The sequence below is a fragment of the Sparus aurata genome, chromosome 23 (assembly GCF_900880675.1).
Source record: "Sparus aurata chromosome 23, fSpaAur1.1, whole genome shotgun sequence".
NCBI classification, from domain to species: domain Eukaryota; kingdom Metazoa; phylum Chordata; class Actinopteri; order Spariformes; family Sparidae; genus Sparus; species Sparus aurata.
In genome coordinates this window covers 10,650,687-10,722,775 of record NC_044209.1, presented here as the reverse complement: position 1 = coordinate 10,722,775, position 72,089 = coordinate 10,650,687, and the positions used below count along the sequence as shown (strand labels likewise).

Genomic DNA, 72,089 nt, shown 5'->3' with positions numbered 1-72,089 from the left:
TCAGACGAGGGGATATGGACTGAAATCGAACACACGAAAACACAACAGGCAATTTGATTCGAGTGCTTTTTTCTGTTTTGAAGACTGGATGGGTTCAGCAATAAAGATTTGAAACAATAACTTGAAAAATAACAGGAAGATTCTTAAACTGCCAGTTAGATTAGATTTCCAAGCCCTCTGCAATCGAATGAATATGTATTAATATTGCTGATTTCTCAATTTAGTTATCTGGGAATGTTTTATGAGGCCAAAGGTCGTTTTGTATTGATTGTGAGGGTGAAAAATACCGGTAATACATACCAATGGTAATAGACACAATATGTAAATATTAATTCAGCAACCCCCTTTGATCGAGAGGCGCTGATCTAACTGTGTCAGTTTGAGGTTGTACAAAGCAGACCAGTATATTCAAACACAAAAGAATAGTTACTTTAGTAATAAAATAGTAACATTTTAGGAACAAACTTACTTCATCATTAAATCCCATAAGATTTATTTCTTAACTTAACTTTAAGTGTCTAAAAAGCATTAACTAACAAAATTTATTTTCTCACCTTTTAGATTGCAATATCTTGTTACATCATTCCCGCCTCACAGATATAATCACCTTTACAAATTCTATTCAATGAGGGCAAAAAGGCTGATGACAATTTGATTGCAAAAAAGTTAAACTACTTGGTTACAACGCCTGTTAAAGGGTCATGAGACTTAAGAACCAGACCCTGATCATTAAATCCGATAACCACACTAAACTGGCACTTTGTTTCACTTCACTTATTCAGTCTGACATTGATGTCATAGAACAGTACCTGGCGTATGACACGTAAATCATCCATGCAGTCTGCTTCATTTCTGGCATGGAAGCTGTAGTTGCAGTTTTGAGGAGACCGAAAAAAGTTTCTCACGTCAATGAATTTCAAGAGTCAACTTTGGAAGCGTATCTAACCAGATTTCATCCACACTTGTCTCCATTTTTGTGGGTACTTTTCCGCCCCGCAGCACTCTGATTGGCTCAGTTGCAGCTGTCACACGATATAAAGGCAGATCTGTTTGACTTGCTGAAAAAAAACCTGAGCTTTGAGCGAAAACTCAGACATTTGAGACTCTGACGGTGAAGAAAATAAGGTAGACACATAATCTAATGTCAAACAGAGTCATGCCTGTGAGACAAAGGGTATGACTCTAGTGTTTTCATGCAAACTTAAACTCTTTTTTTTTTCCTTTTGCATGAGAATTTTGCAGCATTATCTGTAGCCTACCAAAATTATGATGTGTAATGAGTATAGCCTCCTCTCCCACTGTCTCTCTCAGCATGGATGTGTAAAGTATGAAGTAGTGTGAGTATCCTCATGTTCAATTAAGAATATGGCCTTTATTAAAGCCTAATGCAGTAGCAATGGATTAACTGCAGCAGTGATAATCAAATTTATAGTACCAGTGTCTCATATTTCTAGCCATTTGGCTATGAAATCCTGTGATGGAGCCTGAGGCCCATTTTCTGTACCAACACAGAAGACATCCCTGTATGTTAAAGGGGCAATATGTAAGAATTTTTTATTTAATGCATTCAAAAATTAACTAAATTATCAACAGAATGTGAATAAAAAGCAGTTATTTTCCATTATGGTATCTATGTACTCTGGTGCAGCGATATCTAATGAAGCTAGTAAGCTAACCAGCTAGCCCCGACTCATCCTGGTCTAAACCTAATGTGCTAGCGGTTTGAACGCTACCACTCCACTGGTCCTCGATCTCCCAGTCTGAACCACTAGATGCACAGCTAACTGAGCTAACGGGCGGAGGCAGCTACAGTTAGCAGCAGCTAGTGGTTACTCAGGTGATATAATACCCTATATGTTCTGAGTATGAATTTGACAGGTGGCCAATTCTTACATATTGCACCTTTAACATACCTGCACGAAAAACACATTAGTTATGCACACAACCCCTGCACACTCTACTAATACTTGGCAAAAAAACACAAACACACATTTCCCTGAAGGACTAGTGCTTTTTAATAAATTCGATTTCTCAAAATAATTACATCCACCCGTGTTAAATTGCCTCCAGAAGCAAAATCGAGGTGGTGCGACAATAATAGAACAGAAAGGAATTTAAATGAAAAGCAGCTGAGTGATGTATGATAGCTGATATGTGGCACGATGTGTTGGCAAAATATGTTCAAGCAAGTTCAAATGCGTGTGTCTTTGCGAGTAAGAGCGACATCGCATGTGCGCAGGTAACAGGTGAAATGAGACATGTAATTTGGGTTTTCAGATGTCCGGAGTCGTTTATCCACTCACTGCAAATGCTGTTTTGTCAATGGTCAGCCTGTCGCTCCAAATCACCCGCTCTAATACACACAGGCACGTGTAAAAACACGCACACACACACATACACACACTCCCACTCACCTGTCTCTACAGTGTACACGGCATGATTAAGTCATGAACACGAGAATGAATACAAACACAATGTTTGCCCCATTAAGAAAACATGAGTCTGATCTGAAATACTGCCATTTACGGAGCAGCCGTTACACAAACATGTATAGACGCACAAACACACACACACACACAGACACACACAGCTCCGATTTTGAAGCTGACATTGAAAGTAGTGTAGTGGCTATTTTGAGTTGAATTAAGGCACATCCAAGTCGAAGCACTTGGATGTGAAAAGAGAGGAGGAGATAATGACAGAGGGAGGAAGAGGAATATGTTGGACAGTGTGTGTGTGTGTGTGTGTGTGTGTGTGTGTGTGTGTGTGTGTGTGTGTGTGTGTGTTGTGGCTGGGGATCGCATCAGAGAACCCTGAAAGAGAAAGAGAGAGATAACAGCAACTTTAAAACAACAACCATAAAGTATTGATGTGCTGCTAATTCAGTTACCATCAGCCCCTCTGGCCATCAGTCCCATCTGAAACTGAGTTTAACTGCACACTAAATAGACAATGTGCCCTCAGACGTACAAAGACGCACGCACACACACACATATATACACAAACACCATTAGAACTGGTTGAGAGTTTTTTCAACTTCAAATCAAGAAGGGAATAAGATTACGTGAACATCAACTGGGCTAAACTTCTGCCAAAAAGAAAATGGTCGTATAGGTCGTCTGTGCAAGCACCTTAATACGCTTGTTGTTAGGCTGTGACATCTAGAGACTGTAGTTAATATGATGGGCACAAAGGAGGAAGTCAGGCGACATACGGCACATCTCAGTTCCCTTATTTGACCTTTCCGCGCTATCTGATCATCACCTAAACCAGAAGTCGTTCCGGTCCACCATCTTGCATGGTTTCCTTGGTTCGAGCGACTAAGACGCAAGGAAAACACGCACATGAGGGAAACAAGGATGGAAATAAAGGGAACTGGGATATGCCTATAGTGTAAAGAGCGACAAAGCCTGCATTATGGAGGAGGAGTGGATCGTGGATCACACACACCAAGACTGTCAGCAAAGCGACTGTTGTTTGTGTGCCATGTGAAATCGCAAGTCAACATGGACTTGTTTTAACTCAAGCTAGCCGAACATAAACTGCTTCATTTATGACGCGGTTGTAACATAACTTAAGTTGTACGTACTCATTTTAACCCAAAACACTTTCTTTTCACCATGTCGTTTTAGTGCCTTAACTTAACCAAACTGCAACCGTTTCACAACATGATCCAAGTGGCGATGAAGGTCTGGTACTCCTGACACAGGTACTCTCCAACAATCACTTGTTGTTTTGGGAGTCATTGGCAACTGACCTATTCAGTCATTAAAGGGGCTCTGTGGAACTTCTGCCGGTCGTTTATAGGCAAACGAGGGAGATGGGAAAAGTCAAATTTTTTTAATGTCATGTCACATTCTGCTCACATATAAGCTAATAAAAAATGACTGATAAATGTAAATTGCCTCCATTTGTTACATAGAGCCCCTTTAAGGTATGAGGATGTGTTATGGTGGGCTGGTGGAGGACTGAGGAAAATACATTGGAACACTTCATTCTTATAACCGCTATAGAGCGTCTTATAACTTATAATAAATGGTTTATAATGTAGCTGTAAGCATTTCTCAATGAACTCCTCCTGTGGGCCCAAGTTTACATATTCTTAATGTCTAAGAAGCTTAAATTTAAACGTGGCTCATTAATGCTACCTTTATGTTACCCCGATGCAAACAGCTACGACTGCACTGTTGCTCTGAGACATCGATCAAATCACTATTTTATGATTGCATCTGACGAAAGAAAACCTAAATACAGCGAAGCAGCAACACCTGTTGTATTGTTTAATTGGCTGTAATGACATTTCAAATGATCAGTCAGAGAGGAAGTTAGAGGCAACAGGCCTTCTTCCCCCGACTGCCTTGCTGAAGAGGAAACACATTTGGGAGTCATTTTCCAATCCCACTCCTCTCACTTTGTAAACCACCTGCAGTTGCAATTTGCAAATATAACAAATGTGTGTAGCTGAACTCCGATGTAAATACCCAGACAGTTAAACAAGCCATGAAGGGTTTCTCAAGGACCGTGGATCAGGAAATGTTAATTGCATAAATAGCATAAGTTGACTAGAAGTGACTCACTGCGCAGATGTTCAACCTCTGGAAGGGATGCATGACTGTCAGCCGCCAAATACACAGAGGCTGATGAGTAAAGCAGCTGCAGCTTAACATTTGGCCAAACTGGTGCTGTGGCTGCAGGGCTGACAGCGTCGATTCATTGACATGTTAGTCTGTCCAGAGTGATATATCTCAATAGTTCCCCTTCATTATTGTTGCTGTGTCCATCAAACCGTCCGTTCTCGACAAATATTGCAGTTTACAATAAGGGAAGCAGATTAACTCGTGAAATCAAACGCATGCTTCAAACAAAGGGTTCAAACAGAAGTCTAAAGCAGGCATCTCATTACTAACTGGCAACCGTCAGTTTTGGTGTCTGAAATGACATCTATCGCTGGCTGATTTTACTTCAGGAGTTGTTTAAAAACAGACTACAGCTGTTATAATTGGTTCCCAAATAGTGGGGAAATAATAAAGTGGGAATGCTAATCTTGATCAGTGTTGGTTTTCTTTTTAATGTAACATTGTTGATTTTTGTGGCGCTACTCATTGACTGAAGTCAGCATGCTAACCAGCTAGCCTAGTACTTTAGGGTGTAATTTCTTGAAAGCAAAAAACACCCAAACTCCCCCGGTGCTCTGAGCTCCCAGTCCAGGCAAAGTCAACTAATACCACTGCCAGCTGCGCGATTAACTGCTTAACAGCTACCATTAGCAGCTGTTGGCTAGCGGTGACTCTGATGATACGCTGCCCCCCATTCTTTTGCTGTATGAATTTGACCTTTAACAACTGGTTGCTCATTTCATTCCTTACACTTTTTACTCTTGTGTGTTTTGCTCTAAAAGCTCCATGAACAATGCTTCAGTATGTTTGAAAGTACAAAGTTGTGTTACAGTTGCTCATTTGGCCACTCCACGGGACAATCACAACTTCTAGGAACAACCTCAGTGTCTAAACGCCCCCAGGCAATCTCAATGATTTTAGTTATTCCCAAACTTTTATTAAGCTTCTCAAAGTGTTGATACGTCCTGACCTTTACAACATATGGGTAAATCAAGATGAGAGTATGCATAAATAATATGCATAAATACATTTCAAACAGGTGAGTCATGCGTGAAGGATTTGACCCTGTCTTTTCTAAAAGGATGCTTAGCTCTATGAATTGATTCCCTGTTTCTACGGTTTGTGTTGTCGTGTCAATTTTCGGTCCGACAAAGTAGAGATGCTAAAATCTCTCTTAGCACTGTCACACTTTTAATGCTGAGAGCATTGTATGCAAGAAGCTGTTTCCTGTCTTTATACCATAGCTTGGTCGAGGTTGCTTCTCTGAGTTCACATCTTGCACACATTTGCTCTCCAGACATCCAGATGGGCAACAATGGCAATCAGACCGAGGCCCGTTCAATAATTGGGTAAATAATACATCATTCAGCATGATCAAACAAAATCTCCCTTGCAGTTGCCATCTGTCTGAGGACCCTTTGTGATATTGTTTTATATGATGAAGGAGATTGTTCTCATATTTGATTGAAAAAAAATGTTGGGACTTGAATTTCCATTAAGCAGCATTCTGACAAAAACACAAACACCTACAGAATGCTACAGAAACGCTGCTTACACTGAAACAACCCAGTAATTCATGGGAGAAAGGAAATAGGGCATTGTGAGGGTATGCGTTTCTTCATAATAAAGGTACAATTATTCATAGGCTAGGCCTTAAAATGTCCTCTACTCAAACACACATACACAAAATAAACCGACAATCCTGCAGCATCAGCTGGCCCGGGACGTGTTATATCCTGTTAAACATCCCCATCTAGTGTTGGACCAGTAGAGTGCAGTGGCATTGATATTAATTTAGGTAAGGACCTGGGTTAAAAGGCTGCAATCATTAAATAAATGAGTGGATTTGTTTGATAATAAAAACCAGAATGGTCTATCCTTTTGCAGCTCCATCCAAGCTCTTGTAAAAAGAATTTCAAATTAAACTCACTGCAAGCAAGTAACTACTTGAAAATGCAATATAGACTTAAAGGAATTGGAGAAATGTGCTTATTTGCTTCCGTGCTGCTGAGAGTTTGATGGGAAGAATGATATCACTCTCATATCTGTTATTCAGATGTATACATGTATAGCTAGGGCATGCAGATGGTTAGCGTAGCATAGTACAAACACTGGGAACACGGTAAGCATCTAGTCTGGCTCAGTCCAAAGGCTAACAAAATTCACACCTATAAACCTCACTTATTGACTTATTGAATGAAATGTTGTCGGTTTAATCCATATAAAAGAAAGGGAGCACACACCAAGGGCTGTAATGAGCTGCCGATTCACTGGAAATACATAGATTAGAAGGATATGATATAATATACATGCTGAACTGTATCTTGGCAGGAGCATTAACTTCCTGGAGTTACCTGACAATCTCACGTTGAAGACAAAACTTAAGTTTATGGGCGTATTTTGTTACTTTTCACACAGAGCAAGCCCTGTGGTTCCTATCTTCTCATCCAACTCTTGGCAAAGAGTTTGTGTCACCGTGTACACATTGGGTATATTTGGATGTGTGTGTGATGAAGTGCTTAGTGGGTGTAAAAGCGGGGGATTGTATAAGTCTCTCCAAATATGCCAAACCTGCATGTGTGCAGGCGTGCAGCCGATGGCTCACTGCAGAGGGGGCAAGGATCTGTAGTGGGCCCTCAAACAACCTATAGGCTGTATGGAGATCCAAGACAGATACGAGGTTAAACTTACAAAGATGGAGAGGCGGGATGGAGAGAGAGAAATGTGGATTACAGTGAGATGTGCTATTTAAGCATCATGGACAGTGCATTGGATTCATCATTAAACAGCAACCTGTGGATAATTAAGCAGCATAACTGCTGAAAGGCTATTTTATTTCTTAAACATGGACACCGCCATTGATTTAACTAAAACATTCCTCAAACATGAGAAAAAAAAAAAGTTAAAGAATAAGGCGGACTAAACTAGTGCAGTACGCAACCAAGAATAAAAGGCAGATAAGTACACGGTTGACATTTAGTCACATAATCAACCCACACATTGCAACAGACTACACGTGTGCAAGCAATGTGTGGCCCGCTGTTACTAAAATAACCAAGTAGACGGAGCTGTTAACAACACAAAGCAGCAACAAACAGCACTAAAAGGCCAAATAGCCAGCACCCAAAACCCTAGATCACATACACAGACAAAGTCTTTGAGGAATTACCTAACTTTGAGCATTATGTGTCTTCTTTTACGCCCAAAAACTGGGAGGGGAAATACCCAACTCCTCCCATGGTCTCATCCAATCCTTACTCTTCCAATAGCTATACCTCAAATTTGACAGGGGGAATTTCCAGTATTTCCTTGAGGAAACAACATTTCCTTTTAGATATATCCCATTATGTTTGAATACTTTTTTTTATTGCATTTAAAAAAAAAAAAATGATGTGTTGTATATGTGGTTACATGATTCCACTCTTGCTTCTGGTTACATTTCATATCCATGAGGTTTACAATAGAGTAGATTCAATTGATAAGTGCACATTCAATCAGTTTGTGTGGATAAGCATTCATTTTAACCACTTATCATGATTCATTCACTTTTGACTATCAATCAGCAAATTCAACAATCGTACTCAGTAACTACCAATTGTAATTTTACTCTACAGCTTCACCAATCAAGTATGTTTACAGAACATAACGCTCTCTGACTATACAAACTCATCAGGGCCTGTGGTTTTATGCTAAACATCCTAAATGACGGTCATGGCACAAAATTAGCACCAGCCTCCAGCCAAATACTGTAAAAATAAGCAAATAGCTGCCAGAAAACAATGTAATCTACTGAGTGGCTGGTGAAAAGGACTTGAAAATTTAGCAATTATCCATTGTGCACATTTTTAATGATAGATGATTGACAGATGACAAGTGGCTGTTGACAGTGTCAGATAATGACAGCTACTTCATGGATGTAACACGCTGCACGATCTGATATTGCCATGTTGGTGTTGTTCCTGGAACGTCATAATCAATGTTGCTCCAGGTTCAACATTAATACCGTCCAATCACATTCTTGTAATGTCAAGCTTTAGGACTCGGGGGGCAGGGGGAAAGATTGGAAAAATATACACATGGGATAAGCTTTCCTTTTTTCAAACATGTGTTTAAATATGACCAAGTATGTTTGTTTCCCAAACCTTACCAAACAGTGACAGAAAGGAAAAGAATTGTAAGAATAAAGTGAAAATAATAAGCGAAGAGTATAACAACAGGCTCCAAATGGGATAAAAACCACAGTCTCCAGAGTGGTTGTTCATCATTTAACCTACTCAGCCACAACAGCTTAACTGAATAATTATGATGTTCCAGAAACAACACCAACATGGCGATGTCAGATACACTGTATCAGGGTATCCTCCATTAACGGCAGCGCCATGTCAGTATATTACCTTCACACCCTGTTCTCTATACGGCTAGTGAGCTTACATGGTACACCAATCAAAGAGACAACATGTATGTATCTGCACAGACTGACAGAGAGAGAAGTGAGAGAGAGAGAGAGAGAGAGAGAGAGAGAGAGAGAGAGAGAGAGAGAGAGAGAGAGAGAGAATTTGACACTGGTCAATCTGGGCTTTTCTTTTGTACTTTTATTGCGATAAAAAATGTGAGGGGAAACAGCCCAAAGAGGGTCCCTTTGTGACAGGAGAAAAACTTCTGCACCCGCTCACTCAACTACAGGGTGTGTGAGTGTTCATATCTGTGTATGCATATGCACATGTACCTTTATCTCTCAATGTAGAGGTGTGTGTGTGTGTGTGTGTGTGGGTGTGTGTGTGTGTGAGTGAGTGAGTGAGTTAAGCTGACAACTGAAAGGGAAGAGGGTAAAACCAAACAGCAGAGTGGACGATTACTGTGTATGTCACAGAGCTGACAGGAAGCTCTGAAACACCTGCTCTAATGTTGCAATGTTGCAGCCAAATTTTGCAGCCTTTGACTTTTTTCTTAACCTCATAACTGTTTGTTTATTTTTTCCCCTAAAGCTCTTGAAATTGTTCTTTAGTACCATTAGTACTTTTATGTATTTTTATTTAGTTTTATGTATTTCTGATGTGTGTGTAACAGTCCAATAGAATTTAGGGGGATGTATTGGCAGAAATTGTATGGTCGGCTTTTAGAAAAATAGAAAAATAAACACTTTTTTTCACAGTGTTTTGCTTTATTCCCTCCATCAGGGTAACCTAAACCCTCATGTTGTGTTCGTTTCATGTTAAACAATTTTGTGTTCCCGGTCAAAAATGACCGTTCCATTTAAACTCATCATAAAAACTGTATAATACATATATTATCACTACTTGTTGTGTTAGATCTTTTTATCAACTTCAGTTTTGTGAACATTACAAGTTTTGAATTTATATTTGTTATTTATGGCCTGTATGCCTCACTGATCTGAGCGTATACATCTTGAATTTGAGTTCTAAAAAGCATCATTTCTGGATTATTTTGACTATAAAAAACAATCGGATGAAACATAGTATATTGTTTATCACAGACTACTTAGGGTCAAAGTTACCATGGACATTTGTTTTGAAACCATTAATTTTTTTTATACAGTCACATAAAGTAACACTAGTCGTGTTCCCGGTCAAATGGTTAGGTGGGTCTCAGGAGGGGATGAAGACCAGGATAAGTTCCCATTCTTTGACCTGAATGTGACAGCAGCCTCAGCATGGCCATCCTCTTCATCACTGGATTCCTCCCCATCAGTTAATTCTTGGTCTGGATTATATTCTGTGTCGTCTTCATATTCTGACACTTCCTCCTCTGATCCATCCTCACTGTCAGTTTCCTGGCCTCTCTCCTCCTCACCAGTGTGGTGATCACATAAGTAATCAATAGCCTCACTTATGGTATATCGACGTGCCATGGTGCTGCCACACAATGAACTGTGAGCAAGGCCTCAAAAAAGCATTTATATAGGCTACCAAAGCTGCGAGAAAAGTTCAATATTATTGAAACAATGTTCCAACGACTTTCTGGGAACAGGTGTTGTTCCCACGGGAGAGAGACTCTACTGGGCTAAGGTTCCCGTGGTGGTTGCCTGGGAACCAAGGTGTGTGTGTGTGTGTGTGTGTGTGCATGTGTGTGTGTCCATATGACAAATGAGGATGTACCTGAGATCATTTTTTTACACTAATTGTAGTCTCCGCCATTCATTTCTAACGACTGGTCATTTTTGACCGGGAACACCAAGAGTGTACAAAAGTTGAATAAAATACACAAAATTGTATGCAAATAAATACTATTTATTTTGTGTGTTGAAATCCTCTTTGTGGACAAAGTCATGGACTCTTAGGTCAGTCTGATCAAATTAAGTAAATTTTTCAGAGATAAAATTTTTAAATCAGACAAGATTTGACAGGAACACAACATTAAAGATGTAGAGCTACTTGTGGGGTTTCTGTTGGAAAGGTGTCAAATGTTACTTTCAATGGGCCTCAAATTGTCAAATTCTTTCACCTTTAACTACATTATTTTTCTATGGATATCATTATTTTTGTAACTCCTTCCTGTGATTAAAAACGGACTACAAAGCTGTATAGTGTTCTACAGTTGATTATTGATGCTGTGGGAGGCAGAAAGTTGTATTTCATATTTCTGACGTTCAGTCGGGCTGCCATTGTTTTTTGAAAAGAATGATTTTGTCTCTGCTAGAATCTGTACACACACACACACACACACACACACACACACACACACACACACACACACACACATACATACACATACACATACAGATAAACAGGGCCAACAGGGCATTAAGTTTCTCCACCATCTAAGAGGGGACCACTGTTTCTGGTCAACAAAAATAGAATAGAAACGCTTCTTTTAAGGTATTTTACCATAATATTACTCCAAATATGTTCTTTTTAGAAATTGAAAAGAGGGGACTTCTACAGCAACGTCTGCCCATCAAAGAGGGGGCGTCCATATACTGCATTGGAGCTGTCTGTACCCATTCTTTCACCTGAAGATAGTTTGTTTACTAAAGACAGTTTCTTTGTTTCTTTCTTTCTGAAGTTGGTAATTACCTTTGATGTCATCATAATTTAAACATTTCTCTGTAATAGCAATATTAAGAAAACAATCATAGTCACTTTAATCAAGAATAACTTTTACCTGCAAATCAGAAGTATAAGCAACGTTATTAACTTACTGTAGATACATTTAGAGATCAGTTACACCAGGACACTCATTTTAATGGGGATGCATATTCATCTACTGAATAATCCCATGAATATTCTTTAAACCATATTAATTATTAGAAAATATAAAGGTTTAGCTCAAGTGTATGGCTAAGCCATTACCAGTTCTTCTCTGTATTAAACTGATGAGCCAAGCAGAATGAAAGGAAGTAAGTACTTCCAATAAAGGGAAAAAAAATCAAGATGAAATAAAGGGAAAAAATGTTCTACATGAATGTTTCCTTTCATTTTGAATTAACTGCTTAGAATAGATATAAGACTTTTTTAGACCTTGAAAATTGTCCCTATAAACTCCCCTAGCAAGTATTTACAAGCACAGGATACATTTCGCAGTGTGCTTTTGTTCTCAGTCTTTACTTTTATAAATGTAATTTGGTTGTTGAAGCACATCATACAGCAAGTCCACTGATGACTGGTAAATTATGACACATGTTCCCTCATGGAGCGATACTCAAAATCCAACATGGCTGAATAGAAGAAAACCACAACATTAATAACATTCATTAATAAAATAATCTTGCAATTCACTTAAGTTGAGTCTTAATGTTTTAAGACTTAACTTAAGTGAATTTCATAGGATCCAGTTTCAGTCTGTATTGAAGTGGCAAGGTTCTCAGAAGACGGCGTAAAAATTAAGTTTAATTTTTCTTTTTTTTTGAGCAAAACAAAAATGATAAGAAGTGAGCTCATTGTTTCCACAAATACAGACACACACAGAAAAATGCTGCCACACAATTTTTAATGGCCACTTTCACTTTTCAAAATAGAAAAGGCACACACACTCAAACAGAGTTGCTTCTGTCATATAACAGCCTTCTGAGTGTAACACTCAAAAATAAATATGTACATGCACCTTCACAGTTCATTCTTCCATCTGTGCTTCTTGTTCACCATAAAATACACAGACATACTGTACACACTGTTTGCCTGTGCCAAAGATTTCACATAACATACCAATAAGATACCAGGGGTGCAATCAAAAAGATTCAGTCGTAGGTACATTTATATATATATATATATATTATACATTTGGCCTGAATGTGCCACTGTACTATCTGACAGGTTATTTCTGTTAGCTGACCTGTTAGGATGATGAAATTCACATTCAAGCATAAAACTTGCAACCATGTGATGGCACATGAAAAATAAATACGAAAGTAGATAAGGAAGGAGTGAACTGTGGGAAAGAATGCAGACGAGCCTGTACCAGCTGCATCAGGTTTACTCATTTCAAGATTAAGATCACTGGTTTCAAAGTGCAACTGAGCGTGATTATTTAATGCGAGACAGGCTCAATTGTGACTGTGGGTAATATTTACATTGTTGCACAAACTGACATGTGGAAACTGACTGCTTTTAATGTTCCCACATTTCATGATGATTTCATTTCATGTCCTCTAGGCTTTTGCTCATTATGCGGACAAATCCTCATTGTATCTGTATGCAGTATACGATACTTGTGGTGTGACATGTATTGTATCACTGGTTTTTGCATGTAACCAGCGCAGATTAGCTCACCTAGGCTGTACATATGACGTTTTTGAGATTAGTGGTCAATTTATTTTGCTGATTCTAACTGATCCATCACCGACATTGAAACCAGGATGTAGTGGTTCGGTGAAAGTTGTACGGGCGGTGTACAGGTGCTTCAGTGTATCAGGAAAGACCTCAAAAAAGGACAAAATACCTGCTGGCCAGTCCAGATACACTCCAATGGTACTTTTTGTGGTCTGGTCAATGAACGTCATACAAGACCCGTTATGATGAAAGCTCCCATCACGAAACCAACACCAAGACTTTTCATTTTCTCCCAAACAAAATTCACTTGAGCAGTCTCCCACCCTATCGATACTTTTGTATGCCACTCCAACTCCATCAGCAGAAAAATCCTCAGCCTCCCAGTAATGCCGACCAGTCAGACCCTCTTCACACAGTACTTGACGGCAGTCAAATCTTTCAGGATTATCAGGATGAGGTTGATTCTCTCTGACATATGTTGCGTTTTTGTTCTCTTCTGTCAAAATGACATTCACACCTGCTGTGTCGGGGTTCAGTGTGAGCTCACAGGCATCTGCAACCAAGACAGAAGTATCAAATAAGGGTCAGTGTGTTTATATCTTCTATAATGCATGATATTACTGTTAAAGAGCAGGGTGAGTATTGAGTGAAAATTCACTGACATCACAGCTGTAGCATGTTTTTAAAAAATAAAACATTTCTTACACTTTCTCAGTAGCTTCAAGTCGAACCAGAATTCTTCATTTTGGTCCACACTGAAGTAAAAGGACAAAGGTGACACATTGAATAATTTGTCAAATATGAATATCATATTAAACAAATGAATCAAATCTTGCTAATACATTTCTTAATATAATATCTTGGAATTGTGCTAGAAGTGCATTTGTTATACAGCCTGTTTAAGCATACTTGAGTTTCTCCAGACTGCAGCGTGGATCCCTCTGTATTTCCGTCAGCATTTCGACTCCTTGATCCGACAGGTGATTAAAGCTCAGGTCAAGCTCCCTGAGGCTGCAGTGGTCGGACCTCAGAGCTGAGGCCAGGGCGACACATCCATCTCCTGTCACCTTACAGAATGACAGCCTACAAAAATCAAACAACATTGTTTTAGACATGTAGTGCATTCTATTCATCTATGATTTGTTAACATGACACAAGCATGATTTAATTAATCTTTAATCAGGCTCTCCCTCTTTAAAGCCAAAACAAAACACTCTGAGCCTGAGTGGATAATGTTAGCATTATTATACCTTTTATGTCATAAAATAATCCGCTGAAGAGAATCCATCCAACAGTGAAGTCATCCTGATTATGTAAGTTTCTACTACAATGTCATCCGTTTAGAGTAGAACAACAACCAACTGAGCTAATAGGTACCCACAGGTGCAGCTTTTAATTAAGCAATATTAGCCGAGAGGGTGTGTTTTGACGTCATTTGAGCACTTCAGTGCTGCTTGCAGACGCTGGAGAAGTTTGTGACATTTTCATCCCGGATTTTTGAGAGGAAGGAATTAAAAGCCTGTCCCAAATTGCCGCCTGGTCCCAAATAAACGCCTGGTCTGTTAAGTGATTGAAACAAATAAACGCCTGGCTATTATTTATTTTCCCTTCAGTGTGAGAGACACTATTGTGACTGTGGTGAAAACGTTTTGTAAAAAATATAAAAGAAAAAACAATCAGCATCTTTGTTAAAACTTGGGCGATAAAAATAAGCATTTTCTGTTTATCTGTGCAGTATTGATTTAGTTCGGGAAATTCCAAGACTGCGATCAAACATTAACGTCAGCTCAGAGTTCACTCATCTGGGACTAGAAAATCCTTTCTGTTGCTAGGTCGTTACTAAGTGTTGGATTATTTGCTGGAGTGGTAAACTATGTTCCATTACACATGTGAGTCTATTGACGTGACTGATTTTGTTTCAGTTATTAGTCAGACCCCTTGTGTTTCCATGGAAACGCGACGCACACTCGCAAAAACCTTTAAAATTTGAGAGCAAATGTCCATCAACATGGATATATTTTGATTATAAATTTTATTTTTGGTGGTATTAGTTATATAATCGCAATATTACCCTCGAGGGTGTGCTTTAACGTCATTTTGCTTAAGTCGGAACTACTTGTTGTATAATCTGAGATTGATAAGCATGACTCATATTCCAACAATCCTCCAGTAACCCATGGGTTGGTTCCAACTGGTCAGGTTGGATGATCGAAAGATGCCATCAGCAGTGATCATCTCAATGTCCACTGCTTGATCTGAAAACTTGCACTTTCTTCTCTGGACATCAAAGCTGGTGTAATTCCATTGTAAGATAGTATTAGTTTTTTATTTTATCTTCATTTTTTATACATATTTGTACAGCACTAGCACTATTGGAGGGAGCTCAAAACTAAGGACTTCATTGCCAATGACTTTACTGTAGTTGTTGAGCATATCACAATAAAAAACTTGAAAAGCTACTTAATGTACTGACCTTAGCGTTTTCAAACGACACTGTGGGCTCATCAGTGCATTGCATAGCTCCACCACTCCTGAGTCCAGCAGGTCATTGTAGCTCAGGTCCAGCTCAGTCAGGCAGGAAGCTTTGGAGCTGAGTGCCGAGGCCAACATCTTACAACCTTTCTCAGTGAGTCTGTTGTGACTGAGACTACATGACAAATGAAGGAATATAATTAAATTGCTAAACAACATGCAATACCTTATAATAACTTGTTTGAACTTGTGTGCAATGTATTCAGCCTTTTACCTCAGTACTGCCAGATTACAGTTTGTGCTCATCAAGCCAGTACAAAGGATCTCCATTTCTGAGTCTTCAAAATTGGTGTAACTCAGTTCCAGTTCTCGCAGGTAACATTGTTTGGAAATGAGCATTGTCACCAACTCTTTGCAGATTTGTGCAATTCCAGAATTTCGGTTCAGTCTTTTGATAAAAAGATAAAAGAGACATTAAATGAGAAAAATAGAAATAGGTCCAGCCTCCTTCAACTAATTCATGATCCAAAACAAGTTGGCAGCAGCTAGTGGCTGTGTAAAAGTAGTCAGTGTTATGTTACAACGTAACTTGTATCAGTGTCGATATTGCTAACATTTAGCAACAACGATACATATATCAAGAAATACGCAAAGACTGACTGGCTGTTTTTGAAGGAAAGCTATCTGTACAGTGTGAGAATTCTGGTTAGAACAAATATATCCTTTCTGCCTGAAAGTATGACATAGACAAGTCCAAGGTGAAACCTTTTTTTCACCATCAATAGCTGAGATTTACCTGAGCTTCTCCAGGTTGCCTAGCCCATCAGAAAACACAGAGGATACTGCATCTCCCAGTATGTTGCCACTCAGCTCCAGTTCTCTCACATTTGAGAAGATTGACTTGATAGCAGTTACAAAACTCTCAAGTAGTTCTCCACCATATCCATGACCTGAGAGGCTATAAGCACAGGCCAAAACAGGCCAAAATTTGTCACATGGATGTATGTACAAGTTGTGGAGATAACTTAGTCAGGACAACAGTAATGACATCACCAACTAACAAGTTGAGACATCAACTAACACTGCCATCCCTTATGCTGCCAGCATGGTAGTGTACTGACTGAAACTGGTCAACCAGTTGAGTGGGGGTCTGCTCCGAGGTTTCAACCTGTTAAAAGGCAGCTGTTCCTTGCCACTATGGCCAAGTGCTTGCTCAGTGGGGAATGTTTGGCCTCTGTAAATTAAGGAATATGATCTAGACCAGCTTTAAATTTAAAGTGCTATGGGAATGAGACTGACTTGACTTGAAAGCTGATCCTCCACAAATGCATAACTAGGGGGCACAAAAAAGATGAACAAAAAAGAAATAAATTAAGAAAATAAATTACAAAATAATAGAGTTACTCACCTCAGTGCTTGTAGTTTACACTGACAGTTCTTCAGTCCATCAATCAACATCGGTGTACCATTGGGACCAAATACACTATTTATCAGATGCAGTTCAGTTAACAGTGAGTTTGGCATTCGAAGGGCTGCGGAGATTGTTTCACAATACCAGACATCAAGCCAAACCCCTGAGATTCTGCAGATATTCAAAGAAACAATGCATAATCATATAAAGTTTAAGATTAATGTAATTAATATTCAATTATGTTATGTTTCACTTTCATGAGGAGTGCTGTGTGATTGTTTGCTGCATGAAGCCAACATTTCAGCTCCTATGGGACATATTGAGTTTATTTCAATAAAGTCAGTGATAAAGTGATTGCATGCTTAGTTACCAGCTCACCTTGCTTTCTTGCTGTTCCTCACAGCTGGCAGTAGCCTAAAAACACCTTTTGCTGCTGGTCTGTATTTTTTCAAGTGGAATTCATCCAGAGGTGTTTTTGACATCAGAACTGAGTCAGCCAGAGCTGAGCACTGAACAGGGGTGAGCCGTGTGTCTGGATTGTGATCTGGTTTCAGATACTGCTGCACAGTATCATGTATGGAACTGTCTTTCAGCTCCATCAGGCAGTGAACAACGTTCAGACATCTGTCAGGTGAGCAGTCCCCTAAGTCTGTTTCTTTTAGACTTTTCTTAACTGCCTCAGCAACTTCAGAGTGATCATCTTTCTGTTGAATCAGGCCTTGGAGTAGATCTTGTGTTGATTGTAGAGACATGCCAATCAGAAACCTGATGAACATGTCCAGTTCTCCAGCCTTTCTCTCAATTGAATTAACTACTGAAATTTCAATCAGCTCATCCAAAGGTAAATCAACTGGATCTGCATCCAACTCTGACTTGAGCTCTTCCTCAGACCCTGTGAGCAGGAAATCCTTGAGGCTTGGAGAGTCAATTTGTTTACGTGCAAAACTGTGGTAGACAAAGAGAGCTGCAAAGTACTCCTGAACTGTCAAATGCACAAAGCAGTAGAGCTTTCTTGTGTTGAACACATTCTCTTCCTTTAATATCTCTGTGCACAACCCACAGCAAACTCCTGCTTTGTGTACATCAAGGCCATAGCTCTTCAGATCATCGGCAGTAAAAATGATGTCGCCCCGATTCAAATGTTCAAATGCCATTCTGCCTAGTTTCAAAATGAACTCTTCACCTGACTTGAAGATCTCCTTTGTGTCAATCTCATTCTGGTTGTCATACTTGTCCGTTTCTACCTGCATTTGAATCAACAGGAAGTGTGTGTACATCTCAGTAAGAGTTGTGGGTATCTTAATGTTGTCATCTTGAGTTTTGTCCATTTTTTGTCGCAAGTATGCAAAAACTTTCACCGCAATCCAACAGAAGATGGGTATGTGACACATGATGCGTAAGCTCCGGGACCTCATGATGTTGTCAATAATCATTTCGGCAACTGCCTCGTCCTCAACTCTCTTCCTGAAGTACTGTATTTTTTGTGGATCATTAAATCCTTTGACCTCAGTCCACTGCTGTACGTACTGGCGAGGGATGCGCTGAACTGCTCCTGGTCTCGAGGTTATCCAGACCAGAGCGGATTCAAGAAGATATTTTCGGATGAGGTTGGTCACCAGAGTGTCCACTGATGCGTCCTCGGTGGTATCTGTCAGTCTTTCTGTTGTTCTGAAATTCAGTTTCAGTTGGCTTTCATCGAGACCATCAAATATGAACAACACTTTGTGTTTAGCAAATATATTTGCAACTGGTATGTTTTTAAGCTCTGGATGGAATTCTCTCACAAGTGTCTCAAGGCTAAACTGCTTCTTTACGACCAGATTCAGCTCCCTGAATGGTAGCACAAAGATGAAGCCCAAGTGCTGATTTGCTTTCCCATCTGCCCAATCAAGGATGAACTTCTTCACTGAGACAGTTTTTCCAATGCCAGCAATTCCCTTTGTCATCACAGTTCTGATACCATTCACTTCTCCATCTTTCCCAGATGAGATGCTATTTTCTGTTGTCCTTTGAAAGATGTCATTGCAGTTGATTTTAGTACCTTCAGATGTTTGACTTCTCATCTTATCTTCAATCTCCCAGATCTCATGTTCTTGATTGACACGGTTACTCTCTCCCTTTATGATGTGGAGCTCTGTGTAAATTTCGTCTAGTGACCTGACATCCTCATGATCTTTCTCAGTGCCTTCAAACTCATATCTAAACTTTTCCCTTAGAACTGCTTTGTGCTTCTTCTTTACTTCTTTGACGAGATCCTCTGCTGCAATAAAAGAGTTGATGTCAAAACATTACCAGAGAAGCAATTATTTTGTTACGACTAGGGCCAAAGGGAAACCTTGGTGCAACATAAAAATGAGACACCCTTTTCCCATGCCCCAAGCACCACCATCAGCAAATCATTTTTAAAGGTTTTACTTAAAAACACATCCAGACATGCTGGCAGTCTGTCTGAGAGAGGAGAGCCAACAGGAACTAATAAGACTTCTGTGAACAGTTCCCCCTAAAGAAATGTTCAATATCAGAGCTGCAAAAATGCAATAATACAAAGCGTGTCCAGCTATCACAAGTCTTTCCATCCGATCATGCTGAACCACACTGTCTACATAAAAGCAACACTTCATCTTCTGCACGGGACCAAAATCAGTGGGTGCCACTCCCATGAACAAAATGGCTACCACTATTAGGATGGAACACAAAACCAAAACCAAATACACTTTGAACTTTGACTTTGAACCTTGCTAGCATAGCGTTAGCTTTCTGGCTCATCGCTGAGCGGACTAGAATATCTCCCATTGCCAAGTCGTATCTATGGTCCGTCCTATTTACTGGAGGAGTGAACAACGTTTCCGTTGCACAAGAACCTTACAGGAGGGTAATGATTGTTCCAGGTATTAGTCAAACCCTCAGGCGTTACCAGGGAAACTTATTTATGGCTTGTGAAAAACTTTATATTTTGATTGTAAAATGCATGAAAATATAAATTAATGGTCTTAATCTTCTTTTTTTGGCAGGTGACCATGGTATATGCGAATAATGCCCTTCAAGGTGTCCATAAACAGGAGTAAATGGAGTTCGCGGAGGCAACGCATCAGACGGTTCTTAGGCCTTCGCGTCGCCCATTAGTTCCTGTTTATGGACCTCGTCGGGCATTATCCCTTACTTAATTGAGATTGTTACCCAGAAACAAAGTGACCGGACGAACTGGGAAGCCACACCCACCACTCATAGATCCAATTATCTGTGGAGTGACTCTGTTCCAGAACATACTGACTGTAATCAAATACAATAAAGCAGTAAAACCCACGTGACCACATAAAAAATTGACTGCAACAATCACCACACAAAAGGTCTCTCTTGCATGCAGAATTCTAGAGACATTAAAGGTTGGAAGCATTGTGTTATATGTGAACTCTCAGATCCCAGAGCTAATCTATAGTCTCCACTATGTCAGATTGTTTTTGCACACACAGCTTAACTGGACAAGCTCCACTTTAGCGATACAGTATAGAGTTTATTTTCAGATAGCTTAGCCAGATATCATGTTTGTTTTTTACATGCCCAATCAGACACTGCATTAATGTATTGCCCTGCAATATAGCCTTAGCATTACCTGTTACCAGCTCTGTGGTGTTCGCAAAAGGGGGGATATAAAAACATCTAAGACTATGCAATCTGGATCTGTTTGTGGATTAGTGACATCAGTCCAATATCTTGGAAGTCAATTAAGTCTGAACTGGGATCTGAGTGGATCAGCCCCATCTCTAACATTAACAATTAGCATCATACTATCATCATGAAAGAGACAAGGGTTAGTTGTTTTTTTTGTTTGTTTTTTTTAGACCTTACATACTTTGAAAATGTTGTGGTTGTTTATCCTGGAGGATTCTGAAGAAGGCAGATTTGGCTTTTGTGGTAGTGAGGATGCTGTAAATCTCTCTCATCTGCTCATGTCTGATCCTTGCAGCCTTAATTTTGGCATACGTCTCGTCCTCGATTATTTTCTGCTGCAACATCTCATCCGCTATCCCCATCACTGAGCTGACGCTCTGAATGAGCGCAGCCCGGTTTTTGTCCACCCAGGCAGCTTCTTTTGAAAAGAGGAACACAAGATGTCATATATAAGACACAGCTACCAATCACAAGCATGGTGCAGGGTGAATGGCCTCTAAAGCATCCTTTTTCTATCATTGTTATTTCATGGTCACCAATTTCAATGAAGATAGTGTTTGCTCCTAAAATAATTAACTCACCTTTCTCCTCTGTGATGGCTGAATCATGATCATGTGTTTCAGATAGGCCAGGACTGAAAAATGACAAAATAACTGTGCTTTATAGATTGATCAGTTAACAATGCTGAGATCCCCCCCCAAAAAAATGTTTTAATTATTTGTTTATATTTAATCTCACCTAGAGGTGTTAACTTCAGCCAAGGTGGACTCATGTAGCAGCGCGTTGCTCTTCTCACTGTAGCCCAGTGTTTCAGAGGCAGCGTCAGTATTTTCTTCTTCCTGCCTCCTTAAAGTTTTTTCCCCTGTTATTTCCGTTACAGCTCCACCCTCCTCCTGCAGATATGACCTTGTTTGGAGGAGGGCAAACTGTTCTCCATTTTCGACTGTGGTGGAAACTTCTTTCTCTTGGTCAACTTTGTGACACTCACTCCTATCCCTCCTAAAAGCAGAGCACCAGCTCCCCATAATGTTATTTCTTCAGTATTAGCGCTGTGAATCTGTAAACAAACATAATTTCCTCAGAGCAGAACAATTTTCTGACATTATGCACAAAGCAAGTCGTGACTGAAGTAAATGATGTGGGCCCATATCAGGTTTAACTATGAATTCGATCATTTGATTTGTGCTTAAAGTAAAAGCAGCATTTGTTTGGTCTGTATTTGTATTGTACAACTCTACAGCAACTATTGTTGTATTGATTTAACTAGAAAATGTAAGGTATTTGACAGGACTATTCATATTGTGTTTAAAAACCTATTTTCACACACAAACAGGCAAAGATATATTAAAATGTGTTATTTTACCTTTTTGTCTGAGTCCCTGTAGTAAGCTGCAGCAGGAGAGGAAAACATGTTGCATTCCCAATGCCTCTTGGTCTATGAACTTGTGAACAACACGAAGAAAGACCAAAACTGTCAGAGACAGGTCGTGAGCATTTAGGTGGGCGGACCTAACTAAGCGTGTTCTTGTGTGTATGTGTGTGTGTGTGTGTGTGTGTATCTATCTGAGGGAGGGAGAAGGGGAGAAAGAGAAAGTAAAATGCACCCGCACAAAAAAACTCCAAAACTGTTTTGTTGAGTGGTACAAAGGTCTTTTCGTGTTTATTAAAATCAGCAGCCTGCGAGTACATTCAGGCTGTATGATGTGTCTGTCTTTTTTAGGTTATTCCAGGTTGTTGTCTGATATGGACAGAAATCCACACATACATTAAGGCCAGACTTTGCCAGCTGTCCTGTGTTAATCATTAGCCTGTTCACTAAAAAGGGCAGCATTTTGGCAGGCTGTTTTTGTGGTTCAAATGCGTCTGAACTAAAGACAGTCCGGTGAATGTTCTATGTAAATAGACATGACCATCGTTCAGGATGTTTAGCATAAAACCACGCGCCCTGACCAGTTTGTATTGTCAGCGAGCGTTATGTTCTGTTAAACATACTTGATCGGTAAGGCTATGTTCAAATTAGCAATCAATGCAAACATTATCCCCGGGGTCAGGAGCGTGCAAGCTAACTGATCTATTGGCAGAAAGAAAAATGAAAGAAGCGTGATTAGGTTTTCATTAGAAATCGCCTGATAGAGAGAACTGGTTTATTCTCGTTACCCTATAATAAGCCTTTTATACCCATTCCTTTTCCCGTCTGCCATGTTACTCCCCCAGATAAAATCAAACACCTTCTACAAAAAGGGCCTTTAGCATTTTTCACATATTTTGCAGCCAGGCACCATATTTTACATTAGTTACTTGTTATGGCCAGAAGCAGCACCCTGTTTTGTCCAAAACGTGCTTTTCAGAGGCGTTTTTAACGTGATCGCACCTGAAGTGACGACCCTCTGTGTGATCGGCCCCCTAACTCTGTTGCAAGCCTTTTACATGTCACTCCTTCCTGCGATTAAAAACTGATTACAAAGCTTTATAATGTTCTTCAGTGGAATATTGATGCTGTGGGAGGCAGAACATTTTATTTCATATCTCTGATGTTGAGTTCAGTGTTTTTTCATAAAATAGTTGTTTGTCTCTGCTAGAATCTGTACACACACAGACAGAAAATTGCTGCCATACCATTTTTATTGGACATTTTCAATTTTCAAAATAAAAAAGGCACACACACTCAAACAGCATTGCTTCTGTCACATAACTGCCTTCTGAGTGTAATGCTCACAAGTAAATCTGTACATGCACCTTCACAGTTCATTCTTCCATCTGTGCTTCTTGTTTACTATAAAATACACAGACATACTGTACACACTGTCTGCCTGTGCCAAAGATTTCACATAACATTTCAATAAGATACCAGAGGTGCAATCAAAAAGATTCAGTCGTAGGTACATTTATTTTACATTTGGCCTGAATGTTCCACTGTACTATCTGACAGTTTGTTTCTGTTAGCTGACCTGTTAGGATGATGAAATTCACATTCAAGCATAAAACTTGCAACCATGTGATGGCACATGACAAATAAATACGAAAGTAGATAAGGAAGGAGTGAAGTGTGGGAAGGAATGCAGCCCAGCCTGTACCAGCTGCATCAGGTTCACTCATTTCAAGATCAAGATCACTGGTTTCAAAGTGCAACTGAGCGTGATTATTTAATGCGAGACAGGCACAATTGTGACTGTGGGTAATATGTACATTGTTGCACAAACTGACTGCTTTTGACTTTCCCACATTTCATGATGATTTCATCTGTTCTGGGCCATCTAATGTCCTCTAGGCTTTTGCTCATTAGTAAGTAAGTAAGTAAGTACATTTTTATTTATAAAGCACTTTTTTCAAATCAAAGTTTGCAAAGTGCTGTACAGGGTACAGTAAACATAAAACATAAGTAAAACATAATAAAAAACGAGCATAAACGTAAACAACAAGATCAAGTAAAACAAACATACATGAACAAATACGTGCCAAGAAAGATTACAGTTCAGTTGTAGGAAATGCAAGACGATAGAGATGGGTTTCAAGAAGTTTTTTGAAGACATTTAGTGATTCAGCTGATCTGACAGAATAGGGTAGACTGTTCCAGAGGGATGGGGCCCTGACGGCAAAGGTGCAGTCACCCTTAGATTTGAGGAGGGACCGGGGTATAGATAGGAGGCCTAGGTCGGAGGATCTGAGTGGTCTAGAGGTGGAGTAAGAGTGTAGGAGTTCAGCAATGTAGGTGGACAAATCCTCATTGTATCTGTATGCAGTATACAATATTTGATGTGTGACATGTATTGTATCACTGTTTTTGCATGTAACCAGCACAGATAAGCTCATCTTGTCTGTACATTTTTTTAGATTAGTGGTGAATTTATTTTACATATTCTAACTGATCCATCACCGACATCGAAACCAGGATGTAGTGGTTCGGTGAAAGCTGTACGGGCGGTGTACAGGTGCTTCAGTGCATCAGGAAAGGCCTCAAAAAAGGACAAAATACCTGCTGGCCAGTCCAGATACACTCCAATGATACTTTTTCTGGTCTGGCCAATGAACGTCATACAAGACCCGTTATGATGAAAGCTCCCATCAAGACACCAACACCAAGACTTTTCATTCCCTCTCAAAGAAAATTCACTTGAGCAGTCTCCCACCCTATCGATACTTTTGTATGCCACTCCAACTCCATCAGCGAAAACATTCTCAGCCTCCCAGTAATGCCGACCAGTCAGACCCTCTTCACACAGTACTTGACGGCAGTCAAATCTTTCAGGATTATCAGGATGAGGTTGATTCTCTCTGACATATGTTGCCTTTTTGTTCTCTTCTGTCAAAATGACATTCACACCTGCTGTGTCGGGGTTCAGTGTGAGTTCACAGGCATCTGCAACCAAGACAGAAGTATCAAATAAGGGTCAGTGTGTTTATATCTTCTATAATGCATGATATTACTGTTAAAGAGCAGGGTGAGTTTTGAGTGAAAATTCATTGACATCACAGCTTTAGCATGTTTTTAAAAAACAAAACATTTCTTACACTTTCTCAGTAGCTTCAAGTCGAACCAGAATTCTTCATTTTGGTCCACACTGAAGTAAAAGGACAGAGGTGACACATTGAATAATTTGTCAAATATGAATATCATATCAAACAAATAAAGCAAATCTTGCTAATACATTTCTTAATATAATATCTTGGAATTGTGCTGAAAGTGCATTTGTTATACAGCCTGTTTAAGCATACTTGAGTTTCTCCAGACTGCAGCGTGGATCCCTCTGTATTTCCGTCAGCATTTCGACTCCTTGATCCGACAGGTGATTAAAGCTCAGGTCCAGCTCCCTGAGGCTGCAGTGGTCGGACCTCAGAGCTGAGGCCAGGGCAACACATCCATCTCCTGTCACCTTACAGAATGACAGCCTACAAAAATCAGACAATGTCGTTTTAGACATGTAGTACATTCTATTTATCTATCATTTGTTAACATGACACAAGTATGATTTGATTAGTCTTGAATCAGGCTCTCCCTCTTTAAAGCCGAAACAAAGCACTCTGAGCCTGAGTGGATAGCCAGCAGAAGTCATCCTGAAGTCATCAAGTTTCTAATACAATGTCATTCGATCAGCGTACAAAGTGACTTATTTGTCATCATACAACACAGGGTTGCATAATGAAATGAAAATTACATCCACTCAGCTGGAGCATATTAGACCCGTACGCAAGGATTTTATTTGATGATTTTTCTTCTGCTTTTAATAAGATGCAGCCTCATATTTTAATTGACCACCTTCCATCCTATTTCAAGCTACTAGATCAGTTTTTAGTGTTGCTTTTAGACTTTCTTACAAACAGAATCCAGCAGGTGTTGGTGAATGCAACGCATGTCCAGGATCAGGCTTTCAAACACAGGCTCACCCAACTGAACAACTACTATACAAAATTCGTAGCAATAAGGCTATAGTAAAAGGAAGCTATGAGGTCTTTTTTATCAGTCCAATAAGGCTTACAATACAATCATGCAAACATGGGCTCAGGACCTTGGGGTGATAATAGACGAAGCTATGGAGGCAGACATATGGGAGCATACTAATAACATCCATATGTATTAGGGCAAAGGAATCACAATTTAAATAACTGCATCGCCTTCAGATATCACCTGAACTCAGACATAAGATGGACCCAAAGAAATCAGCTCTGTGTATGAAGTGTAATAAGGAAGTTGGTAGCTTTATACACACTGTATGGACCTGTGTGCATATTAAGGATTTCTGGGTAGAAGTGGCTTTGAAATTAGATTTGTTTTTTAATAAGGGGTTGGACCTGGACCCAGTGTATTTGTTGTTGGGATTACCGCACCCACAAATAAAAGGATCTCACTGTCAAAAAACTGTGGAATGTTTTAACATATGCTGCACATAAAACTATATTGCTGAAATGGATTTTAAATAAGCCACCTAGTTTTAGATTGGCCTAAGGTAATATTTGACCTTTTACCCATGGAATAGCTGACATACTGGTCCAGAGTGAAAATTGGTTTAATTTATCATATATGGAACCCATTTCTCAATTATGTAGAACATATTTAGGAAGGTGCTTCCCAGACCAGGGAATAACAGTTGGATGTTAAAGGAGAGGTTTTGCTGTCTGCTTTACTATTTTTATTTCTTATTTTATTTTCTATACCATTTTTTAATTAGTGTAGTGTATACGTATTTCTCCATTTTATATTATCAATCAAAGTCTTTACTATTGCCATATGATATTCTGCCACGCTTGTGACTGACTGACTGACTGCTGTGCTGAATGTTCACATTTGGACGTTGGCAAGGGGAGGGGGTTCTCTTTAAGTGGGGGGATAAATGTAAAAAAAAATGTTGAATATGTGAATAAGATGTGACACATAGTTAATAATGAAGATATACTTTTTTTTAAAAAAAACACAGGCTCACCTCAGGGTTGCGTCCTGTCACCCTTACTCTTCATCATGTACACAGACAGCTGTAGAACATCACAAGAGGGCAGCTACTTTGTAAAATCCTCGGATGACACTGCCCTTCTGACTCTTCTCCAGGGCCAAGATTCAGGTCAAGGTCATGCCCTGCCTGCTTTAACTAAACGGTTCAATGATCATCTCTTGGATCTTAATGTGTAAAAAACTAAGGAACTGATCACTGACTTAAGGCAAAGTCAGGAAACACCAAGAGCAAGCACCATCCAAAAGGAAGAGGTCCAGATTGTTGAATCCTACAAATACCTTGGCACTTTCTTTGATTCACGGCTCAAATTTAAAGCAAACAATGAGCTGATTGTCAAATGGGGTCAACAAGGAATTCACTTAATGCGAAAGCTAAGTTATTTTAATGTCTGTCAGTACGTTTACATGCACAGCTTAGTCAGATTACAGCCATAGTTCGACTATGCTACTCAATCAGACAGCTGCAATTGTCCGAATAAACATGCCTGTAAGAAAGTCAAATTATTGGCCGGAGCATGTCATACCCCGGTACGATAGTTGGCGTGGCAACTAGTGGTAACAGAGCCACCTCCAACTGACCTCTTTACGTCGCCAGCAACACAAACTCTGCCTCGGCATTCGAGAAAGATGGCGTACGAAGAGCGAGACGAAGCTACATCTTTGTACATTATGTATATGGTTTACATGATAATTACACAAACTAGATGCACAATGGCGCTCTTGCTTGCGGTTATTTCAGAGGAAAGACTTTATCACCGCCGTCCTTTTACTTCCGGCTCACAGCCCTTGGAAAAAAATCTCGAGCCTGTGCAGAATGCAGAAATCCTATCTGATCTGATGTAACGTATACATGCACAAGTAATGCAACTATCAATCGAATTATCTGGGTGTTTTAATCCGACTGAGAAATCCAATCCAGTCCAATATTAGTCAGACTAACCGTATTCATGCATCTTAAAAATCCGATCATAGTCGGACTAACCAAATAATTCAGTTTTCTTGAGTGTCATGTAAACGCACTGTGTGATACAATTTTTTTTGCAACTTTTGTCATTCTTTTATTGAAAGCCTTTTAACTTTTTCCTTTATCTGCTGGTTCAACGGGTTGTCTGTGAAGGAGAAGAACAGCTTAAACACCATTGTTAAAGTATGTTCCAAGATTACTGGCGTTCAGCAGAGGAATTTGGGCACTATCTGGGAAAAACAAGCAGCTGAGAAAGCAAAAATAATTATGAGCCAACCAGACCATATTATGTCGACCGCGTTTTTATTGTTGCTCTCTGGTCGACACTATAATGTGCCCAAGAGCAAATCAAATCGATACGCAAAGTCTTTTGATCCTCTGCCATTAAACTCTTAAACACAGACCCCACAAATTTTAGAAGAATTTAACCTATTTGTTTATTTATTCATTTATTTATTCATTTTTGATTTGATTTGATTGAATGACGTACCCATGTGCCTCTTAATTGTTTTCTGAATGACTGAATGATCGTTGTAATGATTTTATTTTTTATATGTTTGACGTCTGGGGAGCTGCAACTGAATTGCCCATTTGGGATAAATAAAGTGGTCTCAATCTGAGTCTGAATGAATAATGTTAGCATTATTATACCTTTTATTGTAATAAAAAAAATCCCCTGAAGAGAATACAACCAACAATTTAGTCATCCTGATTATGTAAGTTTCTACTACAATGTCATTCGATCAGTGTTCAAAGTGCCTTATTTGTCATTATACAACACAGGGTTGCATAATGAAATGAAAATTACATGTACCAAAGAGTATATGTATGTATGTTAAATATATGTATTTTATTTAGGCTATAAACAACATAGCCTAAATAAAGGCAAAGGGTTTGCTGCAGTCACGAGACATAACCACAGCCCACTTATAGGTAATTACCAGTAAAACTGGTATTTGAAAAAGCAAAACGGCACAGCTTGGTTTGACTCGGCGTGGCCAAATGTACTAGTTGAAAAGAGGCAAAGCAGCGAGATTTCAGATTGCAAACAACTTAACACCCTTATATTCCCTTTATGCCAACAGATCTTTGTGAATCCCTTTATATCTTACACACTGGCCCTTTAAATTAGCCTCTGGATGTATTAAAACATCAGCAACAAGATGGTAATAATATGGTCGCCATCTTCATTGAAATTCTGAGGTCAGATAATCTTACGATCTGTCCTGCGCCCTGTCAGCTTAAAACACGCAACATCTTGATCCAAGGTGTTGTGGTGGGGACAGGACTTTGTAAAGATGTGGGCACAAGAGTCTAGTCTTGTTTGTCCATTTCATTTTCCTTCAAACTAACAAAATCAAGGAGAAACTTTTAATCTGAGATTGATAAGCATGACTCATATTCCAACAATCCTCCAGTAACCCATGTGTTGGTTCCAACTGGTCAGGTTGGATGATCGAAAGATGCCATCAGCAGTGATCGTCTCAAAGTCCACTGCTTGATCTGAAAATGTGCACTTTCTTCTCCAGACATCAAAGCTGGTGTGATTCCATTGCAAGATGGTATCAGTTTTTTTTATTACAATACTGGTTCTATGGGAGGGAGTCTCGAAACTAAGGGATTTCATTGGCAACAACGACTTCACTGTAATTGTTGTGCATATCAAAATAAAAAACTTGAAAAGTTACTTAATGTACTGACCTTAGCGTTTTCAAACGACACTGTGGGCTCATCAGTGCATGGCAGAGCTCCACCACTCCTGAGTCCAGCAGGTCATTGTAGCTCAGGTCCAGCTTAGTCAGGCAGGAAGGTTTGGAGCTGAGTGCCGAGGCCAACATCTTACAACCTTTCTCAGTGAGTCTGTTGTGACTAAGACTACATGAGAAATGTAGGAATATAATTAAATTGCTAAACAACATGCACTACATCGTCAGATATTATTTGGCCTATTAGTGTACTGGTTAATTCTTTTTTTCATCATATTACACCCTTAATAGAGCCTTGTTTGAACTTGTAAAAAAAATGCAGTGCAATGTTTGCAGCCATTTACCTCAATGCTGCCAGATTACAGTATGTGCTCATCAAGCCAGTACAAAGGATCTCCATTTCTGAGTCTTGAAAATTGGTGTAACTCAGCTCCAGCTCTCGCAGATAACATGGTTTGGATATGAGAATTGTCACCAACTCTTTGCAAATTTGTGCAATTCCTGAATTTCGGTTCAGTCTTTTGTTAAAGAAACAAAAGAGAAATTAAATGAGAAAAATAGAAATAGGTCCAGCCTCATTTAACTAACTACTAACTAGTGGCTGTGTCAAAGTAGTCAATTGTATGTTAACAAAACTTGTATTAGTGTTGATAGACCATTAGCAACAACATATATCAATAAATATGCAAAGACAACTGACAGGCTGTTTTAGAAGGCCAGCTATTTGTACAGTGTCAAAGCTGAGATTTACCTGAGCTTCTCCAGGTTGCCTAGTCCATCAGAAAACACAGAGGATACTGCACAGCCCAGTATGTTGCCACTCAGCTCCAGTTCTCTCAGATTTGGGAAGACTGACTTGATAGCAGTTACAAAACTCTCAAGTAGTTCTCCACCATATCCATGACCTGAGAGGCTATAAACACAGGCCAAAACAGGCCAAAATATGTCACAAGGATGTGTGTACAAGTTGTGGAGATAACTCAGTCAGGACAACAGTAATGACATCACCAACTAACAAGTTGAGGCATCAACCAACACTACCATCCCTAATGCTGCCAGCATTGTAGTGTACTGACTGTTCCTTGCCACTGTTGCCAAGTGCTTGCTCACTGGGGGAATGTTTGGTCGCATGATAACAATACATTGCAGTATATGCCTCCAAGATGAAATGACATCAAAAAGCGGTTCATCTTGTAGGCATATACTGCAATTTATTGTTATTGTGCGGTCTTTTCTGAGGTTGCTAAAACTACGTAAGCTCGCGAACTGCAAACTTGATCTCTCGAGGGGAGGGTCTCACTGGGTGTCACAGTGTGTTAGACCATGGACAAAATTGACATCGGAATATCCCTTTAAGGACTACGGTATAGACCAGCTTTAAATTTAAAGTGCCATGGGAATAACACTGACTTGACTTGAAAGCTGATCCTCCTTAAATGCATAACTAGGGGGCACAAAAAAGATGAGCTAAAAAGAAATAGCAAAATTAAGCCAAAATAATAGTTTTACTCACCTCAGTGCTTGTAGTTTACACTGACAGTTCATCAGTCCATCAATCAGTATCGGTGTACCATTGGAACCAAATACACTATTTATCAGATGCAGTTCAGTTAGCGGTGAGTTTGGCATTCGAAGGGCTGCAGAGATTGTTTCACAATACCAAACATCAAGCCAAACCCCTGATATTCTGAAAAAATGAAAAGAAACAATCATGCATGATCAGATAAAGTTTTAGATGAATGCAATTAATATTCAATTATTTTTCACTTTTATAAAGTGTGCTGTGTGTTTGTTTGCTGCATTAAGCCAACATTTCAGCTCCAATGGGACATATTGAGTTTGTTTCAGTAAAGTCAATGATAAATTGATTTATAAATGATTGCATGCTTAGTTACCAGCTCACCTTGCTTTTTTGCTGTTCCTCACAGCTGGGAGTAGCCTAAAAACACCTTTTGCTGCTGGTCTGTATTTTTTCAAGTGGAATTCATCCAGAGGTGTTTTTGACATCAGAATTGAGACAGCCAGAGCTGAGCACTAAACAGGGGTAAGCTGTGTTTCTGGATTGTGATCTGGTTTCAGATACTGCTGCACAGTATCATGTATGGAACTGTCTTTCAGCTCCATCAGGCAGTGAACAACGTTCAGGCATCTGTCAGGTGAGCAGTCCCCTAAGTCTATTTCTTTTAGACTTTTCTTAACTGCCTCAACAACTTCAGAGTGATCATCTTTCTGTTGAATCAGGCCTTGGAGTAGATCTTGTGTTGATTGTAGAGACATGCCGATCAGAAACCTGATGAACATGTCCAGTTCTCCAGCCTTTCTCTCAATTGAATTAGCTACTGAAATTTCAATCAGCTCATTCAAAGGTAAATCAACTGGATCTGCATCCAACTCTGACTTGAGCTCTTCCACAGACCCTGTGAGCAGGAAATTCTTGAGGCTTGGAGAGTCAATTTGTTTACGTGCAAAACTGTGGTAGACAAAGAGAGCTGCAAAGTACTCCTGAACTGTCAAATGCACAAAGCAGAAGAGTTTTCTTTTGTTGAACAACTCTTCCTTTAATATCTCTGTGCACAACCCACAGCAAACTCCTGCTTTGTGTACATCAAGGCCATAGCTCTTCAGATCATCGGCAGTAAAAATGATGTTTCCCCGATTCAAATGTTCAAATGCCATTCTGCCCAGTTTCAAAATGAACTCTTCACCTGACTTGAAGATCTCCTCTCTGTCGATCTCATTCTGGTTGTCATACTTGTCCGTTTCTACCTGCATTTGAATGAACAGGAAGTGTGTGTACATCTCAGTAAGAGTTGTGGGTATCTTAATGTTGTCATCTTGAGTTTTGTCCATTTTTTGTCGCAAGTATGCAAAAACTTTCACCGCAATCCAGCAGAAGATGGGTATGTGACACATGATGTATAAGCTCCGGGAACTCATGATGTTGTCAATAATCATTTCGGCAACTGCCTCGTCCTCAACTCTCTTGAAGTACTGTATTTTTTGTGGATCATTAAATCCTTTGACCTCAGTCCACTGCTGTACGTACTGGCGAGGGATGCGCTGAACTGCTCCTGGTCTCGAGGTTATCCAGACAAGAGCGGAGGGAAGAAGATGTTCTCGGATGAGGTTGGTCACCAGAGTGTCCACTGATGCGTCCTCGGTGGTATCTGTCAGTCTTTCTGTTGTTCTGAAATTCAGTTTCAGTTGGCTTTCATCGAGACCATCAAATATGAACAACACTTGGTGTTTAGCAAATATATTTGCAACTGGTATGTTTTTAAGCTCTGGATGGAATTCTTTCACAAGTGTCTCAAGGCTAAACTGCTTCTTTACGACCAGATTCAGCTCTCTGAATGGTAGCACAAAGATGAAGTCCAAGTCCTGATTTGCTTTCCCATCTGCCCAATCAAGGATGAACTTCTTCACTGAGACAGTTTTTCCAATGCCAGCTATTCCCTTTGTCATCACAGTTCTGATACCTTTCACTTCTCCATCTTTCCCAGATGAGACGCTATTTTCTATTGTCCTTTGAAAGATGTCATTGCAGTTGATTTTAGTGCCTTCAGATGTTTGACTTCTCATCTTATCTTCAATCTCCCAGATCTCATGTTCTTGATTGACACGGTTACTCTCTCCCTTTATGATGTGGAGCTCTGTGTAAATTTCGTCTAGTGACCTGACATCCTCATGATCGTTCTTAGTGCCTTCAAATTCATATCTAAACTTTTCCCTTAGAACTGCTTTGTGCTTCTTCTTTACTTCTTTGACGAGATCCTCTGCTGCAATAAAAGAGTTGATGTCAAAACATTACCAGAGAAGCAATTATTTTGTTATGACTAGGGCCAAAGGGAAACCGTGGTGCAACATTTTACTCAAAAACACATCCACACATGCTGGCAGTCTGGCTGAGAGAGGAGAGCCTACAGGAACTGATAAGAGTAGAGTTCTGTGAACATTTCCCCTTAAAGAAATGTTCAATATCAGAGCTGCAAAAATGCAATAATACAAAGAGTGTCCAGCTATCACAAGTCTTTCCAACCGATCATGCTGAACCACACTGTCTACATAAAAGCAACACTTCATCTGCTGCACGGGACCAAAATCAGTGGGTGCCACTCCCATTAACAAAATGGCTACCACTATCAGGATGGAACACAAAACCAAATACATAATTACAAGATACAAGATCCAGTTATCTGTGGAGTGACTCCATTCCAGAACACACTGACTGTAAGCAAATACAATAAAACAGTAAAATCCACATGACCACACCAAAAATGGCCTGCAACAATCAGCACACAAAAGGTCTCTCTTGCATGCAGAATTCTAGAGTTGGAAACATTATGTTGTATAGGAAATCTTAACTCCCAGAGCTAATCTATAGTGTCCACTATGTCAGATTGTTTTTGCACACAAGGCTTAACTGGACAAGTGTCACTTTAGCGATACAGTATAGAGTTTATTTTCAGATAGCTTACACAGAGATCATGTTTATTTTTCACATGCCCAATCAGACACTGTATGAATAATTTTAGTTATCTGAACACAGAATTGAAATGCTAAAGGTAAGCATTAAGGTATTGCCCTGCAATATAGTCTCAGCGTTACTTTTTTACCAGCTCTGTGGCGTTCGCAAAAGGGGGGATATAAAAACATCTAAGACTATGGAATCTGGATCGATCTGTGGATTAGTGACCTCAGTCCAATATCTAAGAAGTCAATTAAGTCTGAACTGGATCAGTCCCATGTCTAACATTAACAATTAGCATCATATTATCATCATGAAAGAGACAAGGGTTAGTTGTTTTTTTTTTTGGTTTGGTTTTTTTTTAGACCTTACATACTTTGACAATGTTGTGGTTGTTTATCCTGGAGGATTTTGAAGAAGGCAGATTTGGCTCTTGTGGTAGTGAGGATGCTGTAAATCGCTCTCATCTGCTCATGTCTGATCCCGGCAGCCTTAATTTTGGCATACATCTCGTCCTCGATTATTTTCTGCTGCAACATCTCATCCGCTATCCCCATCACTGAGCTGACGCTCTGAATGAGCGTAGCCCGGTTGTCATCCACCCAGGCAGCTTCTTTTGAAAAGAGGAACACAAGATGTCATATATAAGACACAGCTACCATTCACAAGCATGCAGCAGGGTGAATGGCCTCTAAAGCTAGTATATACTGATTTTATTATTGTTATTTTATGGTCACCAACGTCAATCAAGATAGTGTTTGCTCCTAAAATTATTAACTCACCTTTCTCCTCTGTGATGGCTGAATCAGGATCATGTGTTTCAGAGGCAGTGTCAGTATTTTCTTCTTCCTGCCTCCTTAAAGTCTTCACCCCTGTTATCTCCATTATAGCTCCACGCTTTCTCTTCCTCTTCCCCATGTTGTTATTTCTTCAGTGTCAACAATGTGAATCTGAAACAAACATCATTTCCTCAGAGCAGAAAAATGTCCTGACATTATGTACAAAGCGAGTACATAATGTACTTAAGTAAATGATGTGAGCCTGCATCATGTTTTACTATGAAGCTGATCATTTGATTTGTGCTTAAAGTAAAAGCAACGTTTGGTCTGTATGTGTATTGTACATCTCTACAGCAACTTAACTAAATCATATAAGGTGTTTGACAGGACTATTCTTGTTGTGTTTAAATACCTATTTTCACACACAAACAGGCAAAGATGTATTCAAATGTGTTTTTTTTTTTTTTTTACCTTTTTGTCCACGGTCCTGTGGTAAGCTGCAGCAGGAGAGATCAACCCGGAAAAAGACTGAATCTGTCAGAGACCAGACGTGAGCATTTAGGTGGGCGGACTTAACTAAGTGCGTGTGTGTGTGTGTGTGTATCTGAGGGAGAGAGAAAGAGAAAGTAAAATGTAGCTGCAAAAAATACTCCAAAAGTGCTCTGTCGAGTGGTAGAAACGTCTGTTCGTCTTCATTAAAATCAAACAGAACAGTGTTCAGAGTTTGAAATCCTCGCTTGTGTCAGAGAAAAACCAAACTTCCTTGTAATATTATGGCATCATCCAGGAGCCTGCAAGTCCATTCAAGCTATATGGTGTGTCTCTTTTTGATAAGAGGTTATTCCAGGTTGTTGTCGTACATTGGCAGAAATCCACACGCACATTAAGGCCAGACTTTGCCAACTGTCCTGTGTTAATCATTAGCCAGATGTTCTCTAACAAGGGCAGCATTTTGGCAGGGTGTTTTTGTGGTTCAAATGCATCTGAACTAAAGACAGTCTGGTGCATGTTCTATGTAAGTATGGCATACATAATCACATCCATCTAAATAGTTGGATTTGAGATAAACAGAAAAGTGCTGGCACTGCTCATCACAGGCTACAGTCAGCAGGACAAATAGATAGCCAGTGCTGGCAGTCACCAACTTGGCTCTAAATTAATGTTAGCTATGCTTTTGGCTTTAGATTTTTTTGCAGTCTTGTATAGTTTTAATTCGAGAATTATTTATGTAAGTTTTAAATGATTAAAGGTGCACTGTGTTATTGATCAGAAGAGCATTATTTCTTTTTTTCTGCCTAAACAAACCAAATAAACCTCTGCATAGTCTCCTTTAGGTTCTTCCAGCTGTAAATTGGATTTGAGCGCCTGTACGTAAATCAACAAATGCTTCACTGTTTGGAGTTCTCTTCTCATCCTCACGTTTAACGTATCTTTGAAAATAGTAATGGAGGTCACCCATTTTCATAGATAATGGTCAAAAATGTAGTGCATAAACTTCCCCTAAACTTGTACGAAAAAGCTCAAAACAATGAAGATGACGAGTGGACCTGCATTTTCGAGCACATATTTCTGAAAGGGGTAATAATCCATATACGCTTCATCCATTTTACAGGAGGGAAGGGACTGAAGAAGCAGGTCACCATTCTGCCAACACTTCACTTTTACACTTTAACGAAAGAATTTGCTCCCTAATCACTCTCTCCTCTCCACCTCTGCTTTCTCTATCTGGATTTTTTTTCCTTTTCCTTTTCCGCACCCTCTTTTCATAAGCTCTCTCTCCTCTGCTGTCAGCTCTAATCAGGCCACTGTGTGTGCACGGATGTGTGTGTCAGTGCGACTACGGGTGTGTGTTTTTAAATGGTCTTAGGAGGCCCATCGTTCTACGCTGCTTCCCCACTGGGTCCTGCTGGTCGGAGAGAGACACACACGTACGTGTGGACTTCTGCTGATGCTGGGAGCAAGCCATTCATTGTGGATCTAATGACTCCCTTTACAGCTGCACGCCCACTCTTTAATACACAGCATAATATCAAAGTGTGCTTGACCGGCAGCAGAAAAGCAGAAACCTATGAGCCTAAATGGTTACAAATCCTGCCCCTTTATAGATGCAGGAGAAAATAACTGCAGTTGTCTGAACTCTAAAGGGTAGTGCAGGTAAGACAAATGTAACCCCAGGGAGTACAGGGAACTCAGCACAGTCAGCCTAAACCTGGCTTATTGGGAAAACATTTTTAAAGTTTCGAATACCTAGAGGAAATAACTATATGCACATACAATTAAAAAAAAATGCTGAAAAACATTACAAATAAATCTTTGTGAACTAACTATATCTTTGTGTGATTTGCATGGACTGCCCTTTTAAGAACCAGCCAGGTCATGTTCACAAGTCTCTGCAGTTTTGACTGCCGAGCCTCTGTTGTGACTGACAGGCACTGTGTCGTGTCTTCTTCACTTCGCGTACTGAATGTGAGACCTCCAGACAGGCCAAGGGAGAGAGGGAGGAGACTGTCGACTGCTGCCAGCTGGCAGGAGAGCAGAGCGTATTGTGTATTTGCATTACTGAATATATTGGGGACACAGTGTATGGATATATTAAGACAAAATTCATGTCAGGTTCTCACTCATTCCTGTTTGTTGGGACAAATTGGTTTCAGGAAATAGGTGTGTACCGGAGGTACATTAAAACAGGAAACGGATGCCTTCCGTTCTGTCTGAATAGGATGTACACTCAAACGAAGTTTAAGTTTTGTAGCAGTTGAACCCCTTTGAATACACAAGATGCGGTCTCTGCATTTTTCCTGAAGAATACTTTCTCTACAGTATAGCTGGCATCACGACAAGACTGGACAGAGTTTGATCAGAGGGATGACAGAGGTTCCATAAGCCAGGACCATTTCCTGTCCATTTTTACCTGGAGAACCTGGACAATTGTTCCCAAAAATGGGGCGAAATGCAGTCTCTGCATTTTTCCTGAGGAATACTTTATCTACAACAAGGACTACCAAGAGGGAATAGGAAACATCTGGAGTTGCTTAGTGTGTACATAAGCATACATTCTTTAGAGATTACATTCAATGCTGAGTCGTGCGACTTGAGCATCATGAATTCAAGAGAGACCGCAGATACAAACAATAAGGGACTTTATGTTATTAGCAGTCAAACGCAAGAAAAATAAGTTGTTGGAACCATTAAAAATTGATGTCTATTCTTAAACGCTTGCTACAAGTTGGCCAACATGATGTCAAGTTCAGCACGAGGATGGCACCAGAGAGAAAAGGCCATGGTGTACTTCATCAGCCTCAGCCATATTTCACTGGTGTAAGGCCAGACCCAACAGAGAGAGCGGACAGCACCCTCTGACTATAGACCGCTTCAGAGGTTAATCAGTGGTGGTACGTAAACAGAAAAGGCAGATATCATGGTGTGAACCCCGTCCGTGCCATATTTAGTACTGGTTGCTTAAGTCAGCAAAAGGGGCAGATATTACCACCAGACTTAAAATATATTCAAAATATGTCTTTGAAAACTCTACTCTAACTCTGGTTGTAGGGATGTTAATGATAAATCAAATAATCACTGTAAAGAATTCAAACAGTTAATGGTGTATTAACCAATAATCAGGCACAAATACCTCAAAAAAAGTATCCTGTTCCGTGTTAACAAACACATCAGAATAAAACACAACATAAAAAAGTATGAGAAAATGAATTTTATTACAATACATCATTATGTAAAACATACTAAGATATATTCTATACAAACTGATATTACATTTTAGCCATTTGATAGCCTCAATATGTTGGATTTTGTTGGGCCAGTTGGTGAATAATGACAGACAGTAGCTTCGCAATTAAACTCACAATTAAAAATCGCAATTAAAATGTTTTGTTTTTAGTTTCAACTAAGTTGCTGTTGACTTTTTATGCTCTATGAACACCTAATGTAACTAACTGACTTTGTATGGAAAATGTCCAACACATTTCATACTGTATTGATGAACTGATAATATATTTTTAAGGCAATCGATTAAAGAGACTGCTAAAAATTTGCATCCTTAGATGTTTGTATAGATGGTTTTAGTCTGGCCGGCAGAAACCGAAGCAGTAAGATCCAGGGTTGGAGATTATTACTTAATAAATGACAACCATTATAAACATCGAAAAATTGTGAACTTTATTGACTCAATAAAAAAAAATACCATCAGCATCCATTTTTTTCCAAAGTGAAAATAGCGCTTCATATTGACGTAAACACTGACATTATCAAAGTGACATTAAAGCTGGACTCCGGGTGTGTGCTTCCTCTCTTAAAGCAGGAGAAACACACAATATAAATACTTTGACAGAAAATGAAGTGCCTTAAGCATGCGTTTATACGCTGCTTCCATTGAAACCATAACCATTCTTCGAGGGCACTGTTGTAACAGTAAAGTTCACATTCCTTTCCTGTCTATTTCATTTTACAAAATAAAAAAAAATCATGTATCAAGAGAATCCCACATTTGTCTCCTCTCCTTCAAGGCCAGAGCCTCCTCCCAACTAGAGTGTGTCAGGTATGTCTGCCGTTACAACTTCGCTGTACGGTCCGTATCGTCCAAAAATGTCTTTGCCCACCACGCTGACACACACCTTGCGCCCAGGCTTGTACTTGCTGATCATCACGCACATGGGAAGATCTATGGCCTTCACTTCACCAACTGAAATCCAGTTCGGGAATACGCCGCTATCTTTGACCTTTTCCATGGTTATATAGAGGCTGCAGCGGGTGAGAGAAGGGAAAAAGAATCTCATGAATGAGTGAGGACCACTGACCTGCTGAAGTCTGCTTCCATCTAGTGGTCAGATGTTGACACATGCAGTAGAGTATAATACTATTCAGACAGATGTGTGAAATGACATCACTTCTGTAATCAACCTGGTTGAGTGTGGCGGCTTGAGTAAACATGTACATAAACATCTGATTCAGACACATTATTTAGTTGCACCCAATAACACATGTTGTGACTTAGAGAGGAAGAAGGGTGTTGCTAACTGCAAAACAGAAAGAAAGTTACCTAAAACAACACTTAGAGCAGCTTAAATGTAATTTCTTAACACAATATGGAATTTTGTGTGAACAGGAAAAAATGTGGAAATTCATGTTTTCTTCACTTAAGTGACAGGCAAAAAGAAAATATAAAGAAAATAAATAAATAAATAAATAAATAAATGAAAAATTCAAACGCACCAATGGACATGTTTAGTCGCACTTGACAGATTTTTGGGCACATGTGCAACCAAATTAATCACCCTGGAGCTCTGACTTGTTGTATTGATGAAATCTCCTTTTAAATACAGAATATTATTAGAGCTGAAACATTTAGTCGATAATTCAATAAGTAGATCGAAAGAAAAAACATCTTTGAACCATTTCGGTAAAGAACTGGGATTCCGATCAATCGAAACAAAGACATTTGAAGTTAACAATGTGGGCACAAAACACAAATTTGGATCCATGACCTAACCCAGCCACATACTCAACCAGTGATACAATCTGTGCTAATATATTGAGGTCAGCCAACTTGTGTTGGTGGAAAAAAGCTTGATACAAACAATATGATTTGTTTCATTTTTCAAAAATGTGTCATTCCATAAAGTCTGCCTGTTTCAGACAAAGAACAGAGAGAGGATGGTTTATTCTGGCTGCACTTTCTTCACAAACTCGGGCACAAGAATGCTGTAATTCTCTCGGTTTGTTGAAGCTACTTGAATGGCACAAATACAGTTTACACAAATACATTATCCGTTTTGAAAAGACTGTCAAAGAAGAAGTCTCTTTAAGTGTAAATAAAAAAAGCAATGTAGTAGAGTTGATACTTGTCTACTCAACACACTGCATCTTACCTGTAACTATCCATGGGAGGCGCCGATGGTTCTTTCTGTGAGACGTTCCAAAGCACAGAAAGGCTGGGGGGGTTCCTGATGAGCGCCAGACGTACTTCAGGTCTCTGGGGGATGGTGTACGAAGCCGCTTCTATGCTACAGACGGAGGGGAAAGTGGTGGCCGGAAGGGGAGGATACAAGGGCTTGTCCTTGGGGTGAGGAAAGCAGAAGATGGGGGGGAGGTCATTGGAAGCAAACAGTCATGTGAATTTCTCCTGTTGGTTTGTATGAGTTGTTGTGATTACCTGATTTAAGTCTGCGCGCTCAGGACAGTTACTATGGCCTGAAGAGGAGCATTCTTCTTTCACCTTCGGCTCCTCCAACTGCATGGAGACCTCAGTATTGTCTGGCTCTTTCTTCAAGTGGAGTCCCAGAATAACACATCACAACAAAGTGTGGAAAAGAAAGATGAACGAATATAGGCAATATATATTCTCATGAACAATGAGAATATATGTTTAAATGTCGTCTTTAGTTACACATAATATCTAGCCTGTTTTGAAAATGATTTATCATGCAATGAAGCATCCTACCTTACATTCAGGAGAGCCATAAGGAGGAGGAGACCGCTCCTCATTTAAATCTTCTACGGCAGCCGTCAAAGCTTAACACGGATTACACACAAGTGACAAGTAACAGAGGAAGAGACGAGAGAGGAGAAACCACGGATGTTATTTAGTCATGTACTCACTGACTCATTATTTAATTTGGGTCATTATAACAGCTTATGGTGTCAGTTTCTCCCACTACATGGTGAAATAATATCACCAGAAGCTACATTACATCGACATTTCACAAGTTTAAACTTACGCTATACAAACATCTGCTTGTAAATATGGACTATTTTACCTTTCTTCTCGGCTTGCATCTTGTCTACCGCCATTTGTTTGGTTTCCTGGACAGAAAGGACCGATCAACTTAAACCTCAATGTTAACAGAGGTTTTAGTTTACTAAAAATTAAAACTCAATTAACAAGAGCCTGACTGATATTAGATTTTAGAGGCCGAAAATTTTAAAAGGGAGTAAAATTCTTTACCATATTGGATACTGGTTTATCGGCCGATATACAAGCACTTTTTTGCAATGATCCTTCAGACATGATTATCAAACACTTGTGACAAAGATGTGTCATGGAGACAGGATATTTAACCGTTTAATTGACATCAGTGCATAGAAAAACAGTACATGATTTAATAAATATAAATAACGCAAAGCATATTTTACAGTACATTTTAGCAGGGGTGCCCCCAGAAATCTTACACTGGGGGGGCCAGAAGGGGCCACTGAAAATCTTAGGGGTGACAATTTCTTATTTTCATTTCCAAATTGCCATAAATAAATAAATAAATAAATAAATAACACACCTGAGGTTAAATATGAGATGGAAGCATATTATGCATACAGTGCTCATTACTTAGAGGCAAGTAAATGGGAATGCAACTCACTAGGAGATTGGGGGGGCAGGCACTCCCATGTGGGGTGGCCAACAATTGTATAACAAGGGCAGTGCATGCATTAAAGATACCAATATCTATGTGATAGGCCAATATATAATGATTATATCTGCTAACTGGTGCATCGGTCAGGCTCTATAAATAACAATTTTTTTCATTAAACCTTATAGTAAATGGGTACCTTCTTGACCACAGAAGCTTCAATGAGCATTGACCTGTGTGGAAATTGAGTATATATATTTCATTTTTTTCAATTTAATTTGGATTTAACCTCTCAGTCCGAGGCCTTTCCTTGAAGCTGACAATTCAATATATTTCCAATCACACAAACTAAGTTAAAAAACACAGAATGAATGAACTACATATTTACCATCAAATTATTGAGCTCTCCACTCTTGGAGTCTATATGTTCCATGCTCATTTTCTCTAAATGAAAAAAAAGCACAGATTAAATACTCTGCAACCATAAAATGCAATCAGTATTCATTAGGGCATGCGTGCTGGCTGAGCTCTTACTCTGTGGCACTCTGGTTTCCTTGCTTTCATCCTCAGACTCTGACCTGCAGGGTTAGGTGGCAAATCAAATCGTCTTAAAAGCTGATTAAATGCAAACAAATCCAAGGCACAAATTCACAAAATTGGGGCCTTTAGAACTGACAACTAATATGACTGAACCTGGTTCTACACACCTCATGATCTCCACATTAACAAGCGATGGCAGCGGGCTCTGAAAATCAAAATTGTTTGTTGAGTCTTGTTGAATGTGCATGTCGACCAATAAGTATTACAGGTGCATACGTGTGTGTCAAACCTTTTTCTTTTTCTTCGCCATGTAGGCAAGAGCTGCTTCTGCTCTCTCGGATACGGTGTTCACTCGAGCCTGAGGAAGAGAACATTTCTTTAAGCATTTATTGGGTTAAAGGTATTCTCGCACACACTCTCTCTCTCTCTCACACACACACACACACACACAGACACACAGACACACACGTCTCATTACTTTTGGTTTAAAAAGATAAGAGATTACAGAAAACATGGAGGAAAAGGTAGAAAGCATCTGTGTCCCAATCAAGTGGGTTTGATCTAACGGGGGAAGAATTTAGGAAGAACAATGAACAATGACTGAAGCCAGACCGCAGAAGAATGGAAGCTTAAAATATTTACCAGCAGCTGTTGAATTCAGAAAGGACCGAGGCAGGAGAGAACAACACAAAACAAAGAGCAAGCGACAGATTTTAAGACAGCTTGATGAAAGTAAGGAATAAGGGAAATTAAGAACAATAGAGACAGTAAGAATGTCAGATGTGCTTTTCTCATCTTCATAGCACAAAGGAAAAAAAGTCAATCAGAGAATTACAAAGTTACTTGAGTGTCTGGTCACCCACTTTTATTACACGGCTCTTCCCTAATGCTGTAGAATGCTCCATTCACTTGAATGGGCCTTCCCAACGTTCGGCGGTCAATTATTTTCGTATAATTGACCGCTGCCAGGCATATTTGACCGTCGTCAAGGAAAGTGGCCTTTTGCCCCTGGATCACATATTTTGTATCACTCCGCACTCTTTGCTCCGCAAGTAGTCCGGTAACTTATCACCCCAGCGTCTTTGGTGGCTAAGCGACGTCAGCTGATCTGTAGTCTACTTCATATCTGAAGAAACGTATTCCGAGGCCACTAGTATAGATGATTTTCACATTAACTTTAATATTTTGGGAAAATACGGTCTTGGCTCAATTGTCGCCACCAGTCAAGAAAAGAAAGAGAGAGGAAAGCAGCGAAGAGGAAGAAGTGAAACTGCATCGGTTTGGCGAACTATATTTCTCTGCTGAAAAACACTATGAACAGTTACAAATAAATTCACACTGTGTCAAGTTTTTTCGTGTTGGCAAGTAACCGTGTAAGAAGTGGGATAATGTATAGAACGGCGGTCATTATCAGGAAAATAAGTCACGACAGGACGAACCAGACTACATAACCAACTCTGACAATCCCAAAATATAAACTACTAATCTTTGTGTCGGAGATCGACAGCACACCTGCCAGCAACGAATTAAAGACGCGTGCCACTACTTCAACCGACCTCCAGTTTTTTGATGGAGCTTTCGTAGTCCACTTGACGTTCCAGATGTTGAATGGTTTCATATAAACCCTGCAGCCTGGTTTCATTGTTTTTCAACACGCTGCGAACCTCCTGTTCGATCAGAGTCTGCACCTGTCGACAAACGAGCGGAATAAGCACACATGCATGCAGGGCGTTTGGCCGAGCTGTGTTCATAACGACAGGTATGACAAAGGGATGCGCAATATGGAGTTTCTTTCTGCAGATACCTATAATTGATAATCGCCTGCTTTTCATGGCTGATACTGATAAGGTGACCTGTACTTTTACATTTTCATATTTTAAGAAGACATTTACGACCTAAAGTTTATTCAAACCTGAGGGTAAGAAAGGCTAGGATGTAGCTCAAAGATGGATGGTGGAACATTTGTGGGCTGCACTTCATCTTCTCCTACTTCTTGTGTTTATCAGCTCTTTCTATAATCGTGCATCCCTATTTTAATAGTGTATGCTTTTGCAAATGTTACAATGCGGAGAAATGGTATACATTATTGCCACAATATTGTCTCTTACCTCAGATTGGGAGAATTTAATCTTTTTATCACTGGCTCCTAAGGAATCAGAACTGGAGGGCAGCCTCTTCATTCTTCATACATAAATACAAAGACACACACAGAAAGTCGAGGTTGATAACATTTGCTACTCTATATTGAGGACCTACTGTTTTGTTAAACTTTGGGACCTGGACTTGAGCTTGTGGAAATGTGTCACATTGAGCAAAGCAAGAATGATGCAGTAGTAGTGTTTTATAGTGTTTAGAATTTGGAAAGGTTAACTGGTAACATGTATGAAGAACTCATTATATGTCACATAACCTCAACTAAACAATACAAAACATGAATAACACCATCAAGTATCACACTGGTGGTGCAAATGGCTGGTTCAAATAAATGGAGACTTGGACTGCTCGCACTGTGGCTCGTCACTTTGTGCCACCTGCTTTTCAGAGAAGTGACAAAATGCGGTGGGATCATGAGAGTAGCCGCTGCAGTGAAGCGTGCAAGAGAAAACAGCACCTGTCAGAAATAGCAAAACGGAAGGAAGAAAAGTGTGCAATATGACTGAGCATTCCAATCTTCATAACACCACCAGCAGAAGCATCATATTTACAACATGACATTGCATGATGGCGTATAGGCAGATTTTGAATTCTCAGGGTCACAACTTTTAATACGCAATTCACAACGCAATTATTCTGAGTAGAAATATGCAGTGATGACGTTACAGCTGACATAAGAAGCACAAACACATATCGATAGATTCCGTTTCACGCTCAATGGTTTTGTAGCTTGCACACAAGGGGATACATTGTGGCTGCAATATAATGGAGTTAAGAAGTTATGATTCAAAACTAAGTGTATATTCATTATTTGGGTGAAGTCAAACTATATAGCTCTGCCAAAGGTCTACAGGTAAAAGAACAATTGTATACAATTTATATTTGCTCTCTTTTATCATTTATAATTCAAAAACTTGAAAGCCACATTTTTCCTACGTCAGCTTCACTGGAACGACAAAACGCTTTCCAAGCGGCACACTGTCCTTCCCCTCCTTTGCTCACCAGGATCAAGCTAGTGGCAACATTAGCAGCAAGGCATGCTGAAGCTTCACAGACAGAAATAGTTCTACACATGTAGGTACGGATTGCACTGCGCGCCACTCCGAAGGAACGGAACTGGCAAGCTGCAAACACGCAAGAAGCTGTCGGAGGTCAACTTACGCATCCAGAAGACGCTGGGCGACTTCCTCATCAGATTTCATTCCATTTGCTGATTTCATTGCACGCCACCTTCCAAATGCCAATCCAATGTTCACACGAGACCGATATCTCTTTGAATTGGTGCGATCACGACTTTGAGCTTGAGCACCTGCCATGTTTCATTAAGCCTGCAGTGTAATGTCAAAACAGAATCAGCTTTGCTGAGTGGTGAATCATCAGGGAGCGTACAATGTGAGCGAGTGAGCTGACGTCAGCAGTCCATCAAAGACTGTTAAAAAGCTGAAACCTGATAGTAACAGCAGCCACTGTTGGATTGTGTTTCAGAAAAATCTCTGTGGACACATAATGTTGTTAAATACTGTAGATGCTATTAGCACAGTTGGTAGAGCGGGCGTTCCCATGTGCAGAGGCCTTGTCTTTGCTGCAGCAGCCCAGGGTTCGAATCTGACCTGTGGCCTTTTCTGTGTTTCACCCCCAGTCTCTCTAGTCCTGTTACCTGTCATCTCTGAGCTGTCCTATCCATAAAGCCATGAAAAGGCCAAAAAAAACGAAAACTTTTCCCCCTTATTTCAAAACACCCGTTTGGAGAAAAAAAAGAAAAATAGAGACGATAAAAGATTGTGGTGGGTTGGACAAAACAACCCTTGTCTGACACAAATTTCTGTGTTACTGTTGTTTAACAACTGAAGTGGAGTGGCAACACACTTACCAACACTGTTGTTTAGTAGACTATACATGTAACAGAAGGCAGTGCCACAGACATCACTGAATAAAGTGGCATTTACATTGTTGTTTTCTTTCTGCCTTGCACAATAAAAATTACTAATGACAATGTGTACTTTCACTTTTTGCTGCTTTAAGCAAAACAGGCTGTAACAACTATCCCAGGTGGAACAAGGGGGAAACCGGGGGAAATCTGCACATAAATACAGAAACCTAGCCTGTAGTTTGTTTTTATCCCACTGTACCAAAGTCGTATCGGACCCCGAAAAAGTTATGTACCGAACCATGACTTCTGTGTACCGTTTCACCCCTAGTATTCACGTTCTTATTGTGCAAGTTTTCCTAGATTTCAATGATCACAGTGCAACAAACTGTACAGCAAGCTGTTTTAGCCTTTTTGACAAAGACAACATATCAAATGGAGCCGACCGATATCTGATATTGGGGATGAATATCGATATTGATATGAGAATGTAAATAGAATCTGACATATTGGCCGATATACACAGCTATTTTACAGCAATTTATCCCTCAAATATTGTTAACAAACACTCGCGACAGAGATGGGTAACAGATGCAGGATGTCTGTCAGTGTAACAATAAACCTTATTGTCCAGAAAGACATTAAAACAGCACTTAACTAGGCATCTAATGATTATCAATTATCCTAAAAGTCTTTTTTTTTTGCATTATAAACTCATTCTGATATGTGTGGCCCGCCAGACTAATATGTCAAATGGCATCGATATATCGGTCAGGCTCTAAGGTAGAGAATATAAAATGTGTGCTATTTAAACGATAAAAAGGCAGCAAGTCATTGGAGGCTTCCAACAGTGCATCAGATCAAATAAAGTGATGTAAATGAGCGATTCAGGTTCGTCCCTGCAATATATAGAAAACTATTGTGATGCAGTTGTGTCTTTATGATTTAAAGGTGTAATAATTTGCCATATTAGCCATTTGTCCCACCTCTGTTGTTGTCTAATCCAGGGCTCAGTCCTTAACTTCTTTGCCACGGTGCTCTATTGACAGAGACACAGAAGACGGTATAAATATACAAATTCATGTGAAGAGGTACTTGTACTGCAAACAGCCTTTAAACTCATAACTATTCGAGTGAAATGCAAACATGGCGGATGATTGTCTCTAGACTTCAATGATACTTTTACAACATGTGCTTTCACAGGGTGTGTCTTCCTGACATCACTTACAGGAGCATCGGCTGCGATAACTGTTCGCTGCTGGGACCGTAAGCTAGCTAGCTCTAAACGTTTAGCTAACTACTTCTCTGCCTCGTCAGGTAATACCTAGCGACCCTACGTTAGCACACGAGATGTGTAGCTGTATGTAAAAGACTCGACGCTCAAAACACTCATTCAAAGCATAATTTTGTAACAGCTTAAGGCTGGCATGTCTCAAACAGTCCTGCTTGTTTAGCCCTTCATTGGCTTTTCCTGGATTTTCAACTTCCGCAAGTGGTACTTCCGGTCCGGCACCTTCAGTGTAAAAGCGAAATCTCATTCAAAACAAAGTCAAGTGTGCTCTAAAACTAGGTCAAATTATGTAAAAATAGTTTAACCGTACCGTAGCTACGGTATAGTTTTGTCTAAAGATCAGATCTTCAAAATCAGCCAGACAGACTCTTTGATTTTTCATGCAAAATGTTTTGTTTCTTAGGCTCTGCAAGTCACTGGTCTCAAAACAGCAACATGATGTAATTAGGCACAAAAAATCAGACCAAAAAAAACAGGCAGAGCTATAAAGGATAATGTCATTGTTGACCTAGAGAAGGTAGTATACATATTAAAATTTCTCATCAGTTACAGCAGTCAGGGAGACATTGAGATTATACCTTTTAGACGTCCATCAGTCCAGGCCCACTTTTGCACGTCTCATGGACGTACAGAACATGTTTAATATTTGGACATCTGACCAGGATACCTTTTGGATGTCTGTGGATGTGCAATACAGGTTTAACATATAAACATCAGGCTAGAGAACAATTTGAACGTCTTTGGTAGTGTACAATAGTATGGGTACCTGAACATCTAGAGAGAACCTGTCTCTCTGGCTGAGACTTTTCTTGGACCTCTATAAGAGTGCAAGACAAGTCTTGTACGTCTCTGGACATTCCAAGCAGTTGAAGTATTTGAACATCTGACTGGGTCCCTGTCTGTTTATGCTCAAACCATGTTAAATATCTTAACGTCAAGCTAGGACTCCTTAGAAAGCTTAACATCTTGACGATCTGAACCAATCTTATTGCTATAATTGTGAACTGAAATAAGGTTATTTGGACCCTGTAATGATGTCAGTTGTACATCGATAGTGAACATTGAAGTAATGTCCAACAATGACATTGCGAAAACTGTAATTTTCAACCCTGTAAGGATGTCACTAGGATGTCAAACAGGATTGTGATGTGATGTTAAAAGGAAGTCTGCAAAAGACGTAGTAAAAACTTCTTAAATGATTCAAATTAATTATTTTAATTATTATTTAATTTTGAAACTTCAATTGACGTCTTTTGTCTGTGCTCAGTCGGTAGTGACATGAGTATCATGGTGATACTGCCTCTATAGCCTAATAATAATAATTAGCAGAGCTAAATGTAAGCAGACGAATGGTAAAGTTTGTTTTTTCATGGAAATTTGTCTTTAAATTCAAGAAAATGAAGAGTAACTGTTTAGTTGTACAGGTTTTAAAGTAAACAAGCTCTGCTCTGCAACACAAAAAAAGATTCACTGGCCTATGAACGGCGTCCCACAGCTGATGCCTGCAGCAGCAGCAGCCATCATACACCATGTTTCTCCACACACAGTAAGACCCTGGTTTACCACACACACTCTGAACATCCCCACTGTTTGGTTGCAGCAGACAGCAGGTTTAGTGCCGGAACAGCTTTACAGGACTAACACACGTAAAATCTGACTTTGTCCTGTAGCTCCAGTTCAAAGGTCCTTAAGAAAAATGGCACATTTGAGAAGTGTTTGATTGTAGCGAGTTGTTAGAATTTTTTGTGAGGGGAAATCCTGACACCTGGTGGCCACATGACACCATCCCAGCTTGTCTAACGGCCTGTTCTGTGTGTTTGTGTCTCCAGGGTGACAGTGTATGATGTTTTCCCCCCTCCTAGTGTCCCTGCTCCTCCTCAGCCGAGCGCCTCCTCAACTCAACGTAAATTTGCTGTGGACAGTTATGATCACATGTCTTGTATTTTCCTGCTGATCATAAATTTTCCACCGCGTTAACATGAGCGTTCACCCTTGTTTTTGTGCCGTAGCAAGAGAGAGCATGACAACCAGCAGGAGGGCGGCAGTCCATGAATAAAAAGGGCATGCTTGTTCATGAAGGAGCACAGGCCAGATGTGGATGAGGAAATCAAGAGGATGGGAAACGGGATTGCAAATACAGTCCTGGGACAGAGAATAAGTGAGACAGATGGCGTTACAAACTTGCTCAGTGACTAGAAAAATAGATTTTCTACATTCGAGCTTGTCAGAAATAACTGTTGAATTATTTAGATTACTGTCATCATTATTGTTGTTGAGGTCATCAGATAATACAACAGAAGAAACACTCAGCAGACTGTAAGAGAAGTTAAAACAAGGAGGCAGAACACAAAATGCAAACCAAAAAAAGTGTAGAGCACATGCATCACTGGGACAGACACATTTCGTTAAAAAAGACCTTACTGTGTAACATTTGACCAATTTACTGGAAGGCCCAAATACTTAATAAGAATAGCTGTTCTTAATGATATCTTTTATTTTTAATCTTTTTATCCTCAAGATAAGTGGCCCCCACAAAATGTAAAACCGTTCGGAAACCTTCAAGTTAGCTATCATTAATAAAACAGTGCACTTAAAACTCATGTTAATTAAAAGTGGGTTTTAATGGATATAAATAGTCGACAGTCTCCCCACAACAGACAGCTAATATTTATCTGATCCCTGATTAATCAATTTGTTTAAAATGTGCTACTTTAGGCTGTGAAACTGCAATCTGCAAAGTAAATTAACTTGCAGTGGAGTGAAAAGTACAACATTTGCCTGCAAAATCTGTGCCCAGAGGGACAGTAGTTCATAATCTATCACTGTATTAATACAATTTATAATGTTACATTATAGCGAGACATTTGTGTCAATAAATGTCAAGCACAGGTGGGGGGGCAGCAAATCAAATTCTGCTTAGGGCCCCCAAAAGGCTTGGGGGTACAACTAAGAACAACTATCTCAGAATGAGAGCATACACATCCTGTGGATGTCAGTCAGACTACCTATTCCCTCTGTAAGATTATTTTAACTTTCCAAGACTGCAAATAAGGAAAGCCGTAGGCCTGATATTGCTCCGCAGGAGTGCATAGGGAGAAATATTCATCTTGTCAGCTGCAAAGTAAAGGTGAAGGGGAAGAGGGCATGAGATTAACACTTGACTCTGTGACAGATTTGGCACACACAAAGGAAAATTTTTTGTTGTAAAATACATTTATTGAGCTCTACATCAGATGGGAAGCACCGATAGATTCTTTCAGGGGAGGTGATTATTTTTTTAAGATATGTCGAGATTGGAGCAGCAGCAGGATTCACCGAGCAGAAACAAGCTCATTCTTGAGTGCTTGACAGGAGCCTTACTCTGTAGTCTGAAACTATAAAACCACGACCTACACATTGTGCAGTTCTCTATCAGTCCACTGGGTGCCAATAGTAGACAAATGTCTTAGTTTGATCGCATGTGAACACATGATAACACGGTAATATTTTACAGATTACAGGAACTACTGACACAGGTGGAAATAAATAGAATGTTGTTGTTCAATCTGCCAAAAAATGGTAAAAGCTAAGAAGCCTGTGACAAACAGAAACACTCTGATTTGATATGATACACAAGCCAAACATATAAAACCTGTGGATGAATCCTACGCAGGGAAAAAAGTTCTTAAAACGATGACCATTTCTACAAAAGACTTTCAATCAATATGAAATTAATACTTGATGAAGCATTAGGAAAAACAAATCCCCTTAAATACAGTTTTGGCTTCAACAACTCGTACGATTATTATTATTTTTTTGTAACGATGGTCCTGTGGTTCTTTGACTACTCTACGGTACATCTACCTTGACATAAAGCACACTAAAGGAAAAATAAACACAACAATGCACGAAAACATTTCCAATTCCCAATCAAGAGTAGAAGTGTCTGCCATGTTTGCGCAGAACTGAAGTCCAGGTACTTTATTTATTCTAAATTTAGATATGTTTCAAAATCAGAAAAGCTCAACCAAATTAAACATAATCTTTAATAAACAGTGTTTTGCAATAAAAAAAATCCCATTTTCTTTTAGCCACTGCTGCTACAATAATGTACTTTTCACTCCGATATAGGATATAAAGGGATTTGCTGAGAGACAACAACTTGCATGCAAACAGAAGGCGTAATTATTTAGTTAAACTCTTAAGAGAACAAACAAAACATCACAATCTTGGCCAGAAAAGTCTTGTTTTCAATCATTTTCAAGTATCATCTTGAGACTTCTTCTCATCTGTGCATTTTCCCCGATTCCTTGTAACAACCCATATCGCCCTCTGAAGGAGCCGCCAAGTCCAACCTGAACTGGACACTTCGCTTCTTTATATTATTTGCGTCCTAGAAATCTTTTTAAGTCCTAGCAGCTGCAAAGTTAATACCCAGCTGGTCTCCCTTCACTGGTTTCGCCATCCGAACCAACACCAGAAGGAGGAAAAAGACGAGTTTGCACAGTGTTCTGGGAATTGGTGACAGGAACAATACAGTAATAGATTTATTGTCGTTAAATGCCAGAGCACAGGAGCATAACATGTGCATGGGGTTGTTTCAGTAATGGACCAAAGGAATGGTCGGGAAAAAGAAATGCAGAAAGAGTTGATTACTTCATACATCCTCAGTCACATGATGGTAAAATACACAACAGTGGTTCTCAATAATAAATAGCTTTCGTCCTTTTTCTTAGAGAGGCTGTGACCAAAAAAAAACAAACAAAAAAAACAGAAAAAAAAGCAGAACAATGACAAAGAAATGTTCATTCTTGGTTCAAGTTTGCGTGTTTCTACGTCGTCATTTGAAAATCCCAAACGTCACAGCACATCATTGGTTCCTTTTATCAACAAAAGTCAGTAACACAAGAATACAAAGAACAACGGGGTTAAAATCCTACATATTACACCTCAACTACTGCTTCACTACACTTCCTGTAAGCTATGGTTAACATAAGATTTTCTGTTTTTTTTCTTCTTTTTATAAATGTATATAATTTCATTATTTCAGTCTTAGAAATAAGTTTTTGGCAATTAACTATACAAACACAGCAAATATGTACAAAATAAATTCCGTTGACTGCAGATTCACAAAAGAAAAGAAAAAAACAAAACAAACGTATGGACCCTTTGGAAAGTTTCCCAGTGAGACAAATCTCCTAGTTTGTCTTCAACTTCGTTCTTGATGGGGTGTTTCAGACTGGTTCCTATGAATGGTGGTAGGAAGCATGTGACAAATCAGTATGTCGGGATGCTGCTCATGTAATAGCTAAGGGGGGAAAGTGAGAATTTGAGGGTGAAGGTATGTGCTCACTGAATACAACAAGGAGCCTGTCGGGTGCCTTTGCTGATACGTGTTTGCGGTTTGATACATATAAAGGTGGACGACACGTCTCCTACTTTCTTCCACGGTGCTAAAATGAAGCCAAAATATCCCAAAACAAGCGCTGCCATATTGTGCCGGTGATGGTATTGTATTGAGTTCCCACCCGTACACCCACCTGCTCAATTTTGAGCAGGGCTGAACTGTTAATCATAGTATTGCCACCTTTTTATAGCATCAGATACCTTATGAAAGGTGCAAAATGTAAGAATTTTCAGTTAAAAACATTGAAAACGTATTATTATTTATCTAATAATAATTATTATTATTATTATTATTATGTAAAAACCCATTTATGTACTGTACTGCAGAGATTTCTACTGAAGTTAGCATGCTAACCAGCTAACATTTTAAACACCAACATTCTTCCAGTGCTCTGAGCTTCCAGGCTTGACAGAGTCAGCTAATAGGACTGCAGTTAACTGCGCTAACTAGCTAACAGTATTTACTTTGTGTTTTTAGCTTTACACATGTCCCATCTGCTAACACAGAGCAGGAGGGGTTCATGATCTAAACTGCAACCAGCCACAGGGTGGCGATAAAGATATTTCGGCCTCACTTCTGGAGAGCTGTGCTGTCGTCCATGTTTATACTGTATGCAGTGCGTGTAATCTTTGTAAACTATTCAATGCTGATTAAATGTGAAACACAAGGATCACCCAATTAACAGTGGGTCAGACAGCAGTGTTTGAGAGGGAAAACATGTATTGTACGGCCGATAACTGAACACACCGAGAGTCTGGAGCGTCCTGAAGGATCTGTGCCACATTCAGTGAGAACGACATACCATCAGGAAGTGGAGGGGTGTGAGACTATTTGGGGTGCACAGTGGGAAAAAAATTGTTGTATATTGAAATTTCCTGAACCTGAGACTTGACCTCTTTGTGATTTGTGTTGTATTTTTCTCACCTCCAGTCATATCATAAACTCTAAAACAACAATGTGTGCACACGTGTTTGCTGAGGGAAAAGTGTACGTCCAAGTGTTCCTATTTATGCATTTGAATATCTTTCTGTCAAGCCTGTCGCGTCTATTTGCGCTTCCTGAGCACCAGGTACATGAGGCCGCTGATGAGAGTCATGGGGAAGCTGATCCAGGCCAGGACGTAGGAGGAGCCGTAGGAGCCATTGCGAAGACTGGGCACGTGGAAGCTGTCTTTCTGAGCCGTGTAGATGGAAGCTGCTATCATCACGCATAGAGCTGGAGGAGGAGAGAGGAGGAGGAAGATGGGAGTTACACCGGAGAGTTGAGGTGTGTCATTCACGTTCTAAAAGAGTTAGCCAATTGTCCCCTAAAGTCAGATGGTGCCACTTAAAGAAATATTTTGACGCTGTTTGGGAAATATGCTTGTTTGATTTTCCAGCCCAGGCAGCGGAATGAAATGCTGCCATTTTATGTTTCTGCAAATCAGGGATACGTTTGAATTTGTATGTTGTGTATTGTGGCGTGACAGACAGGTGAGATGTCCAGAAAGCCAGGCACAACTGTTCAAGACAGCGTTTCAAGTTTTGTAAGCAGTAAATCACTGGATATTTTTAACAGGGCGTTGAGACAATTTTTCCTGCCATGTCTACCAGCGCCTCTCAAGCTCACTAATTAACAAGTGTGTGTGTGTGTGTGTGTGTGTGTGTGTGTGCGTGTGTGCGTGTGTGTGTGTGTGTGTCACTCACAGGACAATAGCTGGATGATGGCGGTGAAAATGAATCTCTCTCCCTGTTGGAGTCTGAAGAGCTGAAGGATGAAGACGAAGAAGCTGACGCAACATAAAATGGTGGCCAGGATCATTGTGGCCTGGACGGCCTGCAGATAGGCTGAGGGAAGATGTGACAGAGGACAGGCAGAGTCGGAAGATTTAAACTTTAAACATTAATCTCATGACAAAAGTTTGAAATCTTAAATGAGAAACATTTGCCCAGCATAACCAAAATATTAGGGTGTCATGGTTCTCCACATAAGTGATCCGCTAAGTTGCATTGTGGGTAAAAGCAGTCCACAGGTTAAGTGTTAAACTTGTAAAACATGGTTGGGCAGTTTAAAGAAAAATCATCAAAAATCGTGTTCTGCTTCCTTTTCAAAACCTGGCACCTACATTACCCACAATGCAACTAAGCCACTGAGTGACATGAATGGAGGCAATTTATCAGATTACATGCAGCTTCTCTCTGGTGCCACAAAAGGCTTTATACTACTAATTGTAAGTGATCCTCGAGATCTGTCAACACATTTTGATATGTTAAATTGGTGGAGCTACCCTTTAAATTTAATACTACCAAACCAATTTGACAGATAATTCCTCGACACAATAAGAAGACGTAATTTAGTAAAAAAAAAAAAAAAAATTGAGACAGATGTTCTTCACACAAACAGCACACACATCCTGTCTTACCTGCTTCAGTAGTATGGCTGTTCTCCACTGGATAGCAGGTGGAGTTACAGGAGTACCACAGGTCGCTGTAGATCCCCTCATGTCCGGCAACCACCCACCACGCCTACATCAGGGAGGGACACAGAGGTGATTCAAATGTTCCTGCATTGCCATGCTCTTGTGTGGTCCCTCTTGGCCTATACTCACATTGTGAATGGTCGCAACGAAGAGGAGGATGGCCACAGCCAGGTGGAAGAGGATGATGAAGGCTAAGATGATCAACATGGCTGCCCTTCTGCGTGATTGACTCGTCGACCGTCGGTCAGGCCTGTTGAATTGTCTCGCAGGCCGTGTGCGTCTCTCACTGTCAGTGTGGAGAAGGGCTTTGATTGGATGACAGTCCTGCTTCTGTGCGTTGCTGCTGGCTGTCACACACAGGCTGGTCTGCAGGGGTCAGCGGGGGATCAGGTGCTTCGCCAAAGAGGAATCTGTTGGGAGCGACATGTAATACTTTAATGACAAACGCAAATACATGAAATATGAATCGACCACACAGATAAAACTACTGCAGGGGCCCTGCTTGGTAGTTGTTTGTAAGAACTTGTGGCACGAACTCAGAAAAGCATATATTTCTGCAGTCACTTTAAACAAAACGGATGGTTGATGGTTTACAGAACGAAATCTGTTGCATATCAGAGATGAATGAAGCGTTCACGCGGACTCCAGACTTCTGCAGCATCTCCAAACAACTGTGAAGAATGCGGGGTTAATGAAACAGCCAGAGTAATCCTCTCAGTCTCCCCTCAAATTACGCAAATCTCTACTCAAGATACAAGATGAAATGTGTCCATACAGTATGTATGCCAAACCGTGTGTGTGTGTGTGTGTGTGTTCAGTATGTGGGTGTGTGGTGTTTACTCTGCAGTGATTTAAGGCTATAATCCTGACTGTGACTATGTTGATAGAAGACAGGAGTCGACTGTTTACATCTTCAGATGGGCAGTCCGCGCTCCGCGCTCTCAGCACGGACAGGAATATAAGGCGCTGTATTGGCATGGCAGCATTAGCAGACTGTTTCATCCAGCGATACCAGGAATCCTTGTGCATCGAGATGCTAAAAATGATGCTAAGGATGTTAAGGGATCGACCCTTTCAAATCCCAAGCAAGGTTTACATACTGTAAATCAGGGCTGCCCAAAGTGGGGCCAGTGTTGGCCCACCGTAAAGTTTGATTTGGCCCCCTTGATGTAGAAGAAAATTACAATATGAGCATTTGTGCAAGAAGTCAGTTAATCAAGGGAACTTGGGATCCAACAACTGTGGAAGCCCTGAGAGGCAACTGAAAGAAATAGGGAAGTTCAAGATACTATCCTAACAAAGCATTCTTTGATCTGATTAACACAGAAGAGAAAACAGTAGTTGTTAACGCATAACAACTAATGCGTCAAATGCCAGCTTTGTTCCTTTGTGTTTGCAGCATGACTTTGGTATGTGTGGCATTTTAACACAAACTAAATGCCCAGATGTGTGTGGCTTCGGACAACAGTGTTGACAGTCATAACAGGCGTATTTATGTGTGTGTGTGTGTGTGTGTGTGTGTGTGAGCCGAAGCTTAAGATGTGATCGTCTACCTGGATTTTCTTCTGTTTCTTAACGGAGAATGGACGGTTGTACAACAGTAATTTCAGTAAACAGTAATCTGTCCTTTACTTATTTGATATATGCTGACTATTTCTTTATGGTTTTCTTTTTATCTATTATTGTATGTCTGAAATAAGTGTTGACAATCCTTTCAATGCTTATCTTATTCTAGGTAACTTTGTCGTTTCACTGTTTCTTGTTTTACACAATGACAATAAGGTCTTGAATCCTAAATCCTGAAACCCAGGAAAGGGTTTCGCTCGGCGTATAAAATGCTTTGTCAGCAACATTCATCGCAGCAAATAATCACAAAATCTGGAATCGAGAGTTAATTTATTTCCTACACCTTTACAGCGTTGCTTTAAATGCTGTTTTACTGCCTACAAAACAAATGCAGAGTTCTCTCTCACTCTCTGTGTGTACACTGTACACATCCAACTCATCTAATCACCCTGTGGGGGACAGTGCACACAAATTACACATGAGCACACATCCGAGTTTCATTTCAGTGACTGCCACCAAAGTAGTTCAGACGCTGAGCAGGCAGAGACACAAACATGTGAAAAAGCACATGTGAGTGCAGGCACACACACACACACACACACACACACACATTCACACACACGTACGCAGCGCCAGACAGCAGAGGAATTAGCCCTCTCCGCCAAAATGGAGTCACAGTAAAAACAGCCTCTCCCAACCGACAGGAAGCAGGCCACGTTTTTTTTGTGTGCGAGCGTGATGTGGCTGCGGGGTGTGCCAGAGGATAGGCCCTCCCTGTCTGAGCCGGAGGGAGGTTGAACGAGGGGGTAAATAGTAAAACGGAGGCGGGGGTGAAACTTCAAAAGTGAGCTATACACTTTGGGGTTTAGACAGGAATGTAAACACCGGCTTTTTTTTCATGCCAAATGCTCCCGATCATGGCGCTCTCGAGCATGAACCTGAAGGAGACAATGACCCAGCAACAAACACTTTGATTTGCACCTGAAACTGTGTGAGGAAGAAATAGGAACGCGGCACAAGTGGAGATGAAACTGGTCACATGTGTTTAATATGTCAAAACGTGTCCTAACATGAAGCATTTGCAATAAGCCGGCCTATAAATACTTTGTACTGAAATAGCATACAAAACACAGCACAGAGTTTTGTGTGAGAACTGGCCAAGTGAAATCCCCAAGAGATACAGGGCAGCATATCACCAGAGTCACTGCTCACTGCTGCTAAATGCATTCTGTTTATACATCAATGATGGTAGCTATTGTTAGCCTGATAGCTCAATTTGGCATGCAGCAACCGCTAGCATGGCAGCTTTGGACCTCTGGGACAGAGAGGTTTTTTAGGCCCAGGGCTAGCTTGTTAGCATGCCCTGACATAACTTCAAAACTGTTATTCCATCACATTCTGTTGATGATCTTGGTTAATTTTTGAATGTTTTAAAGGTGCCATTTGTAAGGCTGTTAGTTGACAATTCAACTGGAATAATCAATATAAGATAAAGAAATTATGAATGACGTCTGTGTATTGTTGCAGAGATATTTACTGCAAATAGCTAACCAGCTAGCCTTCGCCCATCATAGTAGAAAGGTCCTGAGGACCATGTTGGAAGTAAGTGTTATCACTTTAACATGTTATCATTTGGATTATGTTTTCTCTCCTTGAATCCAAAATAAATCCAACAATTTTTCAAAAAATTAAGTAGCTGTTTAGACACCAACACTAATCTGATGCTCAGAGCTCCCATGACTAGCTGCTAGCCATCCACGTTAACTGCATCGCTCACTGGGCTAACAAGCTGATGGCAGCCAGCAGTTACTCTGATGATATGCTGCCCCCCTTTGATTCGAGTATAAATTCTTACATATTGCCCCTCTAATATAGCCCCTTTGCATCTTACAAAAAATATTATTCATATGGATTGTTTTGTAAGGGATATAGATCTGCAATGATTAGTCGAGAAACTTAAATTATAACTATTTTGATAATCAATATATCTTTTCAGTAATTTTTCAAGCAAAATGGTAGGATTTGCTGCATTTCATTGTCAATTATGATAGTAAATGAAGATTCTCATTTTGGATTGTTGGTTGGACAACAGACAGAATTAAAGGACGTCACATTGAACTGATGAGCTTTTTTATAGTCTAAATGAATAATCAATTTTTTGCTGCATCAGTAATGATAATAATGTTTGGTTGCAGCTTTAACAGGACGTGTGTGTGAACATGAAGTGGTGTGTGGGTGACAGGTCAAACTGGGTGGAAATGTGAGGCCCGGTTTTATTTTAAGGACCTGCAAAAGCATATAAGAGCTCTGATTTTTATAGCCTCGGAGCTATATTAATTCCCAAGAAGTCAGCCCTTTTTTTAACATTTTGTAATAACTGTGTCTTCTGGGTGGTCGGTCAGACTTCAGAGAGACGACAAAGGTAGCAACCCAAAACTTAAATTCAGCGCATCCATTATAAAGCATGTCTTTGGTATTTGAGTCTAATCTGACCTGCAAGGAGCATTCTCTGGAGCCACATATAATCTCCCAGACATGTACACGAACGCACACACACAAACACACAGCTGGACGTGATTCTGTCCACAGCTGCCCTCTCGTCTGAGCGAGGAGATGAGGAAAAGGGAGGAGAGAGAGGGAGGAGAGAGAGGGAGGGAGGGAAGGAGGGAGGAGACAGACATAAAAGAACACCCCATTGGAGAGAAATGGAGGGAAGCGAGAAAAACAAAAACACGAGCGTAAAAGGCACACACACACGCTGACTGAGCGTACACACACGGACAAGTAAACTACGCAAAGCTGCAGATATCCATCCTCCTGACTCACAGGCGCAGTGCAGATGAATGGAGTTGATTCAAGCTGCGGATACTGCAGGAATAAATGTATAAACGCCCCCTTTGCTGGGGTTTATATTATATTAGTGCTCACATAGAAGCAAAAACTACAATTTTGCCCAGTTATTATAGTCATTACTCATCATCTTCTGATTTTAAGGTGACAAAAATGAATGTTAAGTTTGTTGATGCTTAAGTCATAAACCTGAACACGGGGCCCTGTGCTCCTCAGGGGTCCCTGGGAATGGCTCGTCGTAAAGTGTGAACGCGCTGATAACTGCCCCTGACACCATGCAACAGCTGCAGACACACACACATACACACACACACGGCGCACATCCCACATGCATGCTGAGTACATTAGCCACGCTGGTCTGGTATGCATAACACCAATTTCACAGATCTTCGTGCCTTATCTGTCATAGCAGACAAACCACTTCAGCTGTGGCACGTCAATCAGCAGAGTATGTGGCTAACAGTCCTGATAATCCGGGTTAGTGACCATCCTTTATTCATCATTCATCACCCGCGTCTTTCAGACTGCAAACTATTATTTTTCACTGTGAGGGCGATGGATTTAGGGCAATAAACTCAGCGCGTACACAAATGACCACAGGAGCTTTCTTCTTTATGAATACGAAGGAATGTAGGGCAGCACTGACAGTCTGTCTTTTCCTTTATTGCATATTTAAAATAAAGCTCTAAAAGAAAAATTGATTTTCTGTAACTGTGGTTATATTAACGCGATTTATAGGGTTAGAGCGCCCCGTTAACATGAAGTGTTCCTCCCTTCGTGAGTGGGAAGCGGGAGAGCAAAATGTTTTTGGAATGTTGCTTTTAGCCAGTCTTGTAAGAAAAGGACCGAAAAGTCATATTTGAGTAAACGCAATGTTGAAATATTACTTTGGTAAGAATGAAATTCAGCCATATGAACAGTGAGGAAAGTCTCAAAGTGTCTGATGTTAGATAAGTTTGTACTGTACACTATGGGTCATCTGATCATCAGAATCATTGTTGTGTTCTGTCGATAAAACATCTTAATTGAAATGTACAGTAATCTGTAAGTAACTAGTAATGACGTTATCATCGTATACGTCTGCTTACATTTTCCTGATTCGTCCTATTTTTACTGAAGTAACATTTTCAAATCAGGACTATTACTTATTTCACAGTATTGTTTTTTTTGTTTTTTTACAGTAGGGTATTAGTACATTTATTTAAGTAAAGGATTCCGTTTTTTTATGTAAAATATAAATCTGAAAGAAAAACTCCGACTGCCAGATGCCGTGTTAAGTCATCAGTCGTTCAAGTTATCAAATGAATGTAAAAAAAAAAAGGTGCAATATTTACCTCCAAATGTAGTATAAAATGCAAATATTCAAGTAAAATGCAAGTACCTCAAAATTGTGAGTGAGTTATTGAAATTATTACATCTATTCATTTTTAATACGTTTTGAGTTTTGGATTTTGTGTTTGGATCACATGTCTGGTTGCAGCGGTAGACCAGTTTCAAGGTATACTTCGCCTTGATTTACTTATCCACACTATTAAATTCTGCTGTATTACTGTTATTAAAAGTGATAAGTAAAAGTCATTTGCAAGAAATCATAATAGAAACATTTGCTCAACCCCTCTTAAAAGTTCTGTTCTCATTCCTATAAAGTGGTTACCAACAATTACTATAATAGTGTTAACTATATACTGTGAAATCACATCAGCAGGACGTTGCATCTGATTTCTGAGATGGTTATCCTACTGTGAAAAACCCAAATGACGTGAGCTGAAAACAATCCTATGCAGTCACTGCTGATTCTACATTCTACAAATAGTAAATTAATAATAGTGTTAGCGGGGCGTAATCTTATCAGAAATACAGCAGCATGACGCCACTTTCACAGTCACTCACACCATCCTGTTTTGTTCTTGCTTGATGTCACCTTCACGTGGACACATGGCTAAGTGGACACGAATACAAATAAGACAAATGATGACATTACTGTGGTTTTTGTGTCTTCACAAAGGTTGACAGCCTCGAACTCCAGCCACCTCACACACTGACAAACTGACAGGCACAAATGCTGCCATTCCTCCTCTCCACTCAGCCTTATAATAGGAGGCTGGGGTACTCGGTGCAAGCGTGTGTGTGTGTGTGTGTGTGTGTGTGTGTGTGTGTGTGTGTGTGTGTGTGTGTGTGTGTGTGTGTGTTTGTGTGTGTGTGTGTGCGTCTGCCAGCTGATTCCCTTTGCCTGGTGGAAAATGCTGACTTTTAATGTCGTTTTTTTTTTTTTTTTTTTACTCTTTTCATAAAACACAAAGCCACAGACTTAACTGGGCCTCTGAATCTCACTCCCCCGTCTCTCTCACTGTCCCACTCTCTCTTTTTTCCTCTGTATCTCTCGCTCTCTCTCTTTTTCCCTCTCTGTCTTTGGCCATGGAAAAACTAATTGAGGAAGAGAGGAAGGCGAGGAACGGCTTCAAGTGGAGCCCTCTGGCCCCCGATGAGGTTGCACCGTCCAGACTCAACATTCAACATTTCCTCCTCGAAACCCTAGATCTGGAATAGCTGTTGGGATTCACTCAGCCTTGAGTGCCTCATTTTGTTTCGCAGGAACCCTTCAAATAGATCCATCGTGCCACTTTAAACCAATGCTACATTTTATACCTGCCACCAGATTTTACATGTGTTTCATGAATGCTACAAATTTCAGCTTGAGTTTAGATTCATGCCATGCTTTTTGCAATTTGTTTGCCCCAGCAGTATCGAATTGCATTACTTTGTGTTAAAGCGTGAGTGTGTGTGTGTGTGTGCGTGTGTGGGTGTGTGCTCGTGTGTGTGTGTGTGTGTGTGTGTGTGTGTGTGTGCGCGCAAGGGTATGTGTACATGACAACAATAGCCGAGCAAAGACTTATTTTTAGAGACAACACAAAAGGCACATCTCCCCTGGAGCGAAGCCAGCGGCCAAATAAAGCTGTGTTTAGGAAGAGCATGCAAAACTGTACACACATGCACACACACACAACATACACACACACACTCACAAAGGTTTTAGGATGTATGATGTCACCAGAGTACAGAATTAGAACTATAACGAGATTGGCCAGTGTGACAGCTCTAATCATTTACATTACGGATTTATTTACTGTAACGAGGCCTTCCTTCCACAGACAAGAACAAACTGCATGAAGGCTACACACTGAAACAAGCAGAAAACAAGACTGGATGAAAGATGCAGAGTCAACTTGACTATTTGCACATCTGTAGCATTAGCATTAGCAAGGCAAATGATTTGACAGTTTGGCCCCAGGGTGTCTCCACGTTGGCTCTGTCCCAATTTAGGGGCTAGGTCCGCCACAGCCCACCAAAATATTGTATAAACGTGGCCGTATGATTTTGAAATACTTGAGCATTTCCATTTTCTACTACTACTACCACTGTATACTTCCACTCCGCTACATTTTGGTGGCAAGTACTGTACTTTTTCATTGAACTGCATTTATCTTAACTTCAGTTACTCTGCAGACAAATTTGACTAATACTTTATTTGGCATCAGAGCCTAAGTACTACATTTAAACAATGTATTTTAACAGCAAAGTGACAAAAAAAACCCATCAGACCCGATAACTGGCGAGGCCAAATGACCGGCCAATCCCTAGCAATTAGGCTTTGCTACCAATTTAACAGTACAATGTGCCATTTTTGTGCATTTCAATTGTAAGTGAATTTTCAAGTGCAAACAAATGATCCTTTCAGATTTGACATGACACAGATTTGACATATCTTTACAAACATAGCCTTTTATAACGGTCATGAGACTTTATTAATGGCAACACAAACCTAATAACTGGACACTGACGACATAATAAAGGAAACTATTTTAGCGATGTTGAGTTCTGTTGCATAGGAGAGAATAGAGAGTCCATACATCAATCTGCACGATAATGAGGCGTCACAATAAAGCAAAGGAGTACAGTGTGTGTGTGTGAGTGTGTGTGCACGTGCATGTGTGTGTGTGCTTAATGCCTCCTTCAGGAATCAGGAACCTACAGAAAGCTGATAAATGTGCACACAGAGACACACAACTGTTCTCATGCTGGGTTTAAAGACCTCCCTCTGACACAGGAATTCTTTCATGTTGGACACTAACATGGTTTTTAGGTGTGCGTGTGTGTGTGTGTGTGTGTGTGTGTGTGTGTGTGTGTGTGTGTGTGTGTGTGTGTGTGCGTCCGTTTTCATGCGCATTCCTGCAGTGACAGCGCCGACTAACGACTCCCACGTGGCAGAGAGACGTTGGTGAACACCTGATGGTTAAAGAGGAGATCCCGCCATGCTCCTCCATTTTTCTATTCTACTCTCAATCACGTCACACCTGTTCCCTGATAATTTGTTCACCTGTCAACACCTTTTAAAATCTCACAGTAACCTCCCCCCCGACAAATCCTCCTCCTATCAAATATCACAAACATCCTCTCATCCTTCGACATTCAGAGTACATAGTTTGAAATTAACATTGGTGCCCTGCGTTTAAAGGCGCAACATGTAAGAATCGGCCGCCTGTCAAAGTCACACTCATAACAAAAAGGGTTGCTGCTAACTGCGGCTAACTGTAGTTGCCTTAGCCAGCTGCCTCTGTTAGCGGTGCAGCTAGGCTTTCAGACTGGCAGCCCGGGGACCTGGAGAGTGTTAGCGTCTATACTGCTAGCCCAGGAGCTATAGACCAGGATGGGATGGGGCGAGCTGGTTAGCATGCTAGCTTCAGTAGATGTCGCTGCGACAGACAGAGTACACACCACTGTTTATTCACATTTTTTCAGATATTGTCGTTGTGTCAGGGAACGTTGTGCGAGAGGATGCTGCTTTGAAGCAAAAGTGGCACATTTTCAAATTAGTTTACTTCGTTGGCAATCTGACAGGAAAATCACTGATACCGATAATCAGAAAATGACATTAGCTAACAATGGCTTAGAAATGGAGTCCGCTTACGTAAACAGCACAGAAGTTCCACAGAGCCCCTTTTAAAACCTCACATCACATCAAATACTGTACAAATACTTGGAGAACTATGCTGCTTTAAATTTTCCTTTGTGACAAAGTCAGAACATACATTCATTATTCCTTTACACAGACATTACACTGTCATGCTTGCATTCATTTAGCCTGCGTTAGCGGTTGCTTCACACTTCATTTGTATGCTTGATGAGCGTGGGGCTCATGAAACGTAATAAAAAGTTAGTAGAGAAAATGTTTGCAGTTTTATTGAGAGTGGGTTTCTCCAGTTGCATTTAATAAAATGGGATGTTTGACCTTTTATTACCGTATGTAATGTAATATAAAAGGATTGAGAGGGGTTTCATTTGGACCAGCCCACACAAGAAGCTCACAACTCGCGTGTAACGTGTGTTGGAGCGGATTACGCTTCCATGCTCAGCACCAGAATCTCCCTTCTGTCCTTTTGTCATCCATCTGTGCGTTTTTTCCATGCGCTCCGAGGAGCAGTCTACAAACTGCACGTCAGCAGGGGGATGCAAATTAGTTTCCAACAGACTGTTCGGTATTTGTAACCCTCCTCATTTCTCATGACATTTAATCTTCGCGCCATTGCCAAAATGTCAGGGCTTTCCTCAGACGGCGAGCTCCAAAGCAAACACTGCCTGATGAGGATGACTCTCCGTTTCTGCAGCCCTGTCAGAAAAATCTCCTCTCAAACCATGGAAAACCTGGAAAAAGCTGGCCACAAGAGGGCGCTGCGAGGTGAGGAGAAGATGCAACGGTGATGAAGGGCCTCATCAAAATGCAACTCAGTCATGAATGCAAGACAAGAATTCAGCATTAAAGGTCAACTTGCAGGAAACATGAACAGTCTGATTAACAAGACATTCGTTTCTAGAGCAAATTTCAAAACTTCAATTTTGAACTTTAAGAAGCAGCAGTGGCAATGAAATGAACCATGTCAAGGCATGGTCACTGCAAATTACATACAAAACTCCATAAGATTTTCATTGAATTCAGTGTTGCCATATGGGTAGCACTTAGAGATATTCTTAATTTCAGTGAAAGGTCCACACACACACACACACACACACGTTTCCTGTGTCCATTGAAAAAAACAGAACATTATCTTCCCTCGCAACGCCGCACTAAATACTCACAGACACACACAGACGCACACACTGCTGGCTGACAACGCCCCTTTCATTTCCAACAAAACTTTAGAAAGAGAAGAGAAGTTGTGATGTAACAAAATAACCACAGGAAGGGCTCCTGAAAACTACTGTGTGATGGATTATGAAGAAAAATACACACCTTCATTTTTAAAGAGACGTCTCAATATCCAAACGGAGCAGGAATCATTTGATATTTTAATCTTGGCTACTATCTTTAACACTAGCAGGCAGAATAAGGACAGTTGGTCCTCAAAAATAGAGTCATTTGGTGTGTTTAAGAAGCAGTTCAAAAGTACAACAGGTTTGAATGGGACCTGAATCCCATACTGACAGTTCAGGCAGTCAAATGAAAAAAATGCTGAACTAAAAAAGTTTACTCACCGAATGTGAAGTGGAGAGGACACGAAGATGTGCGAAGATCCAGATGTGACTGTGAAAAGGGCAATTGGTGGGTGACAATTTGAAAAAGAAATGCAGGAAAACAGCCTCCAAGCGTGACAAAACAGCAGCTGGAGACCTCACTGTTACGTCCAGAGAAAAAAAAAGTTAAGAGACGCAGTGGGAGGCGCCCCAGAGCTGGAGCTGGAGGGTGTGGTTTGGGATTTTAATATGCTGGGAGGTGTGTGTGTGTTTGCGTGGTGTGTGTGCGTGTGTGTGTGTGTGTGTGTGTGCGTGCGTGTGCGTGTGCGGGTGCGGGTGCGTGTGCGTGTGCGGGTGACACGAGAGGATTGGTGACAACAGCTCAGTCAGGCTCGGCGGGAAGAGCATCTATAAAAATATCATTATAGGAGACGGAGGGGAAGTTTAAAAAGTCTGCATTTCCTCCTAGGGCAGTCGGGCAGAGGGAGACAGAGGGAGGGAAAAAACGGAGAGAAAGCAGAGGTCAGACAGAGAGGGGGACAAAAGGAAATGAAAGGGATAAAAGGGGATGAGAAGTTGAGGAGAGGAAGGCATGAAGAATGGAAAGAATACTGAAGAGCAGGCCGGAGGAGGAAGGGGTGTGTTGTAGGCTGGTAGTCACTTTCCTGTGTTTTGTTGTTTCACTCTTGACTTCTCTATTTGCACTTTGACCACGTCCTTTATTCACCGCCTTTGTCATTGTTGCGGTTCTGCACCTCCCAGAGCAGGTGGATTCTGATGTTCTGTTGACAAAGTTCAGGTTTCTTCCTCTCGGCTCAGTAAGAATTAAAACATTCCTCTTATGAGCCGCTGCCACAAATGTAAAACACAGAACTTCTTGGAATTCCACTTGTTTTGTTTCCATGTCTGCAACAAAATTCATGAAAAAAACGCTCGAGCATTCGACATATGAGAGGAAAAAAATGCTCCGTCCGTCATCTCGTTTCTAACCTCCTGCTTTTCTGCAAAGTTCAACCCTCTCTCTCTCTCCCTGTCAAGCCCGACCAGCTGTTGCATTTAATTTTTCTTTTCAGGCATTGTCTGCTGTCACTCTTAACGCACAAAAGCATGTTTGGTGAGAGTGCCCGAGTGATCCATACATTTACAGTGAACCAAGTCCTTGTGCTTTCTGTTATTTTCACAGTTTTGCACAGTTTTGCCTGTGGTTTTGACCGAGTTCTGCAGTGGCATAACATCAGCGTGATTCTATTAAAGGAGTCAGTTTCTGCTCATTTATTTTGGGTAACAATAGGTATAGGTTTACACATCGCACTGCTCAAAAAAAGCATCAGTTTTCTCATACGATCCATTGCAGCAGCACTGTATTCCCCTGTGAACGATCTGTTTTAGCTCCAGTCTCTCTAAAGGCCCCTCCCTCCTGAATACCCAGTCTCCTCTGATTGGTCGGCTGGCACACGCCTGACGCAACACTACTAACAACAACAGCTAAATCCATTCTTACACACCAAATTAGCTGCTAGACAGAAATCATGCAAATGTGTAACATGGTGATGTAGTGCGATGTAGCAAAGTCACAGAATTATAGGCGGGGCTACCAGTGGGGCTACCTGCGAGGCGTTTCAGGAGCAGGTTTTTTTTTTTCCCCAGTAGAGATGAGTTTAAGTTGGTGCAGGCTTTTACCTTTTTTTTAACTTTCAGCATCTTCGAAATACGCCTTAACATAAATAAAACACTGAAGGAAAGGAACAACGAAAAACCTTAATGTGGGACATTGTGTTAGTTTAAGGCATACTTTGACACTTCATGGCTTTCATGTTGACAGTTAGATGAGTGTTTGATACAACTTTCATGTGTGTTTGCTAAATATGATGCTACAGCCAACAGCAGGGTAGTGAAGCTCAAAGCAGCACTACGTAGTTTTGGGTAAGAATTTTAATCAGAAGAGAAAGATCTTCGTTGACTGACATTTTATGTCTAAAACAACTACACCAATAAACTGACCTTAAAGGACAACACAATTTTATACAGTTTCACTTTATTGTGCATATCAAAATTTTGAGTTTGAATATCTTTTCCAGACTACATCATGCCCCTTTAAAGATGAAATACTTTAGATTAGATTTTTTTAGATTAAAAAATCAGCTTAAGAATAGGAGCTTTAAACTTCTTCCTATTGGTATTTACAATAATGACAAAATAAGTCTGGATCACCAAGGTCTTCCCCCTGCCTTTATACAGAGTCTTAGCACACCACTAATCAGCTCTATACCTAAAAATGTAATCACTTGTAAGTTCAGGCTCACATTTCAGATGTAAAAATCAAAAAATCTTCATGTCAGACTGTTTGCATCAGGCTGGATGGACAGATTCACACTCATTCCAGCGGTGGCGACTGTCCCATGTTGTGACCGCCTTGAAAAATGCAAAGAATTATGTGCTGCATGACTTAACAATGCCCTCTTCAATACCTCGTGCCTGTCCTGACTAACTGTCTCCTTATGACTCCACAAAAGAATCTCATCCTGTCACAGTGGGAACATCGGACCACTGATGAGGCCACACTTTAAACTAAGTTAACACGGCAAAGTTTCAGTTCGGGGCTGATTTTTTTCAGATGTGTGCATGTTATTTGCAAATGGCATGTCTTGATAGGAGAGCGGTTTGTCAACTTCGAGCCCCAAGCTGGTATGCCTTTAGAGATGGGTGTGGCTTTGTGTAAACAGACTTTTTACACCATCAGCTGTAAATTAGTTTACGCAATTATGCTGTAACACCTAGAGCAGTGAAAAAAAAACCCTAAGAATAATTCAGTCTCAACAAAAGCCTCTTCATGGTAGCAGTGGATTAACAGCGCTAAGGATTCCTGACGGACCTTTTACATATTATCATGTAATATAGTATTTTTATAGGCTGGCTAGTTCGACGTTTTAAGATAATGTCTTATTTGCTTTCTGGTTACAAGCAAGATGAGAGAATTTATAACTCATGTGCATCGGTCTATTCAATATTAAGCCAGCAGCAGGTTAGCTCAGTTTAGCATGAAGACTGGAAACAGGTGGAACCAGTTAGCCAAGGAATCCATATGTTTATGTTAAACCGTGTCAAGGGTTTGACAACGCTAGCTCAGTGCCAATGTTAGCAAGCAGAGCTAACTCTCCGAGACGATGATGGGTCATGGGTCATGGACAGGACACCATGAACTTCACACGCTTTCTCAATACTCTTTATAATTTATACTCTTTTATAATTTTTAATCAATGGAAGCTTTTTGCTCATACGGGTCTAGGGTTAGGGTTAGGGTTATCATCATCATCGTTCTAGCATCAGAATCAAGAGTTTAAATCACTTACAGTATACACTCATGTGCTTATTTAAAAAGTCTAAGATATGGTCCAGTGAGTGGCACACCATGGACATCTACTTCTTTTCGCAAAAACTGACGTGAGCTGCCACTCTGGGACTCACAGACCCTCAGGCTTGAGGCGTGGACACTCTATCCAACAAATATGTCTGAATGTTTGTCGTGTATCTTTTGATCTTTTATTTGAAAAGTGGAAAAATGTGCACAACAGCTGTAGCATCATTTATATTTCCTGGCACGATGTGAGGAGAATTTAAATTCCCTTTCGACTCTAATTAAACAGGGAACCTACAAAAGGATAGTTCGCCAAAGCTTGAATAATACAATGGAGACTGACTAGCAAATATACCGGTCACAGATTCATGTCAGAGGCTTTAAAACTGCTTGGATACTGCTCGACCCCTCCTTGAGCACTTGTTCTGCGGGCAGGACGTTTATTAGGATTCTCTTAAAAAGCCACAGGTTGCGCACTCGTGTAGCTGTGCAAGACGAACAAAAATTCTCATTAGACCTCAAACTGTCCTTCAAAATGTTTGCACACGTTCACGTTTTGTACACGTGCAGCATGCACATACTCACACACATGACATGACGTATACACACACACACAGGAACGCACACATATAACGTGTTGCGCAGGCAGGAAAGGAATTAATGGAATCAGTATGACACATTGTGAGACTTAAAACAATGGATTCTCTCTCTCATTTGCTTTCTGTTTTTTCCTTGCTGGATTTTTTGCATAAAGACATTGAGCAGCATACACACACACACACACACACACACACACACAAACATTTATTCTGTCCATCACCTGAGTGTCTGCCTGCTGTTGAACATTTAAACACTGCACACACACTCAAACGTAGTCCCACAGCTAGAGCCTGTTTAAACAACAAAGCAATCCCATCATCCCTCTGCTCCTCGGGCTACTGACCCCACCTACGACTACTCTCACCCAAATACACTTTCACGCACAAACGCACACACGGACAGGACTGGTGGGAACAGGTTTGACCTCTCCGGCAGGTGTCATGTGTCCGCCAAACAGACAGGTAAACACACTGCAAACATTGGAGACCCACTCACACAGTATGTCACTGTAGGCACGTATCAGTTACCCGCTATTGTTGTCGACCTATAGGTGGAAACAATAAAGGTGGACACATCTCCACCCAAAAACCCTGTAATGAGGCTTTTTTAGTTCGTATCCCACCCGGGGCAGATAGATATCGTTGCTGCCTTGTGCTTTTCTGTGCAGCTTTCACCTTTAAGATTCCCTGAGAGACGATTCTATATTAATCCGCACATTTATCTCTGGAATTGGACATTTTACCAGAGGAGGAGTGGGAGCTGTTCTCTTAATACAAATCCACCAACTGTAGTTCTCCAGTAAATCACATCTCTTTTAAGTATTGCTGTCCATGTATTATTTTACATCCATGGGTTTGATGGTGGAGTCAGTGTCAATGTTGAAAAAAAACAACAAACAGATTTT

General features: G+C 40.3%; 3 protein-coding genes and 1 pseudogene across 5 annotated transcripts; all 4 read right to left on the bottom strand.

Moving 5' to 3' along the window:
• Positions 1–12,544: 12,544 nt before the first annotated feature.
• Positions 12,545–22,374, bottom strand: LOC115576262 (NACHT, LRR and PYD domains-containing protein 3-like). The gene is made up of 12 exons (XM_030408783.1): positions 22,258–22,374; positions 21,633–21,951; positions 21,476–21,528; positions 21,076–21,312; positions 17,604–19,485; positions 17,223–17,396; positions 16,611–16,772; positions 16,089–16,262; positions 15,816–15,989; positions 14,252–14,425; positions 14,048–14,097; positions 12,545–13,895 (listed from the first exon to the last, which is right to left on the bottom strand). The coding sequence occupies exons 2-12, from the start codon at positions 21,917–21,919 to the stop codon at positions 13,378–13,380; spliced, it is 3,885 nt and encodes a 1,294-aa protein (XP_030264643.1). The 5' UTR covers positions 21,920–21,951; positions 22,258–22,374; the 3' UTR covers positions 12,545–13,377.
• A 1,124-nt stretch (positions 22,375–23,498) lies between these two features.
• On the bottom strand, positions 23,499–35,830 carry LOC115576263 (NACHT, LRR and PYD domains-containing protein 3-like; annotated as a pseudogene).
• Positions 35,831–38,947: 3,117 nt separating this feature from the next.
• Positions 38,948–48,670, bottom strand: atf7ip2 (activating transcription factor 7 interacting protein 2). 3 transcript variants are annotated; one of them, XM_030407876.1, is made up of 15 exons: positions 48,401–48,670; positions 48,159–48,211; positions 46,467–46,633; positions 45,260–45,332; positions 44,708–44,839; positions 43,794–43,799; positions 43,441–43,509; positions 43,319–43,356; positions 43,146–43,189; positions 43,000–43,055; positions 42,024–42,069; positions 41,708–41,778; positions 41,420–41,530; positions 41,136–41,323; positions 38,948–40,008 (listed from the first exon to the last, which is right to left on the bottom strand). In XM_030407876.1, exons 3-15 carry the CDS (start codon positions 46,619–46,621, stop codon positions 39,792–39,794), a joined length of 1,206 nt encoding a protein of 401 aa, XP_030263736.1. In that variant the 5' UTR covers positions 46,622–46,633; positions 48,159–48,211; positions 48,401–48,670; the 3' UTR covers positions 38,948–39,791. The 3 variants fall into 3 exon arrangements, with proteins under 3 accessions (XP_030263736.1, XP_030263738.1, XP_030263739.1); XM_030407878.1 differs by lacking the exon at positions 43,794–43,799; XM_030407879.1 differs by lacking the exon at positions 46,467–46,633.
• Positions 48,671–52,951: 4,281 nt separating this feature from the next.
• emp2 (epithelial membrane protein 2) lies at positions 52,952–67,425 on the bottom strand. The gene is made up of 5 exons (XM_030407880.1): positions 67,252–67,425; positions 56,437–56,717; positions 56,251–56,353; positions 55,535–55,675; positions 52,952–55,064 (listed from the first exon to the last, which is right to left on the bottom strand). Exons 2-5 carry the CDS (start codon positions 56,512–56,514, stop codon positions 54,895–54,897), a joined length of 492 nt encoding a protein of 163 aa, XP_030263740.1. The 5' UTR covers positions 56,515–56,717; positions 67,252–67,425; the 3' UTR covers positions 52,952–54,894.
• Between the last annotated feature and the right edge of the window lie 4,664 nt (positions 67,426–72,089).

What these genes read in the sequence shown, in the direction of transcription:
- LOC115576262 (XM_030408783.1), bottom strand. Translation starts at nt 21,919, where the DNA reads ATGGGGAGCTGGTGCTCTGCTTTTAGGAGGGATAGGAGTGAGTGTCAC. An exon ending in GGCAACCTGGAGAAGCTCAG is followed by an intron (nt 16,263 to 16,610) that starts GTAAATCTCAGC and finishes TTTTATCAAAAG; the next exon opens with ACTGAACCGAAATTCTGGAA. An exon ending in TGTAATCTGGCAGTACTGAG is followed by an intron (nt 15,990 to 16,088) that starts GTAAAAGGCTGA and finishes TTTGTCATGTAG; the next exon opens with TCTCAGTCACAACAGACTCA.
- atf7ip2 (XM_030407876.1), bottom strand. Translation starts at nt 46,621, where the DNA reads ATGGCAGGTGCTCAAGCTCAAAGTCGTGATCGCACCAATTCAAAGAGA. An exon ending in TTAAATTCTCCCAATCTGAG is followed by an intron (nt 44,840 to 45,259) that starts GTAAGAGACAAT and finishes GTTTGTCGACAG; the next exon opens with GTGCAGACTCTGATCGAACA. An exon ending in GTTAATGTGGAGATCATGAG is followed by an intron (nt 43,190 to 43,318) that starts GTGTGTAGAACC and finishes CTAACCCTGCAG; the next exon opens with GTCAGAGTCTGAGGATGAAA.
- emp2 (XM_030407880.1), bottom strand. Translation starts at nt 56,514, where the DNA reads ATGTTGATCATCTTAGCCTTCATCATCCTCTTCCACCTGGCTGTGGCC. An exon ending in TCGTTGCGACCATTCACAAT is followed by an intron (nt 56,354 to 56,436) that starts GTGAGTATAGGC and finishes TCCCTGATGTAG; the next exon opens with GCGTGGTGGGTGGTTGCCGG. An exon ending in CATCATCCAGCTATTGTCCT is followed by an intron (nt 55,065 to 55,534) that starts GTGAGTGACACA and finishes CTCCTCCTCCAG; the next exon opens with CTCTATGCGTGATGATAGCA.